General features: G+C 39.0%; 2 protein-coding genes across 9 annotated transcripts; both read left to right on the top strand.

The window, feature by feature from the left end:
• The first annotated feature begins 16414 nt into the window (after positions 1-16414).
• Positions 16415-36870, top strand: LOC148001820 (interferon-activable protein 203-like). Of its 4 annotated transcripts, XM_087581893.1 has the most exons (13): positions 16415-16454; positions 16658-16875; positions 17022-17168; positions 17305-17369; positions 18251-18283; positions 21079-21363; positions 22449-22549; positions 23542-23709; positions 24982-25149; positions 28868-29974; positions 31029-31445; positions 33005-33193; positions 34621-36870. In XM_087581893.1, exons 6-13 carry the CDS (start codon positions 21099-21101, stop codon positions 34639-34641), a joined length of 2436 nt encoding a protein of 811 aa, XP_087438019.1. In that variant the 5' UTR covers positions 16415-16454; positions 16658-16875; positions 17022-17168; positions 17305-17369; positions 18251-18283; positions 21079-21098; the 3' UTR covers positions 34642-36870. The 4 variants fall into 4 exon arrangements, with proteins under 4 accessions (XP_087438019.1, XP_087438018.1, XP_087438020.1 ...); XM_087581892.1 differs by lacking the exons at positions 16415-16454; positions 16658-16875; positions 18251-18283 and having other exon boundaries at positions 17085-17369; XM_087581894.1 differs by lacking the exons at positions 16415-16454; positions 16658-16875; positions 18251-18283; positions 24982-25149; positions 28868-29974 and having other exon boundaries at positions 17085-17369.
• Positions 36871-53580: 16710 nt separating this feature from the next.
• Positions 53581-71701, top strand: Ifi214 (interferon activated gene 214). 5 transcript variants are annotated; one of them, XM_087580304.1, is made up of 4 exons: positions 53581-53764; positions 65784-66065; positions 68101-68231; positions 71519-71701. In XM_087580304.1, the coding sequence occupies exons 2-4, from the start codon at positions 65804-65806 to the stop codon at positions 71537-71539; spliced, it is 414 nt and encodes a 137-aa protein (XP_087436430.1). In that variant the 5' UTR covers positions 53581-53764; positions 65784-65803; the 3' UTR covers positions 71540-71701.
• Positions 71702-72089: the final 388 nt, after the last annotated feature.

The raw sequence follows: 72089 nt of genomic DNA, 5'->3' as shown, positions 1-72089 counted from the left end.
AGAAATCTTTATATTTTGATGCAGAATTGAGGTTATATTTTGGTATACAAATATAGAATTTTGTACACTGATGTACATTTAAGGTTTTTATTGATATAATTATTTATATATTGATACAAGATTTAAGATTAATTCTGATACTCTTAAATACACATTGTGCCTATGCAGCTCATTTAAAAACAAACAAACAAAAAATAATCCTAGTCCTTTTAATAGCTGCTATTACAAATTGTTTAAATAATTAAGTAATGCAAGTTAATAGTCAGCCAAACTTATGGTCACATTAGAATCTAATTTAGTTGATTACAATAAAATGCTTTCAATGTTATTCAAAGAGTAAATAGCTAAAAATAGTCCACGTTTAACAATTCGCTTATACTAAAATTAGACAGTCTTCAAAAATGTCAGATATCGCTTCCTGGTTGCTGCCGCTGCAGAGAGCCCGTGGGGAGCACCCCACGAGCGAACCTGAGCCTCGGGACCACAGGTAAGACCAAATTTTCTGCTGCAAGAAAGCTGCCTGGTGAGCTTGGGACACAGGAAAGCAGAATTTCTCTAGGACCGGGCACGTTCTGTGTTTACCGGAAGTCCCACACCCGCGGATCCCGGCCCGCAGGAGCTCTCGGGTCCCAGACCCGGTGAGAGAGAGACCCAACCGCCTGGTCAGGTGGGCACTCCTGAAGCTGCAGAGCGGAAGAGACCACCAACTCTGCTCACCCCTGCCCACATCCCTGGCCCAAGAGGAAACTGTATAAGGCCTCTGGGCTCCCGTGGGGAAGGGCCCAGGAGCGGCAGGACCCCTGTGCCTGAGACACCGCCGGAACCTGAAAGAAACAGACCGGATAAACAGTTCTCTGCACCCAAATCCCGTGGGAGGGAGAGCTAAACCTTCAGAGAGGCAGACAAGCCTGGGAAACCAGAAGTGACTGCTCCCTGCACACACATCTCGGACGCCAGAGGAAAAAGCCAAAGACCATCTGGAACCCTGGTGCACTGAAGCTCCCGGAAGGGGCGGCACAGGTATTCCTGGTTGCTGCCGCTGCAGAGAGCCCGTGGGGAGCACCCCACGAGCGAACCTGAGCCTCGGGACCACAGGTAAGACCAAATTTTCTGCTGCAAGAAAGCTGCCTGGTGAACTCAAGACACAGGCCCACAGGAACAGCTGAAGACCTGTAGAGAGGAAAAACTACACGCCAGAAAGCAGAACACTCTGTCCCCATAACTGACTGAAAGAGAGGAAAACAGGTCTACAGCACTCCTGTCACACAGGCTTATAGGACAGTCTAGCCACTGTCAGAAATAGCAGAACAAAGTAACACTAGAGATAATCTGATGGCGAGAGGCAAGCGCAGGAACCCAAGCAACAGAAACCAAGACTACATGCCATCATCGGAGCCCAATTCTCCCACCAAAACAAACATGGAATATCCAAACACACCAGAAAAGCAAGATCTAGTTACAAAATCATATTTGATCATGATGCTGGAGGACTTCAAGAAAGACATGAACACACTTAGGGAAGCACAGGAAAACATTAATAAACAAGTAAAAGCCTACAGAGAGGAATCGCAAAAATCCCTGAAAGAATTCCAGGAAAACACAATCAAACAGTTGAAGGAATTAAAAATGGAAATAGAAGCAATCAAGAAAGAACACATGGAAACAACCCTGGATATAGAAAACCAAAAGAAGAGACAAGGAGCTGTAGATACAAGCCTCACCAACAGAATTCAAGAGATGGAAGAGAGAATCTCAGGAGCAGAAGATTCCATAGAAATCATTGACTCAACTGTCAAAGATAATGTAAAGCGGAAAAAGCTACTGGTCCAAAACATACAGGAAATCCAGGACTCAATGAGAAGATCAAACCTAAGGATAATAGGTATAGAAGAGAGTGAAGACTCCCAGCTCAAAGGACCAGTAAATATCTTCAACAAAATCATAGAAGAAAACTTCCCTAACCTAAAAAAAGAGATACCCATAGACATACAAGAAGCCTACAGAACTCCAAATAGATTGGACCAGAAAAGAAACACCTCCCGTCACATAATTGTCAAAACACCAAACGCACAAAATAAAGAAAGAATATTAAAAGCAGTAAGAGAAAAAGGTCAAGTAACATATAAAGGGAGACCTATCAGAATCACACCAGACTTCTCGCCAGAAACTATGAAGGCCAGAAGATCCTGGACTGATGTCATACAGACCCTAAGAGAACACAAATGCCAGCCCAGGGTACTGTATCCAGCAAAACTCTCAATTAAAATTGATGGAGAAACCAAGATATTCCATGACAAAACCAAATTTACACAATATCTTTCTACAAATCCAGCACTACAAAGGATAATAAATGGTAAAGCCCAACATAAGGAGGCAAGCTATACCCTAGAAGAAGCAAGAAACTAATCGACTTGGCAACAAAACAAAGAGAATGAAAGCACACAAACATAACCTCACATCCAAATATGAATATAAAGGGAAGCAATAATCACTATTCCTTAATATCTCTCAATATCAATGGCCTCAACTCCCCAATAAAAAGACATAGATTAACAAACTGGATACGCAATGAGGACCCTGCATTCTGCTGCCTACAGGAAACACACCTCAGAGACAAAGACAGACACTACCTCAGAGTGAAAGGCTGGAAAACAACTTTCCAAGCAAATGGTCAGAAGAAACAAGCTGGAGTAGCCATTCTAATATCAAATAAAATCAATTTCCAACTAAAAGTCATCAAAAAAGATAAGGAAGGACACTTCATATTCATCAAAGGAAAAATCCACCAAGATGAACTCTCAATCCTAAATATCTATGCCCCAAATACAAGGGCACCTACATACGTAAAAGAAACCTTACTAAAGCTCAAAACACACATTGCACCTCACACAATAATAGTGGGAGACTTCAACACCCCACTCTCATCAATGGACAGATCATGGAAACAGAAATTAAACAGTGATGTCGACAGACTAAGAGAAGTCATGAGCCAAATGGACTTAACGGATATTTATAGAACATTCTATCCTAAAGCAAAAGGATATACCTTCTTCTCAGCTCCTCATGGTACTTTCTCCAAAATTGACCATATAATTGGTCAAAAAACGGGCCTCAACAGGTACAGAAAGATAGAGATAATCCCATGCATGCTATCGGACCACCACGGCCTAAAACTGGTCTTCAATAACAATAAGGGAAGAATGCCCACATATACGTGGAAATTGAACAATGCTCTACTCAATGATAACCTGGTCAAGGAAGAAATAAAGAAAGAAATTAAAAACTTTTTAGAATTTAATGAAAATGAAGATACAACATACCCAAACTTATGGGACACAATGAAAGCTGTGCTAAGAGGAAAACTCATAGCGCTGAGTGCCTGCAGAAAGAAACAGGAAAGAGCATATGTCAGCAGCTTGACAGCACACCTAAAAGCTCTAGAACAAAAAGAAGCAAATACACCCAGGAGGAGTAGAAGGCAGGAAATAATCAAACTCAGAGCTGAAATCAACCAAGTAGAAACAAAAAGGACCATAGAAAGAATCAACAGAACCAAAAGTTGGTTCTTTGAGAAAATCAACAAGATAGATAAACCCTTAGCCAGACTAACGAGAGGACACAGAGAGTGCGTCCAAATTAACAAAATTAGAAATGAAAAGGGAGACATAACTACAGATTCAGAGGAAATTCAAAAAATCATCAGATCTTACTATAAAAACCTATATTCAACAAAATTTGAAAATCTTCAGGAAATGGACAATTTCCTAGACAGATACCAGGTATCGAAGTTAAATCAGGAACAGATAAACCAGTTAAACAACCCCATAACTCCTAAGGAAATAGAAGCAGTCATTAAAGGTCTTCCAACCAAAAAGAGCCCAGGTCCAGACGGGTTTAGTGCAGAATTCTATCAAACCTTCATAGAACACCTCATACCAATATTATCCAAACTATTCCACAAAATTGAAACAGATGGAGCACTACCGAATTCCTTCTACGAAGCCACAATTACTCTTATACCTAAACCACACAAAGACACAACAAAGAAAGAGAACTTCAGACCAATTTCCCTTATGAATATCGATGCAAAAATACTCAATAAAATTCTGGCAAACCGAATTCAAGAGCACATCAAAACAATCATCCACCATGATCAAGTAGGCTTCATCCCAGGCATGCAGGGATGGTTTAATATACGGAAAACCATCAACGTGATCCATCATATAAACAAACTGAAAGAACAAAACCACATGATCATTTCATTAGATGCTGAGAAAGCATTTGACAAAATTCAACACCCCTTCATGATAAAAGTCCTGGAAAGAATAGGAATTCAAGGCCCATACCTAAACATAGTAAAAGCCATATACAGCAAACCAGTTGCTAACATTAAACTAAATGGAGAGAAACTCGAAGCAATCCCACTAAAATCAGGGACTAGACAAGGCTGCCCACTCTCTCCCTACTTATTCAATATAGTTCTTGAAGTTCTAGCCAGAGCAATCAGACAACAAAAGGAGATCAAGGGGATACAGATCGGAAAAGAAGAAGTCAAAATATCACTATTTGCAGATGACATGATAGTATATTTAAGTGATCCCAAAAGTTCCACCAGAGAACTACTAAAGCTGATAAACAACTTCAGCAAAGTGGCTGGGTATAAAATTAACTCAAATAAATCAGTTGCCTTCCTCTATACAAAAGAGAAACAAGCCGAGAAAGAAATTAGGGAAACGACACCCTTCATAATAGACCCAAATAATATAAAGTACCTCGGTGTGACTTTAACCAAGCAAGTAAAAGATCTGTACAATAAGAACTTCAAGACACTGAGGAAAGAAATTGAAGAAGACCTCAGAAGATGGAAAGATCTCCCATGCTCATGGATTGGCAGGATTAATATAGTAAAAATGGCCATTTTACCAAAAGCAATCTACAGATTCAATGCAATCCCCATCAAAATACCAATCCAATTCTTCAAAGAGTTAGACAGAACAATTTGCAAATTCATCTGGAATAACAAAAAACCCAGGATAGCTAAAGCTATCCTCAACAATAAAAGGACTTCAGGGGGAATCACTATCCCTGAACTCAAGCAGTATTACAGAGCAATAGTGATAAAAACTGCATGGTATTAGTACAGAGACAGACAGATAGACCAATGGAATAGAATTGAAGACCCAGAAATGAACCCACACACCTATGGTCACTTGATTATTGACAAAGGAGCCAAAACCATCCAATGGAAAAAAGATAGCATTTTCAGCAAATGGTGCTGGTTCAACTGGAGGGCAACATGTAGAAGAATGCAGATCGATCCATGCTTATCACCCTGTACAAAGCTTAAGTCCAAGTGGATCAAGGACCTCCACATCAAACCAGACACACTCAAACTAATAGAAGAAAAACTAGGGAAGCATCTGGAACACATGGGCACTGGAAAAAATTTCCTGAACAAAACACCAATGGCTTATGCTCTAAGATCAAGAATCGACAAATGGGATCTCATAAAACTGCAAAGCTTCTGTAAGGCAAAGGACACGGTGGTTAGGACAAAACGGCAACCAACAGATTGGGAAAAGATCTTTACCAATCCTACAACAGATAGAGGCCTTATTTCCAAAATATACAAAGAACTCAAGAAGTTAGACCGCAGGGAAACAAATAACCCTATTAAAAAATGGGGTTCAGAGCTTAACAAAGAATTCACAGCTGAGGAATGCCGAATGGCTGAGAAACACCTAAAGAAATGTTCAACATCTTTAGTCATAAGGGAAATGCAAATCAAAACAACCCTGAGATTTCACCTCACACCAGTGAGAATGGCTAAGATCAAAAACTCAGGTGACAGCAGATGCTGGCGAGGATGTGGAGAAAGAGGAACACTCCTCCATTGTTGGTGGGATTGCAGACTGGTAAAACCACTCTGGAAATCAGTCTGGAGGTTCCTCAGAAAATTGGACATTGAACTGCCTGAGGATCCAGTTATACCTCTCTTGGGCCTATACCCAAAAGATGCCTCAACATATAAAAGAGACACGTGCTCCACTATGTTCATCGCAGCCTTATTTATAATAGCCAGAAGCTGGAAAGAACCGAGATGCCCTTCAACAGAGGAATGGATACAGAAAATGTGGTACATCTACACAATGGAATATTACTCAGCTATCAAAAACAACGAGTCTATGAAATTCGTAGGCAAATGGTTGGAACTGGAAAATATCATCCTGAGTGAGCTAACCCAATCACAGAAAGACATACATGGTATGCACTCATTGATAAGTGGCTATTAGCCCAAATGCTTGAATTACCCTAGATCCCTAGAACAAACGAAACTCAAGACGGATGATCAAAATGTGAATGCTTCACTCCTTCTTTAAATGAGGAAAAAGAATACCCTTGGCTGGGAAGGGAGAGGCAAAGATTAAAACAGAGACTGAAGGAACACCCATTCAGAGCCTGCCCCACAGGTGGCCCATACATATACAGCCACCCAATTGGACAAGATGGATGAAGCAAAGAAGTGCAGACTGACAGGAGCCGGATGTAGATCGCTCCTGAGAGACACAGCCAGAATACAGCAAATACAGAGGCGAATGCCAGCAGCAAACCACTGAGCTGAGAATAGGTCCCCCGTTGAAGGAATCAGAGAAAGAACTGGAAGAGCTTGAAGGGGCTCGCGACCCCAAAAGTACAACAATGTCAAGCAACCAGAGCTTCCAGGGACTAAGCCACTACCTAAAGACTATATATGGACTGACCCTGGACTCTGACCCCATAGGTAGCAATGAATATCCTAGTAAGAGCACCAGTGGAAGGGGAAGCCCTGGGTCCTGCTAAGACTGAACCCCCAGTGAACTAGACTATGGGGGGAGGGCGGCAATGGGGGGAGGGTTGGGAGGGGAACACCCATAAGGAAGGGGAGGGGGGAGGGGGATTTTGCCCGGAAACCGGGAAAGGGAATAACACTTGAAATGTATATAAGAAATACTCAAGTTAATAAAAAAAAAAAATGTCAGATATCCACAGACTATGGCATTAAAATTATTTTATTATTAAAAGATCTTTTGACTATAAAACAAGTTTGCCCCTGATAGTATCTCCATTCCACATCAAAATAGATGTTGGGCATCAAGACCTCCATGTGGAGCTGGTTCAATTGTGGCAAGCTTGCCATAGGATGAGAAATGCCCTAACTTTATCTGCAGACAAAAATGCTCTCCAAAAATCCCAAACAAATACAGGAGAGTCAACTGTTAAGTTCTGTGAAGACAGGGTGAGCTAGCTATTCATAACTCCTGCTTCACTTAAAGTCTTTCAGATGTTCTGAGACAGAAGGCTGAAGATAAATGCTCAAACATTATAAAAAATGTTGGAGACTTTCCAGGAAATCATCTGTCTCTGCCAGATTTTTTGAATTTTGAAAGTTGCATTTCTGCACTTCCTGCATACTCATTTGAGTATGCATATTTGTTTATTTCTTCTCAAACCTCTGGTGGGATTGAAGACTAGTTATTATCTAACAATTAAATGTAAGTTGTTTACCATTAAAGAAGGTGTTGTAGATTTAAAAAAATAGTTTTCAGATGGTAATACAAGTTAAAAATCAAAGATGATTGAGGTACAGAATTGTAAACTCATTAACTTAGGACAAACAATAAAATATTTTATTTAAATTACCAAAAATAATGGTCTGGATGTTATAAATGTACATCATGTCTTATAATTTTCTTAATTATTATAATTATATTCACTTAATATCTGAGAGAAAAGAGCCTTTTATTGGATTAAAGGGAAAATTGGTAAAATTTGGTTTTGTAATTGTAAAACTAAGTGCGGGCCCCCAAGACCTGGAGTCTGCATGTAGACCTAAGTGACCATTCTCCCAAGTTATTTCTGATTGCTAAATAAAGAAGTCAATAGCGAGTAGCCAGGGCAGTAGAAATATAGGTGGGGTTTAGGTTTCCTGGGCTTGGGGCTGGAGGAGAACCACCAGAAGAAGGTAGAGGAGATAAAGAAGCCACCATGGCTTAGCAGAGACATAAAAATGGTGGCTCCAAATACTGGTCAATTGGAGTTAAGAGCAGCCCATATGAAACAGCAAGTAATAACTCAGGGCTATCAATAGGAAAATAGATTCTAATGGCATAGCGGGTAGGTATCTGCCCAGCTCCTGTACTACTTAAGGCTTATTGTAAATATAAATGCAGTGTGTGTGTGTGTGTGTGTGTGTGTGTGTGTGTGTGTGTGTGTGTGTGTGTGTGTGTACACATGTGCGCATGTGTGAATTATCCGGGAACTAAATGGTCAAAGAAAGGGTAGAAACCTGGATTGACTTTTCTACAACATACTGTTCTTTCTTCCTTCCTTCTCCTCCTCAATCTCCATGGTTTCCTGGTAACCCATGAACTGCATCAAGAAAGAGGAAATATAGCTTCAGCAAGAAGTTAATATATAACCCAGCATATTTGTACATAACCAACTAACTGTGGTTCATAGCAATTGTCCATACAGTACAGAAAGATGATAGACTGCATACCAAAGAAATTTTGATTTAATTATTAGCACCTAGCATCTCCCCATATCCTAATCAGGAGATCTAAATTTTCTAATGCCCAGGGCTCTCAGTAAATTAATAACTTGAGTCAGTTCCTCAAGCTTGTTTGGCTCATCTATAAATGTTTCCCTTAAGACTTAGAGACAATGATTCAGCAAGGTCTTTCCAGCTTTTTGAAAATCAACTAACTGTTTTCTGGAACAGGTTGGTGGGGAAATTGTTGTCAAAATAAAGTTCCCCTTGGAAGATAATATCCAGATGTTAGCGATGTACCCAGACCAGGGCCTTGTATTGTCTCAACCACATCATCTTTACTAACACACAAAGGAGATGTATTCTGCCACCACAATCTTAGGAAACAAACAAGAATAAATCATAGTCCAAGCTTTCTTTTTCTGGTCCAGAAAAATATCTGTCACAGGTAAAGTGAAAGTAAAGAGTTGAAGTAGTGCAGCCAAGAAGGCAAATGCAAGGCAAAATTGAACCAAGTACTCCTTAAGAAAGATATTGCATGAATATGCCCACAGGTCCTTGCCATTTCGGGAGCCAACTCCTCAGGTCTTGCCATAAGGAGAGCTCTTGGCGTTTCAGTCATGCACCTTTTCCAGCAGGGGCTTGGCTACCTCCATGGGTTTCAACAACAGAAAGAACAGAAAGCCTAAGTACTGATGGATATTGAACAACTCCCTACTGAATCACTTTTGAGTCAGTGAAGAAATAAATTAAAGATTTTCTAAAATTCAATTAAAATGGAGGCATATCCAAATCTATGGGACACAATGAAAGCATTGCTAAGAGGAAAAAGTTCATAGCACTAAATACCTTCATAATGAAACTGGAGAGTTCTCATACTAGCAATTTTAAAGTACACATGAAAGCTTTAGAAAAAAAATAAGCAAATATACCCAAGGGGAGTAAAGGGTAGGAAATATGAAACTCAGAGCTGAAGTCGATAAATTATAAACAAAAAGAAAATATGACATCAAGGGTTGGTTCTTTGATAAAATCAACAAGATAGACAAACCCTTAGCCAAATTAACTAAAAGGCAGAAATACAATGTGCAAATTAACAAAATCAGAAATAAAAAGGGAGATATAACAACAGACACTGAGGACTACTTCAAAGGCCTCTACTCCACAAAATTGGGAAAAAATGGATGATTTTCTAGATATGTACCACTTACTAAATTTAAATCAAGATCAGGCAAACTATCTAAATAGTTTTAGAATACCTAAGGACATAGAAGCAGTCATTAAAAGTCTTTGAACCAAAAAAAATCCCAGGGTCAGCTGGTTTTAGCACAGAACTCTGCCAGAGTTTGAAAGGAGAGCTAATACCAAAACTCTCCAAACTATTCCACAAAATATAAATAGAACTTTGCCAAACTCATTCTATGAGGCTACAGCAACCCTGGTAGCTAATCTGCACTGACTCAACAACAACAAAAAGAATTTTAGACCAATTTTCCTTATGAATATTCATGCAAAAATACTTAATAAAATACTTGCAAAGAATCCAAGAATACATCAAAACTTCATCTATGATCAAATAGGCTTCATCCCAGGGATGCAGGGATCATTCATTCACAAAATACATCAACTTAACCCACCATATAAATAAACAGAAAGAAGTAAAACATATAAACATCTCATTAGATGCTAGAAAAGCTTTTGTCAAAATCCAAATCCCTTCATGTTAAAAAGTCTTGGAGAGATCAGAGGTACAAGGTTCATACCTAAATACAATAAAAGCAAGGCCAAAATCAAATTAAAGGAAGAGAAACTTAAAACAATTCTACTAAAATCAGGGACAAGACAATGCTGTCTACTCTCTGCCTTTGCAATAGAGTACTTAGTGTCCTAGCTAGAGCAATAAGACAACTAAAGGAGATCAGGGAGGCACAAATTGCAAAGGAAGAAGTCAAAGTATCACCATTTACAGATGATATAATAGGACATATAAGTTACATGAAAAATTCTACAAGAGAGCTCCTACAGCCGGTAAGCATCTGCTGCAAAGTGGCTGGACACAAAAATTAACTCAAAAAATCATTTACCCTCCATTTATACAAATGATAAGCAGGCTGAGAAAAAAATAGAGAAACAACACCCTTCACAGAGCCTCAAAATTATGCAATATCTTACTATAACACTAACCAAGCAAGTGAAAGACCTGTATGACAAAAACTTCAAATCTCTGAAGGAAGAAACTGAAGAAGATATAGAAAGATGTAAAGATCTCCCATACTCATTGGTTGGTAGGATGAATATAATAAAATTTGCCATCTTACTAAAAGCAATCTACAGATTCAATGCAATTCCTATGAAAATCCCAACACAATAATTCTCAGACCTTGAAAGACCAATTTTCAACTACATGTGGAAAAACAAAAATCCAGGATAGCTAAAACAATACTGAACAATAAAAGGACTTTTAGATATATAACCATCCTTGATTTCAAAGTTTACTCTAAAGCAATAGTTATAAAAGCTGCATGTTATTGGTATAGAAAAAGACAGGATGATCAATTGAATTGAAGACCCAGAAATAAACCCACCACACCTACTGATTTTTGACAAAGAAGGCAAAGCCATACAATGGAAAAAAGAAAGCAATGTCAACAAATAGCGGTGGACTAACTGGATGTCTGCATGTAGAAGAATACCGACAGATCTATATTTATCACTCTGCACAAAACTCAAATCCAAGTAGATTTAACACCTCAAGATAAAATCAGATACACTAAATCTCATAGAAGAGGAAGATAGGAAAATCCTTGAACACATTGGTACAGGTAACAATTTCTGAACAGAGCACCCATATCTCAGAAATTAAGATCAACAATAAATTAATGGGACCCGGGGTTGGGGATTTAGCTCAGTGGTAGAGCGCTTGCCTAGCGAGCGCAAGGCCCTGGGTTCGGTCCCCAGCTCCGAAAAAAAAAAAAAAGAAAGAAAGAAACAAAAAAAAAAATTAGTGGGACCCAAAGAAATGGAAATTTTTCTGCAAGGCTAAAGACACCATCAATAGGACAAAACAGCAGCCACAACTGCAATTATACATAAACCATACAAAGCCCCAGCAAAGAAAGATTACTTCAGGCCAATTCCCCTTATGAATATCAATGCAAAAATACTCCATAAAATTCTCACAAACGGAATCCAAGAACACATCAAAATGATCATCCACATGATCAAGTAGGCTTCATCCCAAGCATGCAGGGATGAATCAACATATGTAAAATCATCAATATAATCCACTATATAAACAAACTCAAAGAAAAAAACCAGCTGATCATCTCATTAGATCCTGAGAAATCATTTGACAAAAATTCAACACCACTTTAGGTGAAAAGTATTGGAAAGATCAGGAACTCAAGGCCCATACCTAAACATAGCAAAAGCAATATACAGCAAAGTCAACATCAAACTAAATAGAAAGAAACTTGAAGCAGTCCCACTAAAATCAGAGATTAGACAAGGCTGCTCACTCTCTCCCTACTTATTCAATATAGTACTAGATATCCTAGACAGAGCAATCAGACTCAAAAGGAAGTCAAAGGTATACAAATTGGAAAGGAAGAAGTCAAAATATCACTACTTTCAGATGATAGGCTAGTACGCTTAAGTGACCGCAAAAATTCCACCAGAGAACTACTAACCCTGATAAGCAACTTCAACAAAGTGGCTGCATATAAAATTATCTCAAACAAATCAGTAGCCTTCCTCTACTCAAAGGATAAACAGGCAGAGAAAGAAATTAGGGAAATGAAACCCTTCACAGTCGTCACAAATAATATAAAATACCTTGGTGTGACTCTAACCAAGCATATAAAAGATCTGTATGACAAGAATTTCAAATCTCTGAAGAAAGAAAATGAAGAAGATCTCAGCAAATGGAAACATCTCCCAGGCTCAAGGATTGGCAGGATTAATATTATAAAAAAATGGCCATCTTGTCAAAAGCAATCTACAGATTCAGCTCAATCCCCATCAAAATTCCAACTCAAATCTTCATAGAGTTAGAAAGAGCAATTTGCAAATTCATCTGGAGTAACAAAAAACCCAGGATAGTGAAAATTGTCCTCAACAATAAAACAACTACTGGGTGAAATCACCATTCCTGACCTCAAGCATTATTGTAAGCAATAGTGATAAAATTATATGGTATTGGTACAGAGATGGGCAGGTAGGTCAATGGGATAGAATTGAAGATCCAGAAATGAACCCACAGACCTATGGTCACTTGATCTTTGACAAAGGAGCTAAAACTATCCAGTGGAAAAAAGATATCATTTTCAACAAATGGTACTGGTTCGACTCGAGGTCAGCATGCAAAAACGATCCATTCTCATTGCCCAGTACAAAGCTTAAGTCCAAGTATATCAAGGACCTCCACATAAAACCAGATACACACAAACTAATAGAAGAAAAAGTAGGGAAAAGCCTTGAACACATGGGCACTGGGGAAAATTCCCTGAATAGAACACCAATGACTTATGCTCTAAGATCAAGAATTGACAAATGGGACCTCATAAAATTGTATGGCAAAGGACACTGTCATTAGGACAAAATCACAACCAACAGATTGGGAAAAGATCTTTACCAAACCTACATCAATAGAGGTCTAATATCCAATATATACAAAGAATTCAAGAAGCTAGACTCCAGAGAATCAAATAACCCTATTTAAAAATGGAATACAGAGCAAACCAAAGAATTCTCAGCTGAATTCTTGAATGGCTGAGAAGTACCTAAAGAAATGTTCAACATTATTAGCCATCAGGGAAATGCAAATCAAAATAACCCTGAGATTCCACCTCACACCTTTCAGAATGGCTAAGATAAAAAACACAGGTGAGAGCAGATGTTGGTAAGGATGTGCAGAAAGAGAAACATTCCTCCATTGTTGATGGGATTGCAAACTGGTACAACCACTCTGGAAATCAGGCTGGTGGTTCCTCAGAAAATTGGACATAGTACTACCTGAGGACCTAGCTATACCACTCCTGGGCATATACCCAAAATATGCTCCAACATATCACAAGGACACATGCTCTACTTATGTTCATAACAGCCTTGTTTATAATATCCAGAAGTCGGAAGGAACCCAGATATCCTTAAACAGAGGAATGGATAGAGAAAATATGGTACATCTACACAATGGAGTTCTACTCAGCTATGAAAAACAATGACTTCATGAAATTCATAGGCAAATGGATGGAACTAGAAAATATTCTGAGTGAGGTAACCCAATCACAAAAGAATACACATGGTATGCATGCACTGATAAGTGGATATTAGCCCAAAATACCCAATATACAATCCACAGACCCTATGCAGATCAAGAATGACCAAAGTACGGATGCTTCAGTCCTCCTTAGAAGGGAGAACAAAAATATTCATAGGAGGAGATATGGAGAGAAAGTTTGGATCAGAAACTGAAGGAAAGGCCATTCAGAGCCTGCCCCACCTGGGGAATCCAGCCCACATACATACAGCCACCAAACCCAGACGATATTGCTGATGCCAAGAAGTGCATGCTGACAGGAGCCTCATATAGCTGTCTCCTGAGAGGCTCTGCCAGAGCATGACAAATACAGAGGCAAATGCTCACAGCCAAACATTGATCTGAGAATGGGGTCACCACTGGAGGAGTTAGAGAAAGAATTGAAGGTGCTGAAGAGATTTCAAACCCCATAAGAACAACAAGACCAACCAACCAGAGCTCCCAGGGACTAAACTTCCATCTAAAGAGTACACATGGACAGGCCCATGGCTCTAGCTGCAGAGGATGGCCTTGCTGGGCACCAAAGGGAGGAGAAGCCCTTGGTCCTGCCAAGGATGGATCCCCCAGTGTAGGGAAATATCAGGGCATGGTGGCAGGAAGGGATAGGTTGTTGGGTGGGGGAAATATGGGTTGTTGGGTGGGGGAAAATTTCATTTGAAATGTAAATTTAAAATCCAATAAGAATATAACAAAATAAAATATAATAAGATAAAATTTATTACATTGAAGTGAATAAGACAATTCAAGAAAAGGATAAGTGTCCATGAGACGGCAGGAATATTCTCAGAACCAAAAGAAAAGCGCAAGAATTCAGGAATTCTATAGCCACACTGAACTGGAAACCATAATATATATGAAGAGGAACTGGTGAAGACCTGTGCAGGCCTGTGCATGTTATAGTATGGAAACCTAATATGGTAGTCATTTTCTAAAATACATGCATAAATTAAAGCAATCTAAATAATATCACCAAATAATGGGGGAGGCAGAGTCCCGACTAGCCATCTCTTGTAACCATATGAAGCTTCCAGTATGGACCTCTCTGTTACATCTAATTGAGTTGTCAGCCAAAGGGGTCCCATGAGAAGCTCCACCCAACCCCAGCTGTTGCCAGGTTTGTTGCTCTTCTAAACTGACAACAAGGCCCCACTGTTGAAGGCAATACCTACACAATGAAATGAGTATGGAAAAGTCAATTGGATGCCTGCATGGAGTCTTCGCCACTACATTCCAGCATCTATGGCCCTGGTAGGCACTCTGCACAGTACTAAAAGGGAGATATTAGCACCAAATATAAGTATCCATGAACCCTTTGCTCTACAGACGGGTCCAGCCTGCACATATGTCAATGCTATGGTGGTACAGAGCGCAAGGAACATCCAACTAATATCTGGATTGAATTAAGAGCCACTCCATGAGCTAGAACACTGCTTGGGTGACCTAGAACCAAAGACTCAATAGTTCAGGGACCTAGAATAAAGCCAAATACCACTGGGCTTAAAACAAAATAAAATTAAGTGAAAAGAACTATTTTAAATTTAAAAAAAAGAATCAAAACTATCCTTATTTTCAGACAATATGATTCTCTCTATAAAAAGTCCTAAAGACCTCACCAAAATTTCCCATAGCTGATAAACATTTTCAGCAAGTAGGATACAAAATTAGCACACAAACCTCACTAGATTTCCTATAGAAAAAATGACAAACATGCCAAGAAGAAAAGTAAGTAAACCATCCAATTTTTAAAAGCCTAAAAACATACACCATCTTGGAATGAGAGTGGCCGATGAAGGGAAAGATTCGCACAATGAAAACTTTAAAACAATAAAAGAACCTGTAGAAGTTATCAGAAGACATGAGTCCAATCTCATGGGTTGTCAAATAAAAAGATACAAGACAAACACCTGCACTTGGGACACAAACATTGATGATTTCTATCCAATCACATCCATGGTATCGGACTTTATATTAAGTTTAAACCTCCCAACCAGCATCCAAAAGTTGGTATCAGTTTCCCTGGTGTCTCAGAATAACAATAGTGCAGACACCATTCACTATCCCGCAAAGGACAAACCAGTCAGACAACCATTGTTTTAAGCTCTGAAGCTACCAGACCTGCAGAGCCTCTCTGCAAGTTTCCAAGGCTTCATCTGCTGGCACTGTATAGCCCACAATCTGCTGTGTTTTCCCATTAAGAAGGGCTAAGGGGTCATTTTCTTAATCACTTAAAGCTACAGTACAGCACAGAGGGCAGTTACTGCCCAATTGCTTTTTACTTAGTTGAGGTTGCAGTTACATGTTTCTTATAACACTATGCTCTGGGAAGATATGGCCTGGGAACCATTAATAAATGAATGAATGCTTTGGAAAGTGCTTAAACCAAAAGTGATTCATCACAGACATTTCCCTATTGAGGAAATGTTCAAGGAAGTACTGCTAAGGTCTTGGAATCAAAGCACAAAGCACTCAGACACTGATCTCAGTTAAACGGGGCTGATTTATTGAACACACACCAAGACTGATTGGTCATGGGCTTAGCTCAGACTCACGAGCTGTTTTCCAGGGTCAGTTTCTACAGGCAGAAAATCATAATGAGCTCATAAGCAGGTACAGGGAGGGCTGTAGGGGGCTCAACCTTTTTCCAACTCTTTTTCTTTTTCAAGTTGGCCCTCTCTCTTGCTTGGTTTTGGTTGAAGTCTATGGTTGAAGAAATAATAATAATAATTAATAATAATAATAATAATAATAGCTTCAGAATGTGGTCAACTTGACTTTCTTTCTCAGTCAAATTATTTTTTCTCTCTCTACAGTCAAGCTGCTTTTGTATCTAGCAAGCTGGCAGGCATGAAACTAATGTATTACAGCTAAGCTTGCCGGCTATGTCAAAATCAAGGAACAACAATGGAGCTCAACTCTGACTGCTTTCATTCTGGACAAGCAAGAAGGGCAAAATGGCTGAGTGACTCCTTTGTATCTCTTTGTGATTCATCTTCATTCAGATGGGAATAAGATTCCTAGTGCCACACCTGTAAGTCTCTTGGAGAGGAAACACTCAGTGTTGGAATTTGTATTGGTTTATATTTGTAAGAAGAATAACTGAGTAAAGAAAAGCTAACTTTCTCTCGCTTACTCTCTGTACCTGTCGTGGTCGCAGCACTGTGCTTCTTCCTGGAGATTACCTTAATAACAGGAAATAACGCTTTCTCTGTCAAGAGCTGGGGAAATCGAAAGCTATGTACACTGCTGGGAGGAGTCCAGTTTCATCAAGACTCTACCCAGGAAGACTACAAACTCACTCTAAGGACGACCCTCCCTGCTCAAGTGAGGAACTTACTTCAACCAGTTTCTCTTGTCCCCCCCTGTTACTTTGTAAACCCTACATTTTCTCAGCATTTAATGAAATTGCAACGCACTCCTGTGTACTTTTTTGAGTTATTTCTCTTCCTATTCAAAACAGATAAGCCCATTTCCTGCCTTGCTGAAGATTTATAAACTGGACATTGCTGAGGAATTTCCAGGCAGGTAAGTCTTTCCCTTGTCAAAAAAAGAAAAGATAGCTTCTGAAACCCACAAGAACACAGGGGATCAGCGTGGTTCTTCTCGGAGGTGACTGAGGCAGGCACATAGGCCGGGCAGTGAACCTGCTGCAGCTGGGTTCTGATGCCACATTCAAAAGGACGGCCGCATCTTTCTTTCCCCATGTCTGGGGCTTGACTAAGAAACCGTGAATTTTGATTAGTGCCGATTAGAAAGTTAGCTTCCTAAGTATAAGTATCAATAAATGGAAAACGAGAAGGCTTCCGGAGCCCGGGCTGGAGGGTGCGCGGGAAACTGGCGGTTGGGGCGAGTGACTGAGTAAAAGACAGGTTAATGATATGAAAAAGTACCATGATATAATACTCAGTGAAAAATGCATTTGAACATGGAGCTTCATTATCCAGTCTTAATCTTAGACAGCATGAGAACCAGTGGACATGCACAGTAAAATTTCCCCAAGATTCACAAATACATCCCGATTCAATGTGCGAATTTAACATTTTCTTTCGCTCTCCTTCAAAAAAGAGGGAGTGTTTAGTCACTGGAAGAAACTTTCTGTCATTGTGAAAGTTGTTCTTTGTTATAGGCAATATTCTATTTATTTATTTTTTTGTTTTTATTTTGTTGTCATAAGATGTAGGGAATATAAAGGTCACTTAAATAGAAATACACTTCTGTTGTCTACTTTTAGGATATTTTGAATGCTTTCTGTGTCCCCCGGCATAGGACTTCATGTGTACTCAAACTTTGTAATTTAAATGTCACTTGGGGAGTTGCATCTGAGTTAGGCCGATCTTGCTAAGTTTATCAATTATGTTGCTCCAACTTTCTAGATTTTTACAGATGTTTTTCCCTTACTCACTTAGTAATGGACACACTGCTGTATTGACCATAAAACTGTAGGTTGTCCTTTTCATTTTTTTTCAAATTTACAGATGTGTAGATATGTGTATGTTCTCACGATATTGAATGAGTATGATGTAGAAGTGTGTGCGTGGATATGTTGACTTGTGTGAAAGTATAATCTCATGCTTCAACAGCGCTGTGAAGGAACAAATAATAACGAAGAACATGCACTATTATTAGCAGATAAATCCATAGTTAAAACTATTAAATTCTTCTAGGATGGGAAGGTTTATCATTCTATGGTATTTCATAATAGTTTTTGCCTTCGGTTCTATTAAAGCTCCACTCAGGATGTTCTTTTGCTTCTAACTAATTTTGGGTTTTTCCACTGTTAGGGAATGTTTTATTAACAACCTATACATACATTTCTTTCTCTCTCTCTCTCTCTCTCTTTTTGTTTTGTTGTTGTTGTTGTTGTTGTTGTTGTTGGTGGTGGTGGTGGTGGTGGTGGTGGTGGTGGTGGTGGTGGTGGTGGTGGTTTTATTTGGGGTGGGGGGTTTCGTTTCTTAAATAACATTTGGCAGACAAGGCCATTAGATTAGTCAGGTCCTCCACGTAGGCTGGTAATCAGCAAAGTTTTGTTTTGCTTCTGCTGCTGTTATTTCACTTAGGATGTGTCTTACACCTCCCTTCCTCTGTCCCTCAACCATGTTGATGTACTTCCTATTTCAACTTTTGTTTTTTTTAATCAGGTCTTCATCATAAAGTATCGGAATGCCTAATCAAGTTTGCATTTCTCATTTTAGAAGAACTGCATTTTCTTTCCTTCTCTGTTGTTTTTAGTTCTCTGAGAACTTCACACGGTGTATTTTACTCATGTTCACCCGCCACCCCCTTCCGAAATCTCTTCGAGGTTCATACTGCCTTCCCTACCCACCCAACTTTGTATTTCATTTTACTTTTTAAACCCAGCAAGGACAGTTTCTGTTGCAGTAAAATTAAAAAAGTTACTTTTATCCCACGCTAGTGCCAGCACCACAGGGCCACATGGCATCTATGGGGTATCTTTATCTCAGTCAACAAAGTGTCTCACTGCTAAGCTCCATCCCTTATCACCTGCCGATGACTTCTCTCTGAGGCTGGCAGCAATCTTTCTGCCCATCTAGTTTCCAAGCCAGGTTGCCACCGTGCCAGACATACGCATCCCAATTCTGTGGCGGCCCAGAGTGTGCAGCAACACACACTCTCTTGAACTCAATTAAAGAACACACAACACAATAACCGCTGATCCAATGGATAAACTATAATTGGCCACCTAGATAAGATACAGTTGGCTCATCTAGATACACAAAATCCTGTACACATCCATCCCTTCAAAATATTCATAACAACCTGTGAATATGCAGAAAGAAATTTTAACATCTGCTTCCATGTTCTCTCGGCTGCTCCTCCTCTCTTCTCTCCAGTCTCCTCCTCCTCTAAAACTTTTCTCCTACCCATCCTTCCTTCTCGTCCAAGCAGAGGCCTCGTTCTGTCCTGTACCAGCCTTCATCTGTACAATGACATCATCCTACATCCTACCATCCCTGGAGGTTCTCCCTCTCTCAGTAGCTATCAAGTGTCAAAACTTCCTTGGTGGTTATGGGACTCTGTGTCCAGTGGCCCCTCCCCTCTTCACTTCAGGCTGTGATTTTTGTCTGGCATAAAAACTGTGTAAGTGTCCCGATGCTTCACAACTGTTTGCAGCTGATATGTGCCGCTTCCCAGCTGAGTCTGACAAACGATGTGTTCCTGTAGTCATCTACCACACCCCTGCCTACTAGAATATTTCCCCCTCTTTTTGAAGTATTTCTGAGTGGAAGGGTAAGATTGGTGATTACTTTTCTCTGCATAGTGCACATAACATAGTGTATATAGTAGGAATGCAACTTCTGGGTCAGTATAAGCTGATAACCCCATATTCTATGACTCAAGTATGTGGTGTCTATATCAGGTTATGGAAGGATACTCAGAGCATTGGCAATAGCTTATAAGATTTGGGGGGATTATATATATATATATATATATATATATATATATACATATATATATATATATAATGGAATGCTTTATATGATCTCAGGAATAAAAAGAAACATAATGGCAGATTAATCAAGGGCTTCTGATATATTTTAGGGTGAAGGAATGCCTTTAATAAATTAGGAAATGATTAAAAATTTGAGAAAAATTAAAGATGATTTGTAGTAGAAAATGGTGTCTATGAAAGAGAAAGAATCTATAAGGCAAGCTTGAAAGGATGAAGTGAAGAAACTATTAACAGATTTCTACAGTGGGACTCTGAAAAGTATGCAGATGTTTGGGAAATTGACAGTAATATGAACAGAAAGGATCCAGCGAGCACAATCCAAGCCCAGGGGAGACAGAATTCTAATGAGAGGTGCTTAGAATAAAGCCTAGTAGACAAGGGTCAGTGCCTCAGCATGGGCCATGAGACTTCAGCCATTGTTAATTCAGTTGCTTCAACACAAAGAAAGAATGGGAAAAGTATTTTAGCACTCATAACCTGTATTTTAAACACTACAATAATTACAGATTCAACACCTTTCTCTCGCCACAACTACCAATGACTGAAGTCACTTAATGGTTAATGGGGGAATTTTTCCTAGACTTGTTTCTTAAAACAGAAGTTCTACATACATTTTGTATAGTGGTGTACATTGTCTTTAACTCTCTTTATCTCTCATGATTATGGACAACATTATTAATGATCATTCACTCACATGAGAGTATCCTGTCTTGAAAACATCTGTGTATGTTTGTAACTCTGTGTCTTATTTTTGTTTTTTAGGCTCATCTATAATTTGCAAAATGGTGAATGAATACAAGGAAATTGTTCTTATAAAAGGATTAGAGGATATGAAGGACTATGCATTTAGAACCATCAAGTCCTTACTAAGAAAAGAACTAAACCTAACTAAAAAAATGCAAGATGATTATGACAGGATTCAACTGGCTGACCTGTTGGAGGACAAGTTCCCCCAAGATGCTGGACTAAGCAAATTGATAGAAGTGTGTGAGAGCATAGAAGAGCTTAAAGAGCTCACTGACAATCTTAAAAGAGAGAAGGCAAAAGGTAACAGTGAGCACTGTGAATGAGTGCCCACACTTTCTCCACCCTCCCCAAACTTGCTAGCTCCCTGCAGTGATCACAGCTGATGTCCCATTTCTGTTCTGTACCTTGGGAACTATAGGGGTTGAAACATTTGGAATATCTACAAGTCTGATACAAAATCCTTTCTTACAAATAAATCTGATGTATTTCAGGATAGGCATCCTTTGTATTTTATTTACCGGGAGATAAATAAAATAGGGAGCAATGGTTGGGTTAGAGTAGAACACAGAAGAAAAACTATAAAATAAAGTAAAACTTGAAAGAGTCATTTAAATAAAATAAATTTAATACTCAATTAACAACCTTACTCCTTCGTTAACCTCTTTTCTGGTGAGAAATATGATCTAATATTTAAGTAGAAGCCTGTATCTTAGAGATGTTAGGTTGGATGTTAGTGAAGAAGTTTCTCTTCATAAAGTAAGTCACTGGGTTTAGAATATAATAGGTATGCTGGTATATTGCTCTGAACCCTAGCAGTTAGCATAAGGATGCTAAGGCAGGGAAACCCACAGTTTGAGAACACCCCGAGTTACACAGAAAAATGTAAACTCAAAATATAAGAAATCCAAATCCAATGTCACTACCTTGATACATCAAGTCATAATTTCTCTTTTGCTATAGTTTTGAATGATCCTCCTTAGAAGGTTACCTACTGTTATTATCATAAAAATTTCAGGTTCTTTAAGTCAGTCTGTGGTAATAAGAGGGTTAGAACTTGGTGGGATTTGATATAAACAGACGTTCCCAGAATGGAGAGGCTATGTATGCTGTACCTGAGAAGGGCAAAGATTCTTCAAGGCAGAGCCTGTACCTGACATAGTACTCTGAGCTGCCTTCTGCCTGAGAGAGGCAGAAGAAAGTAAACACATAGATACAGGAAGAGACCAAATAGTTCTTGAAATGACAGTCTTTCTTAAAACCATTAATGAACATAAATGGAATATCAATTTAATTTTACTTTAGGAAAAGGAAATAAGTAGTTCCGAATGAACTTCAGCTGTTATAACCATTTCCCTGGGTTTGGTGTGTTTTCCCTATCCCTACAGTTCAAAAGAAAAATAAAAAAAAAGGCAAAACGGCTGTGAAAAAAAGAAAGCAAGATGAACCCAGTACTTCTGAATCAAACAAAAATAAACCATCTTCAAAGGTAAGGTGGCTAATCTCTCACAAGAAGTTTCTACTCCTCGTTAATTCTTTAGGAATATTTAGTACTCTATCTAGTCTAAGGCCCTAGTGAGAACAGAGTTCCAAGTTCTAACTCATTTAGTTTCAGATTTGCTGTGTGGTCCAACTTGTGCAGCATAACCCTCAATGATGCAGGCATAAAATCACTACGGTTACTTTTCAAAGACACTTGCTGAAAAGTGTCTGCTTTGGGATGTGGCTTCTGAAATGACGAAACCTAAAATATGAACTTTTGTCATTCTACACCTGATGTTCTTCTGTCACCATGGGGATAAGTAGAGTGACATTAGTGCAATGTTTATACTACGCTATGAGGCAATCCTAAATCTCTTGATTACAGTTTCTACTGCTGTGAGTAGAAACTGACTAGGTTCACTCTTATAAAAGAACACATTTCATTGGGGCTGGCTTATCTTCAGAGGTTGAGGCCATTACTGCCACAGTAAGAAGCATGGCAGAATGCAGGCATAGTGCTGGAGAGGAGCTGAGAGTTTGATATACCCACATACAACAGGAACAAAGAGTAACACTCAGCTTGGCTTGAGCATTTGAAACCTCAAAGCCCACCCCCACTAACCCACTTCCTCCATAAACTCACAACAACCCAACCACAGGACACTTCCTAAGACACTCCCTGTTAGACAACGATTCAAATCTATGAGTTTCCGGGGGCCCTTCTTATTCAAACCAGCACACAATACAATTCATCTGTTAAGAGTGAGGTGTGTGCACCATGAAACAAATATAATTAGAATTCATTAATAAAAGCAAAGATTCTTATGGTCTAGAAAGTATTGTGCTTTGTTTAATTTTAGAGACATGCCTAAGGCCTGAAGATAAAACTACAGAAAAGCACAACTTAGTGTGTAGAAGGCTTGGCGTTCACTTTCCAACACATGAGAGAATCTAGAGAGAAAGGCAATTTTGTCTTTTTCTTCCTCTATTGTCTTTCAGAAAGAGAGAAAACAAAACACAAAAACTGAAGGTGGAAAGAAGAAGACGCTCGCCCAGGAGCAGACTCAGCTTCCAGAATGTTCAGGAACTGATATGAAAAACGATGAAGATTGTCTCCAGACCCCTCATAAGCCTCCACCGACACCACCCGGCGTTTCCTCAAACATGGTATCACTTTCCTATTCTCAGTGCTTGTCCCTTCCCAAAACGTATCACTGTGCTCGCTACAATCTTGGAAAAACTTTTCACTAATACCCTACTCCAAAGACTTTCCTCATTTTATTAAATAACACATTAAGATATCTAATCACAGAACACAGCCTCAGTTGGTATTGAAAAGATGAGTATTTATGAAAGGATTCTCTGCTTTGGGCTCAGAAGAAACTGTAGGGGAGACAGAAAGAGACACAAGAGCGTATCGACCCACCACTGTTTAGTTTCTTCTCAGCCTTTTTCCCTTTTGCTGGTGATCCAACTTTTGAGGTTATTTTCAACATTCTGTGTTCTACTCAGGAGGTATTTTGACACATGATATTTCCCTGTTTGGGAAGTCTTTATTCCTGTCCACAACTGACCAAATGCTCTGTAACTGTAATGGTCACTTCTGCTGAGGGTCAGCTCCAGATCCCTCCCAGGTATATCCCAAACTCTCCCTGCCATTCCTCATCAAGGGGAATGGCTTCCTATTACCATCTTGAAGACTTCTTAATATAATTACAATGAAGATAACAGTGAAAGAACATCTCCTAATAATGTATGTATTTAAAGATATCACCCTTTATCAAATTTACACAAATCTCATTTTGTTACATGGAACAATTATATTGAACATTCTATGTGATCAATGTTCAATTCTTTTAACTGACAGTCCTGTTATTTAGCATGAATTGAAATCCTTAGGCATATCTAATTCTCCGTGTTCATAAATGGTGACAACAATATAATTAGAAATGTATACAGTCCAAGAAAATTGGCGACAGTTAAGGACAGTTTGGGCTTGAGTGGCATCAGCTTCACAGCAATGGCTGCATTTTAGAAAAGTTGTACCTTGAAGGATCAAAAACATAAAAAAGAAACCAGTAAAAGTGGCCATGACAGTTATGTGGACCTATTTGCATACTAACTTACTTTCAAGTTTCATGAATGGTGGACATTCAAATCTATGTCTTTATGGGGCCCTTCTTATTCAAACCATTGCACAATGCAATTCATCTGTTAAGAATGAGGTATGCACACAATAAAACAAATATAATTAGAATTCATTAACAAAAGCAAAAATTTTTATAATCTTGAAAATAATATGCTTCATTTAATTTAAAAGACATGCCTAAGGTCTGAAGATAAAACTATAGAAAAGCACAACTTAGTGTGTATAAGGCTTGGAGTTCAATTTCCAACACAGGAGAGAATCTAGAGAGAAAGGCACTGTTGTTCTTTCAGAAAAAGAGAAAACAAAACACAAAAACTGAAGATGGAAAGAAGAAGAAGCTTGCTCAGGAGCAGACTCAGCTTCCAGAACGTTCAGGAACTGATATAAAAAACGATGAAGATTGTCTCCAGACCCCTCATAAGCCTCCACCAACACCACCCAGCATTTCCTCAAGCAAGGTATCACTTTCCTATTCCCAATGCTTGTCCCTTCCCAAACTGTTGTCTGGGTAGCAGCAGATGAAATGAATCCCTAAGTGGGGCAGTCTCTAGATGGCCTTTTCTTCAGTTTCTGCTCCACTCTTTGTCCCTGCATTTTCTTTTGACAGGAAGAATTCTAGATTAGCACTTTTGAGGTGGGAGGGTAGCCCCATCCCTCAAGTGGGAGCTGCACTTATCCACTGAATATGGTCTCTACAGGTTCTCTCTCCCCTTCATTGAATATTTCAGCTAATGTCCTCCCTGTTGGGTCCTTGGCATCTGGGAGTTTCTAGGGACCATCCCTAGTACCCCCTCCCCCACTGCTACACACCTACTTTCAATTTCCTGACCCTCTGTACTTCTCCCCCATCTCCTCCCATATCTGAACTGCTCCCATTTTCCCTCCCCCCCCTCTCTCTCTCAGATCCCTCTCTCCCTCTACTTCTGAGATTATTCTCTTCCCCCAACTGAGTAGGATTGTAGCATCCAAACTTTGGTGTGTTCTTCTTTCTTCTTGGATTTCATATGGTCTATGAGTTATGTGTATTCTGAGCTTCTTTTTGGCTAGTATCCATTTATCAGAGAGTACATGCCATGTGTGTTCCTTTGTGACTGGGTTACCTCACTCAAGATGATATTTTCAAGTCCCATCCATTTGCCTATGAATTTCATGAAATCATTGTTTTTAATAGCTGAGTAGCACTCCATTGTGTAGATGTACCACATTTTCTGTATCCATTCCTCTGTTGAATGACATCTGGGTTGTTTCCAGCTTCTGACTATTATAAATAAGGCTGCTATGAACATAGTGGAGCATGTATCCTTGTTATATGTTGGAGCATCTTTTGGGTATATGCCTAGAAGAGGTATAGCTGGGTTGTCAGATACACTATTTCCAGTTTTCTGAGGAACCACCAGACTGATTTCCACTGAGCAATCTCAAATGGCTGAAAAGCACTTAAAGAAATGTTCAACATCCTTAGTCATCAGGGAAATGCAAATCAAAACACCCCTGGAGATTCCACCTCACACCAGTCCAAATGGCTAAGATTCAAAAGTTCAGATGACAGTAGATGCTGGCGAGAACGTAGAGAAAGAGGAACACTCCTCCATTGTTGGTGGGATTACAAACTGGTACAAACACTACAAAAGGATTTCTAATGTTGTCAACCAACTCTCTGCTTTGGGATCAGAAGAAAGAATAGGGGAGACAGACAGAGATTCGAGAGGGTATCAAGCCTGATTTCTTCTCAGCCCTTTCCCCTTTGCTGGTGACCCAAGTTTGGAGGTTATTTCAGCATTCTGTGTTCTACTCAGGAGATATTTTGACACATGATATTTCCCTGTTTGGGAAGTCTTTATTCCTGTCCACTACTGACCAAATGCTCTGTAACTGTAATGGTCACTTCTGCTGAGGGTCAGCTCCAGATCCCTCCCAGGCATATCCCAAACTTTCCCTGCCATTCCTCATCAAAGGGAATGGCTTCCTGTTACCATCTTGAAGACTTCTTAATATAATTACAATGACGTTAACAGTGAAAGAACATCTCCTAATAATGTATGTATTTAAAGATAGTGTCCTTTATCAGGTATACTTTTTGAGAGCCTGGCTGCCATTTACACAAACCTCATTTTGTTACATGGTACAACTGTATTGAGTACTCTATGTGATCAAAAACATACAAAGAAACCAGTAAAAGTGGCTATTACAGTTATCTGGACCTATTTTCATACTAATGTACTTTCATATTAAAGCTAAATTTATAATTATTATAGTATTATAATTCTAAGATTAGAAGAGTATAATGAAGACCCTAACTTAATCTGTTGCCCAAAGTACAAGTGTTTCCCACACCCACACACATAGTTTCATTTAACTGGAATGATGATCATTTTAAGGATCTAAACAAAGTTTAAATGAGTCCAGATAGGCTTCAGGCATACTCCAGCACTGTGTCAACTGAGCTATATCCCCATATACCAGAATTCATCTATGTGGTCCATTATTTTATGGTATCTGTCACACAACTTCGTTCACATTATTTGAACGTGTGGGGACTAGGATCCCTGTGTGCTAAAGAGAAATATATAACAAAGATTGAATATTTAATGATTTTGAAAGTCTACATGAAGGAAAGTCCAGAAATATGAGCCAATTTTACTACAGGCCTAGCCTCCCACAAGTTAACATGGAGTTGAACCAGATTGAATAAGATCTGGTGAGTTTTCTAAGATATTTTGCCAGGAGCCTCCCAGCCCAGAGAGGGGGTAGTGGTCAGTGCACAGAGTAGGACTCTGGTGATGGCTTTAAAATCTGAGGGTCTTGGGACTTAACAGCTCTCTAACGGTACTGAAATGCTGATGATAACTTCTAAAATGTCCTAAAAAACTGTCTTGCTCTTTAAAGCTACTGATTTAAGTGATTGACACCTGTAGTCTAACAGCAGGGATGAAGTAATGTGGCCTTTGTTGTAACTCAGCAGGAACTGTGCAGCTCTAACTTTCAGCCTGCCAGTCAGAAGTCACAGTAAGGAACAGGGATACTTAGAAAAGTGATTATAGCATTTATTACTGAGTTGTAAAAAGTTTCCTATGAAAGCTACCTAAGGGGAAAAGCAGAAAGGTCCTAAGTGGGGAAAGGGAGAAATTCTTCCAGGAGGGGAAAAGGAAAAATTTCTTCTTTCTCCTCTTTGTCCTCAGTACTTATACATCTTTCAGAATACACGATCACATTTTAAAAAGTTTATCACAAGTTCACACACAAAAAAAATCAAATCATAAATTGAAATAGAAGTTTACAACAGAGGATGTTTACGTGCTTGTCCATTAGGAGTAATTATCTGGCTAAAATCCATCACCTGTAACAGCCCCAAAGGTTCCCTGAAGGTTTAAAACCAGAACTAAGTTATTAGTGAAGTTTTGTATAAATAAACCTAGTCAATATTTTATCTTCTGTCCTAGCACCTATAATAAATCATTAGTTCCTTCTTTATGACCTTTGGTTAATTGTTTTACGACCTCTTGGAATGTGCTCTGAGTAGGAGAAAGTCTTAGTTACCATCTAAGAGTAATTAACTGGTGGCACTTGGGAGACTGGCGAGTTCTCACTGAAGTTTTGACTATCAGAAGAGGACCTAAAAGCAGTCTCACTATAAAAGAGTTTAATTAATCACTGATATAATTTTAGTAATTCTTATAGGATCATCATTAACACTTAAGAAGTCAAAAAGGGATGGACTATTACTTAATGATTGTTATATATGTTTAATAATAACAGGAAAAGCATATTAACAGCAGGGATCTTTCCTAAAATGAATTCTCCTATGGCCTTGCCTTATAAGAGCAACCTGTCACAGATTATGTAATAATCTGAAATAGGCCATCTCAGGAAGATCACCTGCTAGTTATTAGCTTGTCCCATTATGGCTCCTGACAATATTTTGAACAAGGATTCCATTCCAGACCAATGACAATTCAATAACTGGCTTAAGAGAAATTGTAATATTGAATATGAAGGGAGTGGGCTAAGTGTTAGAAAACCCTATGTATGGGTTAAAATACTTCCTTCAGCCCAGGAGAAAACTGACAGGGTAAAGGTTCTCTTTTCAGAAAGGAAAAAGAAAAGATGTACTTGGTTTGGTTTTTAAAGACCATTAAGCAGGACTAAAAATTATATCTCAATCCTATTTTCCTTTAGAAACAGAAAAACACAAACATCAAAAATCATAGTATCATAAAGACAAAGGGTCTCCAGGAAAAACAGCAGCTCGTAGAATTTTCAACAACCAGCAACTTCCCAGCTTCAAGTGAAATCCAGACTTTTGAAGGACATCCAGTCATTGCTCCTAGCAGACGTCAGTCTTCCCATAAGCCTCTAGAAGCACACGTGGATTTAAAGACGTCCCCATGCTCTCCAACATCACCTTGCCAGAAATCCCCATTGTCCCCAGCCTCAGACTCCAGCATCCACCTGAACTCTCATGTGCCTTCTACACGGTTTGGTGGTGTCCAGGTTCCTCATGTACCATCAACAACAGCACTCAGTAATGTTGGGGTCCCTCTTACGTCTTCAAAATCAGTGTTCCACTCTTCCAGTGCTCTTCAGAAGTCTCCAATAACAGTATCCAGCAGCATCCAGGACCTTCCCCTTCCTACACCAGCAGCACCAAATAGCACAGAGGCTCCTCAAAGGCAAGCAATAGCCACCAGAAGTGTCCAAAATACCAGAATGCCTTCAGCAACACTGACAAGCAAAGCCCATCCCATAATGATGCCTCCTCCAGCAACAGCATCCAACAATGCGCAGGTTCCTCATTCTCTAGCAACCACGTCCAGAAGCATCTCTGTCGCACAGAGAACATCTAGTAATGGTCAGGCTCATAACTCTGCTACAGTAAAAGCATCCAAGAATGTCCAGGCCCCTCGAGAATATATACCAAACATACCCAATTATTTCCAGGCTTCTCAGGCATCTCCATCAGCAACACCCAGTAGTGTTACAGCTCCTCAGGTACCTAGGTCAATAGATAGAAGCAGAGCCCAGGCTACTCAAATTCATCCAGGAACAGGATCCATTCCTGCCCAAGCTTTTTATGTTCCTCCGTCAACAATGTCCAGAAGTGGGTGCGCCACTCAATTGATACAAGAAGCAGCATCCAGTACTGGGAAGGCCCTTCCCCTTCCTAAAGTAGAAGCATCCAGGAAAGTCCAGGCATCTCCGATGTCTTCAGCAACAACACCCAGAAGTCTCCTGGCTCCACATGCAGCTTCATCAACAGCAACAAGATACAGTAGTCCATCCAGGGTAATGATCTCTTCTAACAATATAATGACCCTGATTAGCACAAACTTGGAAGGCTTCTTCGTTAATCTAGATGTACACGCTATTTTTATTCAAATAATCACTAAGTTTTATTGTGTATAGTTACTGACCCCTTCCCTAAATTCAACTGTAAAATACACTGTATGCTCTTCTCCACTGAGAAAATGTCTAAGTCGGTGATCACCCAGTCTTTCCAATTCTGTAAGGAGTATAGTGAGACACTTGATTTAATTTTACATTTTGCAGTTTTTGTCAAGGTGTTGTTTCCATATTGTGAACTACTGCTCATTATACCGGAAATGTACCTCCTGATGGTAGAACACACTCATGAGGAATCACAGCAAAACCCTGCCACCCACAGGGTGAAGTCTGTGTACATTTCTAGGTCAAACCATAGAGAGCGCCGCTAGTTCATACCCGCCTCCCTGTGCTGATACCCAGGTTGGCTATACTTGCCAACATGCCTCCTCTTTCAGTCCTTCAGTGTTACCTCCATTTCAACGTTTTTTCCTGATACACAGAAATGGAGGTGGACACTGAGGAGGTGGTCAAAGTGGTCATGCTTTTTGTCTGGTTCCAGGATTTTCTTCAATGCCTGTTATTAGGCAAAAAAAAGAGCTTCTAGCCTGAACCCTTGCTGCTTAACAATGTTTGAGATGATCTTCCTGTGGCTGTCTACCTAACCCATTTGCAAAAAAAAAAAGTTCTAATTTTTTTCTTAGAAAATGTTTTGAATTGAAATCTTCAAAATGTTCCTAGATAGAAAACTTTACTAGAGCATTGAAGGCGTTGGATTCATTCCCCAGAAGTACAAATATAATACCTTAATCTACCAGGTATAATTTGTATGGACTGGAATCACTGGGTTGTGATTTAGGTTAATTTTAAGTAAATATTTAGGTAAATATACATTTCTTCCTTAAGCTAGGTTGTAGAATGGCAACCATTGATTATATGTTACCCTTTCTATTCAGTGGGATTGTTCCTTATGATCTGTCTGAACTATATAATTTTATGCCATGTGTATTCCATGTAGACACCAAGGAGAAGAGCTGTACCAAGGGAGCCCTCTAGGGAAGAAGGTCACCACCAAGGTCCCAAACACGTAATGGTGTTGAAAGTAACGGAACCATTTATATATGACATGAGAGAAGGCAAAATGATGTTCCATGCCACTGTGGCTACTGAGACTGAATTCTTCAGGGTGAAGGTATTCGAAATAACTCTAAAGAGCAAGTTCACCCCAAGAAAGATCATTGCCATATCTGATTACTTTGGGTGCAACGGGTTTCTGGAGATATACAAACCTTCCTGTGTGTCTGATGTGAACATTAACCAAACGATGGTTGTCCCAAATACACTGAGGCAAAGAGCCAATGCAACTCCGAAAATTTCTCATCTTTTCTCACAAACAAGAGGGACATTTGTGAATGGAGATTATGTAGTAACTAAGGTAAGCCATAGCATTATTTGTAAAATTTCTTCTGCCCTCTGAAATTTTAAATTTTAATTTGCTCAACTTGCTTAACACAGGAAATCATTGCCTTCCATAGCAGAAAGAGACCAGGCAAGGTTGCCTCACTTTTGGGATTTCCATGGTCTCTTAATATTCTTCTCCTCAAAGCACCACCAGGAATTCTTTAGAAAGAAATGTATCAATAATCTTTGGTATTTTCCTGGCTATGACAGTCCATCTACAGCCACCCTAGTCCCAGACACTGTTAGTTTATAGCACATTTTCTTTTTAGATTTTATTTCTTTGATAGTTTCCTTACTCAATTATGAATAAACTCCTAGCCTTGCTACAGTTTGAAATGATGAGTTTAAGAAACCAAATAGATTATTCTGCCCCAGAGTGAAGCCATGTCCAACAAGCCAGGATTATATCTTTAATGAGTTCTCATTTTCATATTCTTTCTTCTTTCAAGATCTTTTGATAGATAATGTGACTACTGTCTTAAATAATGAAAGAGGGGTTTAACAGGAAAGTTTAATTTCAGAGTTTATAAGTAGATACAATGAAAGTGGGGAAATTTAAAGAATTCTATAACTTTGGAGTGTTTCATTAAGGGCCAATAATACCAATTCATTTGTATACTTGTTCACTGTTGTTCAATGTATGATTTCTTAATCCCATGTATATGAATACAGTCATGGCTTTTTACTTTTTTATCTATGCTGTCTTCGGCTGTGCTGGTACATTTGGTTACACAATAAGTAAACTAAGTGGGATACAAACTAAAACATAGAAACTAACTAAATGCTGTAGTGACTAAACCTTTGTGAGATTTGGAGTAGAGTGAATCAAAATGTACACTGAGCAAATGTTATCCATTTTTAAAGGAGTTGTGTGTGTATGTGTGTACATGTGTGTTCATGTGTTTATATGTGTGTGCATATGTCTATGTGTACACACGTATGTGGGCATGTATGTGTATGTGTGCATGCGTGTGCATAGGCATCTGTCTGTCTATATAGCTGTTTGTATATTTGTCTGTGTATCTGTTTCTTGGGCTATGTCTTTGTTTCATTTTTCCTGTTAGTTTGTTTTGTTTTATTCTTATTAGTCTATCTTTTTTAATTGCTGGTTCATTTTCTTAAGAGAGAGAAAGATATAGAGATGTCAAGATGGGATGTATCTGAGAGGCGGTGGGGGAAAGGGAAGATATGATCAGAATATATTGTGTGAAAATAACTTTATTTTCAATAAAAGTTAAAATAAATTAAATAAAGTGGGCTTATAATAATGTCGCCCAAACTCACAATGAGCTACAAGTAGCCTTTTTTCTCACACCTCTTGGATGTCCCTACATAATCTGCAAGGTAATCAGATGGGTTTTGTGGTTTACTTCTGTTGTGTTTTTGCGTGTTTTGTTGAACTAAGAACCACAGTTGCCTCGTTGGGGACAGGTCTATGTTGACAACATTTTGCTTCTCATAGATGTGACAAGTTTGACATAAGTTCTAGAAGATTCAGTGTTAATTTGTTTTTGTTTTTATTTTTGTTTTCAGAAAACTGAGAGGAATAATTTCATTTACTATGAAATTGAAGATGATACAGGGAAAATGGAAGTGGTGGTTCATGGACGACTCACCAATATCAGGTGTGAACGAGGCAGTAAACTTAGACTTGTCTGCTTTGAATTGACTTCCACTGAAGATTCATGGCAGCTGAAGTCTGTAAGTCACAGTTATATGCAGGTACGTGCTGTAGGAAACACTATTCTTCCTAAGAATATTATACTTTTTAATACCCTAGTAAAGCTTGACTATTGGCATTACATAGAAAATCCAATAGGTAGGGTGAAAATTAATGTTTGCTCATTTAACATATAAGCTTCCTTCCATTATTTTTATAAGGTTTTTAAATCATAATAAGGAAAACAAATTCAGAAAGACTCAAACATTGTTATATGTTTAACTAATTGATTTTAAAAAATAACTATCCCATTTATCAAAGCAGATGGAATAATTGACAGGAAAATTAAGGAGTTTGTTTCAAATTCTGACTCTGATTTTTCAAATTGATCAAAGACTAAAGCTCAAACAACCTCGGGGTCTCCCTTTATAACATGCAAATACTTTCTGTTACAGAGGACCATGGGCAGAAATCATAAGTTTCCAAAGGATGCCCTGAGCAAATCAGATGACAAGGTGTTGCAGTAAATCTCCAACCCTAATAAGCCCGTGTAAAGAACACACCACACCACACCACTCACTTATGTTGTTTATAAGCTGCACACCTAGATTGGGCAGATCTACACTACACTATTCTATTCCTCAGCTATGAGATCCCTTGCTATTCGTGGCTTCTCCAGGCCACGTGATTCTGCTCCATCTTCCTTCCACCTCCTTTTCCTCTGTCTTCCTCTGTCTCTTCTTTCTCTTTGTCTGCCTCTCTCCTTCTTCTCTTCCCTGCTCTAAAACCTCCAGCCCGACCTTTCCCTTCCACAGCCCTATCACAGGCTCTAGCCTTTATTTGACCAGTTAAAATGGGGAGAAGGTTTACATGGAATCACCTAAGTATGTGATCCACTCCTTCGTCAGGGCAGCCTCTCTTAAGGAAGCAGAGTTAATATCAAAATACAAACAATACCAGGGCAATCCACAACAACAAGATGCTAAAATCCACACTCCTTGTCAGACTTACGCACATCTGTGTGGGATTCTTTTTATATACACACACACAACACTATTATAATTTAAACAAAAGAAACCTAAGTAATGACTTCTTCATTCACATAGAAATGCTGTTACACTACCATTGTTCTCCAAACCATCAGTCATTAGCCAAAATTCCAAACCTTCCCCACTGGCAGCTGCACCAACAAAGCCTTTTTCTCCCTCTTCCCAACCTCCCTGTTCAATGAAACTCTGCAACTCAGTCCTTACCTGAGGTCTTGCAGCATTTTCTTTCCCCCTGTACCTTTGTAACACACCCTGCCCTTCCACCTATGTCAAACTGTAGGAGTGACTAGTTAATTTTACAATTAAGAAGACTGCAGGACAGAGATGCATTTAAGATCAGAATGAGAAAAGGGCATATGGGAGTAGGTGAGTAGTCAGCAAGAAAAGTTGAGAACTGGCTGCATTTCGACTGATCTGACTTCATTGTTTTCTTCTTTAAGGTCATCAGTGCCAGAATGTGAAGGAAATCCAGTCAACTGACATTCAGTTATGAGAATCTCTCTGGAACCATACTTCTGAAAACCTGGATGCCAGTGATACTGTTTGCGGAGATAAGACTCAAGTACAGAAAATAAATGTGCTTGTAGCCCGTTGAAATACCAGCCCTTTAAAAACCAGCTCTTAATTTTAGGAAACGGTGCTTTCTTAGATTCTTTATACATTTTTCTATGATCTAAATTTCATATTTTATTTCTATAACTTCTATAATTATTGATTTGTAAGTTTTATACTTAAAACGTAAACACACACACACACGCGTTTTCTATAAAGCAGTGTGCCTTTGAGAGGATCTTTGAACTGTTTGAGAATTGCTATAAAATAAAAAGTTAGTGACTCCTAGATATAACTAGAGAATGCAGACTGCAAATATGACAAAACATATTCAGGAGCAAATAGACTATGTGTTTTCTGCCCATAAAAGTCAAGGTATCAATAAGATGCTGGAGAAGCCTGAATCAGCCTTGAGTGTAGTTTCCAAAATTAATATGCTGAGTATAGGACGAAACCTTTATGCTGAGTACTGGAGAGTTTAGTCATTTGGAAAAAATCCTGCCCCCATGAGGTGTTTGGGGTGGGGTGTACTATTTTCAACGGAAAAGAATCACATCGTCAATTCCACAGTGAAATAAAATCACTGGAAAATTTTAAAGCAAAATGAAGAAGGCTTATGATAAGGGAAATCAAAGGAATTAAGAAATTAGTATTCCCAGAGAGGCCTGTCTAGAGTATTGCATTCTCTCACTGCTGTGAAAACTTACTTGACAAAAGCAACTGAAGGAACAATGGGTTTATTTTTGCCCATGCATTAATGGTGGAGAAAAGTGAGGTGGCTGGTCATGTACCTGCAGGAGGAAGCAGAGAGAGAGGTGAGTTCTAGAGTTGATCTCTCTCTCTCTCTCTCTCTCTCTCTCTCTCTCTCTCTCCTTTCTTCACTTTCTTTACTTTCTTCAGTTAAGGACCTGACCCTATTCAACAATACCATCCACACTTAAAAGATGAGTGTTTGCAAATTCCTTAGCACAGTCTAGAAAGCCCCCAACCCCTTGCACATGCTCAAAGGATTCTCACAAGTGATTCCTGATTCTATCAGGTTTACATTCAATAGTCACAGTCAAATGGGGCAGGGATATAAAATGGAGGTAAGGAGCACAGATAGGGCTTCGACAATAGAAATATAGGCAGGAAGAGGCAAAAGCTAAGAGTGCCTCTCTCATCCTGTAAATCCATATCTTATTCCCAATTCTAATGATACTGGGAATTTGTATTTAATAGGATGCATTTAATTCACAGTCTCTTCTCATCAATAGATTAATGTCACTAGGAAGCATTTGTGGGAGGACCTTCTGTGTGTTTGTTTTCCTTGTATTAGTTGTTTAGCTTAGCTTTGTTCTTCCAGCATGTGAGGGTGAGACAGACTACGGTTTAGTACCTTAAAACTCCACTTTTCTCGTCCTATACTCACAATGCAGTTTCTAGCCAGAGATTATTATCCACGACTACTGTGTACACACACCATACTGCAAACATTGCACCAGAAACCTATTGGCAGCATGGAGACCCACACACATCAGATTGCATATATATATATATATATATATATATATATGTATATATATATATATATATATATATATATATATGCTGTGAACCTTGAAAATGATTAATGGCCTTGGGAATGCCTTCATTCAAACCTTACTTATATTCAAACGTGTCACAGAAACTTCTTGATACCGTGCAAGATAGCTCGGTCCAGCCTAGACTAGTTTGAGTAAATGTACATTCAGACAGTGTCTTTAAAGTGAACTTTTATGATGGATACCTGTTTACCACCTCCTTCCTATGTATACCTGTGTGTACATAATCAAAATAAACTGCTCTGTGGAAAGGCACATGCACAAGGAGTAAATGTCTACCTGATCTAAGCCCATCTGTTGAAATAAAGACTTGCCTGTGTTACATCCCTTCAGCAAAACAACTCCTCCTCTTGAACTCCTTGAAAGAAACTCCAAGCAAAAACTGGAGCCCGGGAATACCTTTACCTATATGGCCCACAGCTGCTCTCCTCACATTATTGCTTTCTGATCTGGACTGTTATTTGCTTTGAAGAACATTTTACTGCTTCTATACAAATCTGTGTGAGCTTTTACCCCAAAGCTTTGAATAAAAGGGCAAGATTTTGGAAACCCCTGGCTTAGCCTCTGACCATCACAATATCTATTAACAAGGATACAGAAAGAAAGAACAAACCTCATCAAACACCAAAGATCAGAGCTTGGATTTCCAGGCTTCCAGAAGTCTTGAGTAATACATTTATTCTCCTTCTATAACATGCTACCTGTAGTGTTCTGATACAACACAAAACAGACTATGGATGAAAGTGTGTTTTCTGTAATAGTCTAACACAGAGAATTGTATCTTACATAAACCTAAACTTTCAATACATACATATATATACATATATATTGAAATATATATAATATTATATATATCTAGAAATGCTATGCAATGAAGACAAGGGTGACAATGGGCTGGAAGTGTCCTATATCTATGTTGTGAAACAGTATTCCTGGGGAGATGTGAATAAATGTCTACTCAGCCCAGGCCAAAGTTGAGATTCAACCCAAGTCCAACTTTGTGAACCAAAAGGATTTATTTTTATTGTGGTTTTTATAAGAATATTGATGAGGCATTACTTATAGGAGCAGAAATGACCCAAAGATAGCAATGTTGCCAGTCCACCACAAAATGAGTAACAGCTCACAAGATCTAGAAACCTGGAGTATCCTTCACAGCCTGCAGACAGTACAATGCACTACACAGTACTTTCCTCAGGAAGTTCAGTGGCTCCCAGCCTTTTCCAGGCAGCTTAGCTCATCTCTACTTTTTCTGGTATATTTAGCTTGTCCTAGGGTTCCTATCAACATACCTGACAGTCTATACATTTTGGGGGAGAGAGGACACTATTATATCTGGTTTCAGAGACTTCCTGAAGTCTCTGAATTGTTCACTTCTTGACCTTAATGATCCTCCAGGCAGGGGGAGGTTTCACCCGTTCTTAGAATACCCTGCTATTCTGCATCCTTTTTAATACCCTTTGTCTTAGCAAGCTTTACTCTAAGGTGAAAGATTTTGATCTGGGAGGAAACTATTATATAATAGTCTCTCTGATGTTTATATAAGGACTTACCTTCTCTCCTGCTTTTAGTTTTGCCAGTCAAAGTGGAGAGAAAGACCAGTAACATTGTTATCAATGACTTTTGGGCAAAAGAAAACATAGACTGCCCGGCACAGTGATGGCGTGGTTGTTACAGTGGTAATGCTGGTATCCACCTGCTTTCAGTTTGGATTTGAGGCTTGCTACACAAGAGAAGACTCATACCTAGTGTTATACACTTTGTTAAAACCTCTCACCTGGAGGTCAGTAGGCCCTAGAGAGGAAACATAAAATGTATTATCAGTTTTCCTTTAAAATATTCATATTTCTATCCACAGATTAGTGCTAGTCTCAGCCCCTATCAGAGAAGCTGCTTTTTACAGTGAGTTGCTATTAATTCCAATGACTCAGAACTAGGAACAGGTTATGTGATTGCAGTTTGGTTCCTTAATTAGCAGGTATTTGAATTTCCTCTTTAATCGGGACTTCCTTGAGCAAAAGGACTGCCAGTGACTTAGCCAGCCAAAGACCCTTATATCAACTCTGGCTGTTTAACACTGTACATATAGGTTGAGAAAACGGCATGATTTTAGCTCATGTCTTCAGCCTTCAAAGGTGCAGCTTCAATGATTTTTTTCAAATACTTCATATCAGGCTTTTGTTTGTCTGTCATAAAATTTGAAGAATCTATATGAACTGGGAATCATTTCCATGTAGGCCAGAGCAAGAACACTTTCTCAACACCTAGTGGAAAGACTCCTATGACTGGTGCAAACAACAAGTTTCACATGTATGGGATGCACACTGTGACAGCTTTACACAAATCCTTCTCTAGCTGTTATTAGCAAGTAGCTTAGGATCACTGTGCGGACCTAGGAGAAACTGTCCTATGGAAACCTTTATAGAATTATGAGATTAATCCCAGTAAAGGGATTCATTAAAGTGTGTTCTTTCTTTTTTCTTTCTTTCTTTCTTTCTTTCTTTCTTTCTTTCTTTCTTTCTTCCTTTCTTCCTTCCTTCCTTCCTTCCTTTCTTTCTTTCTTTCTTTCTTTCTTTGTGTATTTATTTATTTCCTTCCTTCCTTCCTTCCTTCCTTCTTTCTTTCATTTCATTTTTCAGCTTTGTTTGGTAGTGAAGGTCATGCTGGTTACATGACAAAAGAATCAGCCCCATTCAGTCACTCCTGCTACCCCATCTCTACCCCTTTGTGATTCTGATGATTCAAAAAACTTCTCTTTAACAGGGATTGCACAGCCACCATATTTAACTAAAATACCCATTGGCTACCTGTGCCTTTCTTCCACTCCTCCATTCTGGTCTAGTCAGAGAGTACTCTTTGCACAGCTGCTGACTTCCCACTTCAGCTCCTGAACATAGCCCACCTCCTTCAATATGGGACTTACTTCCATCCACAGTCATAGCCAAAGTAACCCTAGTTTTGCCTCTACTCATCTTCCTAGAGCTGGACCCTAAGTCCTATTTAAGAGAACCATGGAGCTAACCCTCTTTTCCTTCCCACATGTTTTAAACCTACAGGTTGCAACTCCTTGGGGGTTGTATGACCCATTCATAGGTGTTGCCTAAAGTCATCTGCATGTCAGATATTTACATTATAATTCATAATAATAGCAAAATTGTAGCTTTCAAGTAGCAATAGAATTTATGATTAAGGGTTATTACCACATGAGGAACTGTATTCAAGGGTCTTAGTGTTAGGAAGGTTGAGAAACACTGTGCTAGCCTAATAGCCATACCTCCCACTGCACCAATTCTGGACTAGTTGGAGTCTGAACATTAATACCCGGAGTGACCCCAAGACTGAAAACTAAGCATTATTTTCCTTGTCTAATCTTTCCTCTTTGGGCAACAGCAACCAAAAAACTGAAAACCTACCAGATATCTACACCAAAAAACACTTTACATGTCATAACTACAGATACTTGGTTCCCAGTACAAAATCAAAAACAAAAATAATCAATACAACATACCTTCTCCTTAAGCTACCAACTGTATTGTAAGAAGAGGAGTTTAGCAGAAAGTCATGACAAGGAGTTTAAAATAACAATTGTGAATATGCTAAAGGACCTTAAAAAATAATGAATAAATACCTCATTGAAGACCGTGAAAATACAGTTGGATTAATTAAGAAAAACAATTAAAGACATGAAAGGAGAACATAACAAAGAGATAGAATGACTAAAGTAAAGAAAAGCTAAAGTAAAACTCAAAGTGAAAAATTAGGAGTTAAATAGAAAGCCTCACCAACAGATTAAAAGAATGGAAGAGAGAAATTCAAGTCTTGAAGACAGGTAGAAGCAATGGATATCTGCATCAAAGAAAAGGTTAAATCTAAAAGAATCGAAACACAGAACATCTAGGAAATCTGGGATATTATGTCAAAGAAAAATATATGAATAATAGATGATGATGAAGGAAGAAGAAGAAGAAGAAGAAGAAGAAGAAGAAGAAGAAGAAGAAGAAGAAGAAGAAGAAGGAGAAGGAGAAGGAGAAGGAGAAGGAGAAGGAGAAGGAGAAGGAGAAGGAGAAGGAGAAGGAGAAGGAGAAGGAGAAGGAGAAGAAGAAGAAGAAGAAACAACCCAGGTGAGAGGGACAGACAATATTTTAACAAAAGCATTGGTAAATTGCTGCACTAAAGAAAGATGATTATCAAGGTGAAAGCAGCATACCGACAGGAAAGAGACAGGACCAGAAGAGAAACTCTCCATGTTATATAATAATTCAAACATTAAATGTACAGAACAAAAAAGATATTAAAAGTTTCATGGGAAAAAGACTAACTCACTTATAAAGGCAGACCTATTAGAATAAATCCTGACTTTCAATGAGACTCTGAGAAGAAAGGTCAGGCAAATGTTCTAGAAACTCTAAAAGACCACAGATGTCATCCTAGACTGTTATACCCAGAAATATATTTAAATATTGCTGCATCTAATCTGACCCCTATCGGTTAAAACTGATAGAAACAATTGATAAATATAATATATATGTATTATATTATACAATCTACAGCGAGAGAGAGAGAAAAAACATTTCATGATAAAAACAACTTTTAGTATTTTCCCTCTACTAAGCCAGATCTATAGAAAACACTACAAAACTCAAAAGTCTGAATATGAAAGGTTAATACACCCAACAGGACACAAGGAATAGAAAACCCAAGAACAGTTCATCAAAAGAGGGAAAAATCCACTATAACAAATAATTAATGAATAATTAATTAAGAAATTAATAAATGATGTTCAGTAATAACCCTCAATATTAATGGTCTCAATTTATCCAATAAAAAGACATATACTAACCAATTCGATTAAAAATCAGGATCTATCTGCTGCATTAAATAAAAACATACTCTACCCTCCAAGATTCTACCATGAATTTAGAGTAGAAAAATGGAAAATGGTGTTCTAAGTAAATGGAACCAAGAGGCAAGCAGGGTGTAAAAACTATTTTAATATTTAATAACACAGCCTTTGAGTCAAAACTAATCAGAAGTAAAAAGGAAGGGCATTATATAATTATTAAAGGAAATCATACCAAGAAAATATGTCTTAACATTTATGCAACAGATATAATGTTACTGAAATTTGTTGGGCCCCACCTTGGTGTTTCCTTTCCCCCTCACTGAGCCTTTTAGCCTGCTATAGCAAGAAGTTGTTTACACCCTTGCCAGCTGCTCTCAGCTCTGATTTGGGCCCGGGACTTTCCACAGCACAGATTTTTCCTGTTCTCCTGTTTTCCTGATTGGGGATTTTCACCTGCTTTGCTATTTTTCCACAGCTTTTGCCTCTGGTATATAAGGAAATCTCAGTAAAGCCCAGATGGCATTCTTTTAATACGAATGACCCGAGTGTGTGTTTCTTCTTAAATCTTGCAGGCCTATGCCCGGTTCTCAGTGTCATGACGTTGTCAGAAATTCATAAAAGAAACATTACTAGAGATAAAATTATATATTGAGCCTAGCATAATCATAGCGAGTAACTTTAATATGCAACTGTCACCAATAGACAGGTCATTCAGACAAAAATTACCAGAGAAATTTTGGAGTAAACTAACATTATAAATCAAATAGACCTAACAGACATCTACATAAAATGCTATCCAAATGCTGAAGACTATACTTCTTTCTCAGAAGTCCATGGAACTTCCTTCAAAATTTACCACATATTGGGACATAAAGCAAGTCTTATCAGATATAGAAAACTTGAAATAATACCTTGCATTCAATCTGATCCCCAATGACTAAAACTGCAAGTCAACCATAGAAACAACAGGAAATATAAAAACCCATGTGTTGGGGGTTGGTCTTGTACATTGTATATTCAGAGGCTAATTTCTATACCTAGGCATCTCTCTACAGTCCAGATGATGCCATAGTCAAGTATCCTGGTCTCTTTGTTATGTAAAATTTGTTCTTTATCATCTCTGATGGGATAATAAAGAGCTGATTCAGCCTATGCTTGGGCAGAGGAGATAGGAAAAATGGACTTTAGATCCCAGTCAGGGTCCTAGGTGGAGAGAAAGGAAAGAGAAAAAAAAACACACACACACACACAAAGAGAGAGGAAGGAGTGAAGAGAACATGTGGTGGGACCAAGAGGATTTGCAATGAAATCACAATGAGAAAGTCAATATGTGGTCACATATGGAGTAGAGCAAGCCAGACAAGATTAGATTCTCAAGTAATGAGGCATTTGTCTGGGTAATAGCCTTACAGGGTTAGAATAGTTTAGAAACTGCCAAGAGCTTATTAACAAAATATAGGTGTCTGTGTCATTTACTCGGGAGCTAAAATTGTCTAGAAAAAGTATAGAAATTTCCTGCAGTTATTCAGAAGCAAAGGGGGGCTATAACTCCCTCCCCCAAAGCATTGCATTACACCCATAGAAGGTAATCAACTGACTTCCTGGTTGCTACAGCCACAGAGAGCTCGTAGGCAGCACCCCACGAGCAAACTTGAGCCTCGGGACCACAGGTAAGACCAACTTTTCTGCTTCAAGAGACCAGCCTGGTGAACTCAGGACACAAAGAGGCAAAATTCCTCTAGGACCGGGCACTTCCGCTGTTTACCGGGAGTCCCAAACCCGTGGATCCCGGCCCGCAGCAGCTCTCTGCTCCCAAACCCCGTGGGAGAGAGAACTCACCACCTGGTCAGGTGGGCATTCCTGAGGCTGCAGAGCAGAAGAGACCACCAACACTGCCTACCCCTGCCCACATCCCTGGCCCAAGAGTAAACTGTATACGGCCTCTGGGTTCCCGTACAGGAGGGCCCAGGAGCAGGAGGACCGCTGCGCCTGAGACACCGCCATAATCTGAAGGGACCTACGGGATAAACAGTTCTCTGCACCCAAATCCCATGGGAGGGAGAGCTAAACCTTCAGAGAGGCAGACACGCCTGGGAAACCAGAAGAGACTGCACTCTGCACACATCTCTGATGCCAGAGGAAAACACCCCACAAGCAAACTTGAGCCTCGGGACCACAGGTAAGACCAACTTTTCTGCTGCAAGTGACCTGCCTGGTGAACTCCAGACACAGGCCCACAGGAACAGCTGAAGACCTGTAGAGAGGAAAAACTACACGCCCGAAAGCAGAACACTCTGTCCCCATAACTGGCTGAAAGAAAACAGGAAAACAGGTCTACAGCACTCCTGACACACAGGCTTATAGGACAATCTAGCCACTGTCATAAATAGCAGAACAAAGTAACACTAGAGATAATCTGATGGCAAGAGGCAAGCGCAGGAACCCAAGCAACAGAAACCAAGAATACATGGCATCCTTGGAGCCCAATTCTCCCACCAAAGCAAACACGGAATATCCAAACACACCAGAAAAGCAAGATCTAGTTTCAAAATCATATTTGATCATGTGCTGGAGGACTTCAAGAAAGACGTGAAGAACTCCCTTAGAGAACAAGTAGAAGCCTACAGAGAGGAATCGCAAAAATCCCTGAAAGAATTCCAGGAAAACACAATCAAACAGTTGAAGGAATTAAAAATGGAAATAGAAGCAATCAAGAAAGAACACATGGAAACAACCCTGGATATAGAAAACCAAAAGAAGAGACAAGGAGCTGTAGATACAAGCCTCACCAACAGAATACAAGAGATGGAAGAGAGAAACTCAGGAGCAGAAGATTCCATAGAAATCATTGACTCAACTGTCAAAGATAATGTAAAGAGGAAAAAGCTACTGGTCCAAAACATACAGGAAATCCAGGACTCAATGAGAAGATCAAACCTAAGGATAATAGGTATAGAAGAGAGTGAAGACTCCCAGCTCAAAGGACCAGTAAATATCTTCAACAAAATCATAGAAGAAAACTTCCCTAACCTAAAAACAGAGATACCCATAGACATACAAGAAGCCTACAGAACTCCAAATAGATTGGACCAGAAAAGAAACACCTCCTGTCACATAATAGTCAAAACACCAAACGCACAAAATAAAGAAAGAATATTAAAAGCAGTAAGGGAAAAAGGTCAAGTAACATATAAAGGCACACCTATCAGAATCACACCAGACTTTTCGCCAGAAACTATGAAAGCCAGAAGATCCTGGACAGATGTCATACAGACCCTAAGAGAACACAAATGCCAGCCCAGGTTGTTGTATCCTGCAAAACTCTCAATTAACATAGATGGAGAAACCAAGATATTCCATGACAAAACCAAATTTACACAATATCTTTCTACAAATCCAGCACTACAAAGGATAATAAATGATAAAGCCCAACATTAGGAGGCAAGCTATACCCTAGAAGAAGCAAGAAACTAATCGTCTTGGCAACAAAACAAAGAGAAGAAAAGCACACAAACATAACCTCATATCCAAATATGAATATAACAGGAAGCAATAATCACTATTCCTTAATATCTCTCAACATCAATGGCCTCAACTCCCCAATAAAAAGACATAGATTAATAAACTGGATACGCAACGAGGACCCTGCATTCTGCTGCCTACAGGAAACACACCTCAGCGACAAAGACAGACACTACCTCAGAGTGAAAGGCTGGAAAACAACTTTCCAAGCAAATGGTCAGAAGAAGCAAGCTGGAGTAGCCATTCTAATATCAAATAAAATCAATTTTCAACTAAAATTCATCAAAAAAGATACGGAAGGACACTTCATATTCATCAAAGGAAAAATCCACCAAGATGAACTCTCAATCCTAAATATCTATGCCCCAAATACAAGGGCACCTACATACGTAAAAGAAACCTTACTAAAGCTCAAAACACACATTGCACCTCATACAATAATAGTAGGAGATTTCAACACCCCACTCTCATCAATGGACAGATCATGGAAACAGAAATTAAACAGAGACGTAGACAGACTAAGAGAAGTCATGAGCCAAATGGACTTAACAGATATTTATACGACATTCTATCCTAAAGCAAAAGGATACACCTTCTTCTCAGCTCCTCATGGTACTTTCTCCAAAACTGACCATATAATTGGTCAAAAACGGGCCTCAACAGGTACAGAAAGATAGAAATAATCCCATGCGTGCTATCGGACCACCACGGCCTAAAACTGGTCTTCAATAACAATAAGGGAAGAATGCCCACATATACGTGGAAATTGAACAATGCTCTACTCAATGATAACCTGGTCAAGGAAGAAATAAAGAAAGAAATTAAAGACTTTTTAGAATTTAATGAAAATGAAGGTATAACATACCCAAACTTATGGGACACAATGAAAGCTGTGCTAAGAGGAAAATTCATAGCACTGAGTGCCTGCAGAAAGAAACAGGAAAGAGCATATGTCAGCAGCTTGACAGCACACCTAAAAGCTCTAGAACAAAAAGAAGCAAATACACCCAGGAGGAGTAGAAGGCAGGAAATAATCAAACTAAGAGCTGAAATAACCAAGTAGAAACAAAAAGGACCATAGAAAGAATCAACAGAACCAAAAGTTGGTTCTTTGAGAAAATCAACAAGATAGATAAACCCTTACCCAGACTAACGAGAGGACACAGAGAGTGTGTCCAAATTAACAAAATCAGAAATGAAAAGGGAGACATAAGTACACATTCAGAGGAAATTCAAAAAATCATCAGATCTTACTATAAAAGCCTATATTCAACAAAACTTGAAAATCTGCAGGAAATGGACAATTTCCTAGACAGATACCAGGTACCGAAGTTGAATCAGGAACAGATAAACCAGTTAAACAACCCCATAACTCCTAAGGAAATAGAAGCAGTCCTTAAAGGTATCCCAACCAAAAAGAGCCCAGGTCCAGACGGGTTTAGTGCAGAATTCTATCAGACCTTCATAGAAGACATCGTACCAATATTATCCAAAATATTCCACAAAATTGAAACAGATGGAGCACTACTGAATTGCTTCTATGAAGCCACAATTATTCTTATACCTAAACCACACAAAGACCCAACAAAGAAAGAGAACTTCAGACCAATTTTCCTTATGAATATCGACGCAAAAATACTCAATAAAATTGTGGCAAACCGAATCCAAGAGCACATCAAAACAATCATCCAACATGATCAAGTAGGCTTCATCCCAGGCATGCAGGGATGGTTTAATATACGGAAAACGATCAACGTGATCCATTATATAAACAAACTGAAAGATCAAAACCACATGATCATTTCATTAGATGCTGAGAAAGCATTTGACAAAATTCAACACCCCTTCATGATGAAAGTCCTGGAAAGAATAGGAATTCAAGGCCCATACCTAAACATAGTAAAAGCCATATACAGCAAACCAGTTGCTAACATTAAACTAAATGGAGAGAAACTTGAAGCAATCCCACTAAAATCAGGGACTAGACAAGGCTGCCCACTCTCTCCCTACTTATTCAATATAGTTCTTGAAGTTCTAGCCAGAGCCATCAGACAACAGAAGGAGGTCAAGGGGATACAGATTGGAAAAGAAGAAGTCAAAATATCACTATTTGCAGATGATATGATAGTATATGTAAGTGATCCCAAAAGTTCCACCAGAGAACTACTAAAGCTGATAAACAACTTCAGCAAAGTGGCTGGGTATAAAATTAACTCAAATAAATCAGTAGCCTTCCTCTACACAAAAGAGAAACAAGCCGAGAAAGAAATTAGGGAAACGACACCCTTCATAATAGACCCAAATAATATAAAGTACCTCAGTGTGACTTTAACCAAGCAAGTAAAAGATTTGTACAATAAGAACTTCAAGACTCTGAACAAAGAAATTGAAGAAGACTTCAGAATATGGAAAGATCTCCCATGCTCATGGATTGGCAGGATTAACATAGTAAAAATGGCCATTTTACCAAAAGCGATCTACAGATTCAATGCAATCCCCATCAAAATACCAATCCAATTCTTCAAAGAGTTAGACAGAACAATTTGCAAATTCATCTGGAATAACAAAAAACCCAGGATAGCTAAAGCTATCCTCAACAATAAAAGGACTTCAGGGGGAATACTATCCCTGAACTCAAGCAGTATTACAGAGCAATAGTGATAAAAACTGCATGGTATTGGTACAGAGACAGACAGATAGACCAATGGAACAGAATTGAAGACCCAGAAATTAACCCACACACCTACGGGCACTTAATTTTTGACAAAGGAGCCAAAACCATCCAATGGAAAAAAGATAGCATTTTCAGCAAATGGTGCTGGTTCAACTGGAGGTCAACATGTAGAAGAATGCAGATCGATCCATGCTTATCACCCTGTACAAAGCTTAAGTACAAGTGGATCAAGGACCTCCACATCAAACCAGATACACTCAAACTAATAGAAGAAAAACTAGGGAAGCATCTGGAACACATGGGCACTGGAAAAAATTTCCTGAACAAAACACCACTGGCTTATGCTCTAAGATCAAGAATCGACAAATGGGATCTCATAAAACTGCAAAGCTTCTGTAAGGCAAAGACACTGTGGTTAGGAGAAAACAGCAACCAACAGATTGGGAAAAGATCTTTACCAATCCCACAACAGATAGAGGCCTTATATCCAAAATATACAAAGAAGTCAAGAAGTTAGACCGCAGGGAGACAAATAACCCTATTAAAAAATGGGGTTCAGAGCTAAACAATGAATTCACAGCTGAGGAATGCCGAATGGCTGAGAAACACCTAAAGAAATGTTTATCATCTTTAGTCATAAGGGAAATGCAAATCAAAACAACGCTGAGATTTCACCTCACACCAGTGAGAATGGCTAAGATCAAAAACTCAGGGGACAGCAGATGCTGGCGAGGATGCGGAGAAAGAGGAACACTCCTCCATTGTTGGTGGGATTGCAGACTGGTACAACCATTCTGGAAATCAGTCTGGAGGTTCCTCAGAAAATTGGACATTGAACTGCCTGAGGATCCAGCTATACCTCTCTTGGGCATATACCCAAAAGATGCCCCAACATATAAAAAAGACACGTGCTCCACTATGTTCATCGCAGCCTTATTTATAATAGCCAGAAGCTGGAAAGAACCCAGATGCCCTTCAACAGAGGAATGGATACAGAAAATGTGGTACATCTACACAATGGAATATTACTCAGCTATCAAAAACAATGACTTTATGAAATTCGTAGGCAAATGGTTGGAACTGGAAAATATCATCCTGAGTGAGGGAACCCAATCACAGAAAAACACACATGGTATGCACTCATTGATATGTGGCTATTAGCCCAAATGCTTGAATTACCCTAGATGCATAGAACACATGAAACTCAAGACAGATGATCAAAATGTGAATGCTTCACTCCTTCTTTAAAAGGGAAACAAGAATACCCTTTTGAGGGAATAGAGAGGCAAAGATTAAAACAGACACAGAAGGAACACCCATTCAGAGCCTGCCCCACATGTGGCCCATACATATACAGCCATCCAATTAGACAAGATGGATGAAGCAAAGAAGTGCAGGCCGACAGGAGCCGGATGTAGATCGCTCCTGAGAGACACAGCCAGAATACAGCAAACACAGAGGCGAATGCCAGCAGCAAACCACTGAACTGAGAATAGGACCCCCATTGAAGGAATCAGAGAAAGAACTGGAAGAGCTTGAAGGGGCTCGAGACCCCATATGTACAACAATGCCAAGCAACCAGAGCTTCCAGGGACTAAGTCACTACCTAAAGACTATACATGGACTGACCCTGGACTCTGACCTCATAGGTAGCAATGAATAGCCTAGTAAGAGCACCAGTGGAAGGGGAATCCCTGGGTCCTGCTAAGACTGAACCCCCAGTGAACTAGATTGTTGGGGGGAGGGCGGCAATGGGGGGAGGATGGGGAGGGGAACATCCATAAAGAAGGGGAGGGGGGAGGGGGATGTTTGCCCGGAAACCTGGAAAGGGAATAACACTCGAAATGTATATAAGAAATACTCAAGTTAATAAAAAAAAAAAGAAGGTAAACAACTCTCTGAGGGATAAAAACTAGGTCAAAACAGAAATCGAGAAAGAATTAAACATCTTTTAGAATTGAATTATTAAAAAAAAAAACATAATGACAGTAGTTCTAAGAGGCAAGTTCATAGCACTAAGTTTCTACAGAAAAAACCTGAAGAGGTACCATATTGATAATTTAGTGATGGATTTGAAAGCTCTAGGAAAACAAACAGTACTCAAAAAGAGTAAACAGTCGTAATCAAACTCAGGGCTTAAACCAAAAAACAGAAACAATGACACAATTACAATGAAATCAATAAAATGAAGAGATGGTTCTTTGAGAATATCAACAAGATTGACAAATTTTTAGTCAAATTAACAAAATAAAGATAGAGTAAATAGAAATTAATAAAATTAGAGATGCAAAGGGATACATTATAATAGATAATGAGAATACAAAGATACATAAGAACGTACTTAAAAGTCTATGATCCACTAAACTCGAAAACCTAAAGAAATGGATGAATTCTGTGATAAAATATATTTCTAAAATTAAATCAATATGAAATAAATAATTTAAACATAACCATAACCCATAGTGAAATAGCCTCAGTAATTAAACATCTCCTAATTCCAAAACTCCCAGTACTAGATTAGTAAAGAATTTTTATCTGATCTCCAAAGAAAAGCTAACATCAATCCTCAAAGTAGAAACTCAAAGGACATCTTCTAATTCATTTTATGAATGTATTGTTTCCGAAATATCAATTCCACACAAAGTCTTAGTTATGGGAAAATGGATTGACCAAAATTTTATGTGAATATAGAAAGAAAAATCTTATCGAAATACTTGGAAACTGAATCTGAGAACATATAAAAGTGATTATAAACCAAGATCAACACACAAAAAAGCCAGTAACCTTCAAATGACAAACTGACTGGAAAAGAAATCAGGGAAACAGTGCTTTTCACAGCATCCAAAACCAAAAATTATAAGCTGCAATGACCCTAACCAAACAATGAAAGACTTCCTAACTAAACTTTTCAGAAATTGGATAAAAAAATTGAAGACACCAAAATATGGAAAGATGGCCCATGCCCAGGGGCTGGTTGAATGAATAAAATGAAGATGTCCATCCCATCAAAACTACAGATTCAATATGAACTCCATCAAATCTCTAACATGATTCTTCAGAGAATCTGGAAAAACAATCTTCAACTACACACACACACACACACACACACACACACACACACACACACACAGCCTCAGGATAGTTAATACAGCCTTGAGTAATAAAAGAACTGCTATAGTTACCATCGACGATATTTCAAGCTGTGATACAGAGCTTGTATAGTAATAACAGCGTGGGGTTAGCTTATAAACAGATACGTTGAGTAATGGAATTGAGTTGAAATCCAGACATAAGTCTACACACTTAAAGACACATGATTGTTTTACAAAAATAAAAACAAAACCAAAAATATACACAGGAGTAAAGACACCTTAAACAAGTGATACTGGTCAAACTGAATAGATACATATAGACAACCAATAAAAAATAGATCCATATCTGTACTCTACACAAAATCAACTCTAAAAGCATCAAAGATTTCAAAATAAGACAAGATATTCTGCATTTGATACAAGAGAAAGTGAGGAATAGGCTTGAAGTCGTTAACCTGAGACAGGACTTTCTGAATGATCCCTGATAGCATAGGCCTTAAGGTCAATAGTTAATAAATAAGATGTTATGATGTGAAAGGCTTGAGTAAAGGCTGCGATCATTCTTAGACTACTGGGTATGAATTTTACTAATCAAACCTTTGACAGAGGGCTAGAACAGAGAATATGCAATGAATGGAGAATATGCATTGAACTAAAAATTTCAGCATCACAAGAGCAAATAGCTCTATTAAAATGGGATCTCAAATAATGAAACACGGATGTTGGAGAAACATTACAAGCCATGAGGATAATGGATATTAAACGTCTCTGGTACTGCATTTCCCTGATGGCTAACATTTCTCTGTGTTATCTCAGCCATTTGAGTTTACTTTATTGAGAGTTCTCTGTTTAACTTTGCGCTCCAGTTTTAATGGAGTTTTCTGAGGTCTAGTTTCTGAGTTCCTTACATATTTTGGCTATTAGCCCTCTATCAGTTGGGAAATCCCATTTCATTGTTGATCTTACTGCTTGTACTAATGCTATTCTGTTCAGAAAGTATTTTCCTGTGCCAATGAATTCAAAGCTATTTCCCACTTTTTTTCTAGGAGGTTCAGTATACCTGGTTTAATGTTGAGGTCTTCAATCCATTTGGAGTTGAGTTTTGTGCAGGGTGATAAGTGTGAATTTATTTACGTTCTTCTACATGCAGACATCCAGTTTGCCCAGCACGAAAAGTCGAAGATGCTGTTGTTTTATCCAGTTTGTATTTCTGTCCTCTTTATTAAAAAGACAAAACCAAAAACTCGGGTGTTTATAGGGCTTATGTCTAGGTCTTCCGTTCAATTCCATTGATCAGTATGTTTGTTTTTGTACCAAAAGCACATTGTTTTTTATTACCATAACTCTGCAGTACAACGTAAAATTGACTATGGTGATGCCTCTAGCAGTTCTTTCCTTCCTTTCTTTCTTTCTATTTTTTTTCATCTTTATTAACTTGAGTATTTCTTATTTACATTTCAATTGTTATTCCCCTTCCCGGTTTCTGGGCCAACATCCCGCTAATCCCTCCCCCTCCCCTTCTATATGGGTGTTCTCTACCCCATCCTCCCCCCATTACCTCCCTCCCCCAACAATCCTGTTCACTGGGGGTTCAGTCTTGGCAGGACCAAGGGCTTCCCCTTCCACTGGTGCTCTTACTAGGCTATTCATTGCTACCTATGAGGTCAGAGTCCAGGGTCAGTCCATGTATAGTCTTTGGGTAGTGGCTTAGTCCCTGGAAGCTCTGGTTGCTTGGCATTGTTGTTCCTTTCTTATTCAGGATTATTAAGCTATCCTGATTATGCGCGCGTGCGTGTGTGTGTGTGTGTGTGTGTGTGTGTGTGTGTGTGTGTGTGTGTGTATACGTGTTTTCAGAATGCCAAAGAACAACGAAGGCAAATGATAGCAATGCTGGCTAGGACGGAGTAAAACTCCTTCGTTTCTGGTGGGAATACACACACTGTGGAAATTAGTTTGTTCTTTCCTCAAAAGCTGAACATAGATTTCATTTTTCATAATGCCAAACTATCCCACTCTCGGGCATATACCTAAGGACACTACATTATTCCACAAAGATATTTGCTCATCAATGCTCATTGCTGTCCTATTAGCTAAAGTGGAAACAGTCTGTCACCCGATGAATTGATAATTAAGATATATGAAGTGTGCACACAGTAGAATATTATTCACCTGTTAAGAAAATTTTTATTTTTAAATTTGAAGGTAAGTAGCTGGAATTAGAAATAATCATTCTGAGTGAGGTAAGGCACCCCAGCAAATAATACTGCATGTTTTCTCTTACATGTACATGTGAGCTTTTAAGCTTTAGGTATATATATATATATATATATATATATATACCACAGTGGTTGGATAGTTAATAAGGGACCAGGTGGATAAAGGGGATCTTCCAAGGAAGAAAAAAAAAATATAACATAGCATTACAAAAAATATAAAGGAGGAACTAAAATAGGATCAATGAGTAAGAGGCGAGAGGAAGTTCAAAATAAGGACTAGAGGCAGAGACAACTAACATGAAAGACCCTTTGTGAAACCATGTAAAAAATCTACAGATTTGAGTTACATCCTGTTGAATCTTTTGCCAAAGGGATTCCATAGACCTCCCTAGAACACTGCTTCCTACTGCTTATTTTGATTTTTATTTTGTTGATAGATGAAAGAGAGAGAGAGAGAGAGAGAGAGAGAGAGAGAGAGAGAGAGAGAGATCATGATGATGTTTGAGCACATAGGGAGATAGGTAGGATCTGGGAAAAACCCAGCAAGAGCAAAGACTATGAAAAAAATTTACTGCATGAAATTGACTAATGCCTAAGAGCTCTGCCCCAAATGTCAAGACTTCCAGAGTAATATTTCATAGGCACACTGTACCCACTGGGCTTATCCATCCATAAATATCCATAAATAGTGGAGAAATGCTAAGGAAGCATTAACTTATTCACCAGCTGCTAAATCACTAAACTGCTAAAAGAAAACAGTTTAGCTCTTGGCCAGAGGCCGTCTAATTCCAAATCCCTTCCCATTTATTTATCATTAGATGTGCATGTGAGTAATATCCTTCTCTGATGATTTTCAGGCTGAGAGAATTATTAATAAGTGGGAAAACGGTTTAGGAAGAATTTAAAGTGAAAGTAACTGTACCACATAGGATCTTCTCTGCAGGAAATATGTTCAGTTCTTGGTGGCAATAGTCACCTGCTGAATTCTCCTCCCACTACATCTACCCTGAGTGGGAAAGAGGGAGAAGAATCTGAAGAAGCCACTCTTTCCCTTTCGGATATTGCCTTTATTTAAAGGAATGGAATTCTCAGTGACCCAAGGGTAAGTCTGTTGGACATGAAGTTTTAAGGTTGGGACATGTACTTGTAGAGACTTATAAGAAAAACAACGGCATAGCAGGCCTTAGTGGTAAATAAAGTGTATCTAGGCAGGAAACCATCGAATCTTGCTAGCTGCGGAAATAGAAACTTAAGAACAATGGGAGGGGCTCTTGCAACTCTTATCTCCCGGGGCCGGGGGAACACAGTACAAGACTCTCGGGGTTGCTCCACTTGAGTTGCTATGACTGAGCAATGTCATTCTTCCCATCTCTTAAAACAGTTTATGTTCTTAGCAATTTAGGGATTGCAACATCCTTGTCCCTGTTTCCGAGAAACTGAACATTATTCATTTCTGACTCAGATGAAACCAGCCCTGTTTCTTGCCTTGCAGATGAACTAGAATCTGGACGACGCTGCTAAAGAAATTTCCAGGGAGATGAGTGTTGTTCCTACTGAATGGAGTCGAGAGCTCCAGGAAATGGAGTTGAGCACTCTGGGAAACCCTCAGTGGCACAGGGGACACCCCTGTTGGTTCCTTCAGGGGAAAGTGGAGGGATCTGGGCTGTACTTTGGGCATCGAGCCCTCAGAAGCCGTATTGCACTGCTTCACTAGAGAAGAGAGCAAACATCTTTATCCTACCCTTACTGGAGCCTGGGCTAACACAAGTGCATTTTGCTCGTGGCAGATATTAAAACAAACTTTCTAAGAGTAAGGGTTAGTACATAGAACACAAGAAGATGGCCTTGGTTAGCTTGGCTAACCAGTGCGAAGGAACCTCTTGTCTGTGGTGTTTGACTGGATAGTAATAATAAGAATTAACCTGAAACAGTAGTTAGTCAAAAGTACATCCAGACACGGAGCTGCACTCCCTCTAGTATTAGAGCGTTACACAGCATGCGAGGTAATGGGCATGCGTAGTAGAAAATGTCTCTGATTGACAAGCACAGCTACTCAAACAAACGATGTTTTAATGATTTCGTTTAACAACCTGCATCACACCCTTCTACTCCAGGATTGAAAGCAGTGTTTCAAGCACTGTGAGGGAACTTTCATCACCTGGAGTTTTCACTGCTTTTGGTTGTTAGTTTGTGTTTTTATTTTCTTACATTAGGACATGGAGAAGAGATAGAGCTAATGTAAAAAAAAAAAAAATTCTATTACCTACCTGTGGAATATTCCACAGGAGTAATTGTATGCTCTGGAATAGCACATCATGTGTACTTGAACAAAACCTTTTAAATATGGCTTTGAGGGCTGTTCCCCCACGAGAAAACTCCTCTCAAGCTTATCAGTTCTATTGCTAAACTTTCTAACTCTTTGCAGATGTTTTCATCCTGTCCATTTAGGAACGGAGAGACACAATACTAAATCTGCCATAAATCAGTGTCTGCTTTTTCTTGTGGCTTTTTCACATTGCAGTTTATGTGTGCTCTCTCATATACTAATGGAACGCATGCTATGTACACACTCAGGTGGGCATGTGTTCGTGTGTGCATTTATGGGACACAGTATATTTCGGGACACTATTTTTGAGTGGTTAATAAACACGAATTATAAGAAACACAATGTACTATTTTACTGAATAAATCCATAGCCTCAAAATATTGTCTTTCTGTAGAAAGTGCAACTCTATAGTTTTGTGATAGCTATTGAAAAATGTTCCCTGAAAGTACATTACTATAAATAATCTGGCCTTTCAAAGAGTTATTGTGTAAAGTAATTTGTTTTTAAATCATCTCACCATTGAGGAATGTTTTACGAACAACATGCAGGTGTGTGTCTTTAGAAGTTAACAAAAGTTAAATGTCAGGGGCTGTCTAGAAGCCTCATGCATACACTGATAACACTGCGATTTTTCTGGCTTTTTTGTTGTTTGTTTTGCTTTCTGTTCATTATTGCCCTCTTACATTTAAAAAATAAATAAATTGGTGCTTATGCCCTCTATTCTCTGTCAATCATGTTTATATTCTTCCTGTTTTCCCTTTCTTTGACCAGGGCTTCACCTTTGAAGCAGAAGCACAGTAAGCGGGCTTGTTTTTCATTCTGCTCTGCCTTTGGTTTGAAGTTTTTCTCAGATTTACTCAGTTTCCTTCCTACACTTGCAGTAGCTGTTTCTGTGTGGGTCTTACCATTAAAACGACTAAAACTAAGGCATCCATACTTTGATCTTCCTTCTTCTTGAGCTTCAGTCCTACTTAGAAGGGGGAACAAAATAAACATGGGAAGTAGAAAGAGAGAGGGGTCTGGGAGGGAGAGGGGAGAAGGGGGCAGGATCATGTGTGGAAGGAGATAGGTGAGGGGAGTACAGAGGGTCAGGAAAATGAACAGAGATGTGTAGCAGTAGGGGATGGGGAACTCTGGGAGTCACTGGAAAGTCCCAGGTGCCAGGAAAGCAAGAGGTTCCCAGGACCCAACAGGGAGGACATTAGCAGAAATACCCGGCAAAGGGGAGCCAGAATCTACAGAGACTATGTCCAGTGGGTAGGCACAGCCTCAGGTTGAAGAATGGGACCTCCCACCCACCTAAAATATATTAACACTATTGCTGATGCCAAGAATCACTTGCTGACAGGAGCCTGGTATAGCTGTCTCCTGAGAGACTCTGCCAGAGCTTGACCAGAACAGATGATGGATGCTCGCAGCCAACCATCAGACTGAGCACAGGGACTCCAATGAAGGAGTTAGGTTGAAGGAGCTGAAGGAGTTTGCAACCATATAGGAAGAAAAACAAAATCAACTAACCACACAGCCCCAGAGCTCCCAGGGACTAAACCACCAACCGAAGAGTACACATGGAGGGACCCATGGCTCTAGCTGCATATGTAGCAGAGGATGGCCTTATCTGGCATCAATGGGAAGAAGGCCTTTGCTGCTGTGAAGGCTCGATGCCCCAGTGTAGAGGAATGCTAGGGCAGTGAGGTACGAGTGGGTGGGTGGAGGAGCACCCTCATAGAAGCAAGGGAAAGGGGAAATGGGGGATTTATAGAGGGAAAACTGGGAAGGGGGGAATAACATTTGAAATGTAAATAAATAAAATTAATAGTAATAATTAATGATAATTAATGATAGATTTGAATTACATTTGGCTTTGGTGCCTATTTATACCAGGGGAGCTGAATATATTCTACTGTCCAAAATTTGGCACCTGCACTCACATATTCTGAATTCAGTCATCAACATGGCAAAACTTTAATAGTATTTCTACAACAAAACATGAACGTTCGCATGTAATTCAGGTTCATAAAAAATATCCATATCTTCTTGCCATCTCGCATCCAAGTATATTTTGGATATACTTGCATTGTCACAAGTCATGAAACAGTTCGAATCTTTTAAATTTTAAACCTTTTGTATTTTATAGTAGATGCAGGACTTTAGTGGGATTTAAGCATGACGTGTAGATAAAAAAAAAGTCTGCATTAACAAATTAAATCTTTAAAGGAAATCAAGCCTAAAAAGAGGACAAACAAACAGCTGTTGATATAATGTCCCTTAGGAAATGTTGTGATCTGACACTAAAAAGTACTCAGTTGTTCAGCATGACAGTTATAGCGGCACAGAATACACAGAGATCAGGGTACAAGTATATGAGATTACAACGAGAACTGCTTACGAAATGGAAGTGAGCAAGGGCAGTAGTGAAGCCATCAACAATGATTCCAGTATAGGAGAAGAGGGTTCTGACCCTTTGCACTTTGGCCAAGAGCGCAGGAGGAGTCAAACATACATCCAGGAACAGGTTCCAGCACAAATAAGGGATAAAAGAAGGACCCAGGATTTGAACACTCACAACTCTAAACACTACAGTGATTGCTAAATTCCATACATTCTCCCACTACAAAGACAGACATAAGTCAGATATTAATAGGGAAGAATTTCTAGACTTGTTTATCAACAGACTAGTTCCACACTAAATTTTCCCAGTGCCACATTTTGTATTTAACTCTCTTTCCCAGGCGTACTCATGGACAACACTATGGAATAGAAAAGAAAAGATCATTCACTTACAAAGGAATATCCTGTTGGGGGAAGAGTGTGTGTGTGTGTGTGTGTGTGTGTGTGTGTGTGTGTGTGTGTGCCTGTGTGTTTGTATGTGTGTGTGTGTGTGCCTGTGTGTTTGTATGTGTGTGTGTGCGCACACACGCAATACTATATCCATTTTTATCTTTTAGGCTCATCCATAATTTGAGAAATGGTGAGTAAATACAAGAAAATTGTTCTTCTGAAAGGATTAGAAGGCATGGAAAACTACCAGGCTAGGACAATTAAGTCCATCTTACTAAGAAACAAACCAAAACTAACTTTAAAAAAATGCAAGGTGATTATGACAGGTTTCAGCTGGCTGACCTGATGGAGGACACATTCCCCTAAGAGGCTGGACTATACAAACTGATAGAAGTGTGTGAACTCATGGAAGAGCTTAAAGATCTTTCTGAAAACCTTCAAGAAGGAAAAGATAACGGGGAGCACTATGATAGAGTGAGCACCCACCCTTTCTCCACCTTCTTGAACTAGTTCATACTCAAGAACTTCTTTCTTACAATAATTCTAATGTATTGGAGATTGATGTCTTCAGGAGGGTTGAAATTTGTTTAAAGGAGAAGGAGATTATAGATTTTAACACAATATACATATTGGAAAATGATAAAGTAAAATTAAAAAATTAATTAAGCTGAGAGATCCAAAAACCTTGGGAATGAAAAATTTTGACTTTCTCAGGAAAATGATCAAGTTTCCTTGGGGCAGCCATAAAAAAATGTGTCATTAATCAATGACCGTCCTGACAGTGGATCAAAAGGGTTAAGCCCAGAACTGAGTCATTTCCTGGACTATCTAACTGAAGGAGAAAAATGAGCTCAGAACTGAGACAGTTTCTAGATTATCCAAGTCTCACCAAAAATAATAGAACCAATCAAAAGTGTACTAATGTTGCTGCTGCAGTTCTAGCCATTCATGTTAGAGGTTACATAACCATCCTAGAAAATTCCTCCAGCCCTTCATAAAAGGAACCTGTGAGCTCCTCTCTGGGTTGTCTCTATTTTGTATGGATGGCTGACCTTGGCAAGTAAGAGATTTCTACAAAATAAATGCTCTTTGCTTTTGTGTGCTATTTGGGTCTGGGGTCTGCCTTCAGCAATTCTCAGACTCGGACAGAGCCAGAATGAATCACACAAATGTGTAAAATTTTCAAACAAAATTTAAAGTTATGGGCTGAAGAGTTGGTTCAGTTGTTAAGAGTTATTTGTTTCTCTTTCAAAGGACCTGGGTTTGATTACCAGCACCCACATGGAGTTTTACCACCTCCTTGGGCACCAGACATACATGTGGTACACAGACATATATGCAAGCAAAAACATTCATACACCCAAAATAATAAAAATTAAATCTAAAAAAAAACTGAAAGTATTGAAAGTGGAAAATGATAAGGAAAAAGAAAAATAGTTATATAAAATATTTTAAAATAAAAATTAATTAGAGAAAAGTTTGTTAAAACTTATTAAGTTAATACTCATGCTTAGTTAATATTTTATCCCATTATTATTCATCCTGGCAGTAAATGTGTGACAATATTTAATAATAATAAATAAAACTGTATCTCAGATATGAGCAAGTTCCCTTTTAAAGTCAATTGGAAAACATGATAAAAATTTAAACATAGTGCACACACCCGTGATCCCTGCACTCAGGAGGCTAGAGCAAGGAGAGCATTTTGAGACCAGCCAAGACTACATAGTCAGACCCTGCATCAAATACCAAAACAACAACAGTAATAGGGATAAGAAGTCTAACATCACCACTTTGCCACATCACAAATTAAACCATAATTTCTCTCTCTGTTGCTGTAATTTAGAATTATCCCCGTGAAGACTGTCCACAGTACTTGTGTCTGGCTTGGGACCTTTGGCTATCTTGTGGCTATGTTGGACTTCTGCAACATAGGCAGGCAAGTACACTGAGACATGGGCAGGAGCTGAGTGGAAAAGTAGTATCAGCTTTCAGGTTCTCTCTGCTTTCTTTACTACATCAGTTCAAAAGATGAAGAAAGGAAAAGGAGAAAACTACATTAGCCAAACAGAAGGAAGAAGAAGCCAGTATTTCCCAACCTACACCCACCATGAGTAAAGGAGTGCAACCAGAATCAACACCAGAGGCAGAGGCAGCACAGGTCGAGCAGCTGAGCTCTCAAGAAAAAAGCTTCTCTCTGGCTTTCCTTCCCCTTCTGTCCTTTTTGAGAATAATTAGTATTTTATGTAGTCTAAGGAACTAGTGAAAAAGAGGTCTAGTGTCAGCAAATTCACAGTTTCTAGTCATCTATATTGTTTCAGAAATACTTCAGTGTAATGTAAGTCCCAATGATGGAAACACAGATGATGGCATATTTTTAAAAGTTCTTAACTAAGGTAATGACCAGCTAAAGAACAGGATTTTCCAAAGCTGGTTAAAAGATTTAAACCTAAACTGGGTCTGCTCTACAGAGAGAGTTCCAGGCCAGCCAAGGTTACACACTGAGACTCTGTCTTTAAAAATAAATAAATTAACAACACCAACAACAGCAGACAAGAGGAAGGCTGATGCCAAAATCCTTTGCCTTTACTTGAGTTGGAGTAGTATATTTCTAACAACATCATACTATGTCAAGTTCAGGGAACTAATAAAAGAATGAATGCTGCATGAAGCATTTAAACCAAAAGTGATTTCATCTCAGATTTTGTTTTTAAATCCATTCGAGTACAGCTGGCAATTGCCAAATTCTCTTGCTGCTACCTAAATCCTCAGCAGGAAAAAAACAACTGGCCTGGGGACTCAGCTTTGCCTTTTGGGGGTTCATCTTTATTCAAAAGAAAGTACATTTCTAGTGACTACTGGTGAGTTTATTGCAAAACATAGCAATGGAGTGTGAGTGTCTGAAAACTAAAGGAAATACAAGAAGAAGCTGTTGAGTTTCAATATCTGAGGAAATCGAAAGCTATGCACACTTCTGGGAGGAGAACTTGCTGTTCCTTCATTCCTCTTCCCACAAAACAAGAAGAGGAAGAAAAACAGAGGAGAGGAAGAAGAGGAGTGGAGAAGCCTTGAGTCCTACCCTGTAGAAGATCTCAGAAGCTTTTCTCTCTCTAGAGAACTACCAGCAACGTGAGATCTACCTGTTTTCTGTAGATATTAGCTACATCTGTGAAAACAACAAGAACAGAGAAAAGACCTTTGTTGGTTGGGTGATGTAGATCTGGTGTCTGCTGCACTCAGCAGGGAGCCCACGGCAGCCATCTTTAGTCCTCCACCACAGAGAAAGGAGCTAAGACTAAAGCATGTTGCATATTTTAGATTGTTTAATGCACTTTCTAAGTATAAATCTGAGTGAGTGGGTAATATAAATTATTATAATTATAACATAATCATATTATATATAAAATATAGATAATTTGTAAATATTATTATAATTATAATAATATGTTATTATAATTATTTAATTATCTTGGATAGGGAGCTCATGGTTACCTGGGTCTGTGGGTGAGTGAGTAGGAAAAAGCCAAGATAGTGACTTGAAAAATTATCATGAGTAAAAAGTGCCCCTGGACATGAAACGGAATTTTCTAGTATCCAAGCACCATGTATAGTCGGAAGGAAGTTTCTCAGATTCATAATATGTAAACATACAATGTTTTAACAGTTTCCCTAGCATATTCTGTGTTCTCTTCTTCACACTTCTCCAAAGGTGGTATTTCCATTACTGGTAATTTCTATCACCTGGAAAGTTAAATGTTTGGGCTCTTTTGTTTTCCTTTTGATTCTCAAATGGTAAGATGTAGGGAGTGATGTTTCTTGTACACTTACAGAACATTTTGAAGAAGATATGTACCATGGCAGAGGACTTTGTGTGAACTTGGATAGAAGCTCTTAAATATTGATTTCAGATTTCTGTGAACCTTGAACCAGTCTCGCTAAGTTTACCATTTATGTTACTAAACTTTCTAATTCACTGCAAAAGATTTTACTTTTTTTGTTCCCGTTAGCAATCAAGAGATGTTCTTCTTCTTCTTTATTACCATTATTATTATTATTATTATTATTATTATTATTATTACTACTACTACTACTACTACTACTACTACCACTACTACTACTACTGGTTACTTTATTTATTTACATTTCAAATGTTCTCCCCCTTCCCAGTTTCCCATTCACAAAACCCCTATACCATCCCCTCTTCTCCCTGCCTCTAGGAGGGTGCTCCCCCACAAAACCAACTACTCCCGCCTCACCGCCCTAGTATTCCCTTATGCTGGGTCATCAAGCCTTCACATGACCAAGGGTCTCCCCTCCCATTAATGCCAGACAAGGCCATCCTCTACTACATTTGCAGCTGAAGCCATGGGTCCCTCCATGTGTACTCCTTGGTTGGTGGTTTAGTCTCTGGGAGCTATAGGGGATCTGGTTGATTAATATTGTTTTTCTTCCCATGGGGCTGCAAACTCCTTCAGCTCCTTCAGTCCTTCCCCTAACTCCTCCATCCAGGTCCCCATGCTTAGTCTGCTGGATGGTTGTGAGCATCTGCATCTGTATTAGTCAGGCTCTGGCAGAGCCTCCATAGAGATGTACTTCTAATATCATGTACTTCTTCTAATGTACCATGATATTCTGGTCCTTACTATTATTATTAGATAAATCAAGTATTTGTAGGAATGTTATCATTTTGTAGTATTTTAAACCAACTTTAAATCTAATATCGATGAAATGACTTTTCCTTTAGTTACAATATAAAATGATTTGATTTAAAAATTTCCCTCTCCAGTGAATGTTTATTAATAACATATGGCTATATATCAATTTGTATTATATTACATTTTTATTATTTAAAATAATTTTAAATTTAAATATATTTTTATAATTCTTCCACTCCTCAAATCTTTTTCAGATCCTCTGTCCCTCTCTACCTACCCAAACCTAAGTTCTTTCTCAAAAGAAATAAAAATCTTACACAACAAAACCCCCAAAACAAGAAAACAAAATACAACACCCAAAGAGAAAATATCTACCAAACTGTACACAAACAAAAGTACACTCATGCACACACACACACACACACACACACACACACACACACACACACACACAGTGAAGTCCATTATATGTTGGTCAGCTAGCTAGTCCTGAGCATGAGGCCTGGTCTGGAATGACTGATTCCACTAGTGTCACTTCATTGATGTTTCCATCGTCCATCAGGTATAAATAATAGTTCAGTTGCTAACTTTTGCTCTGCTTGCTAGATTTTCATTAATTTTAGAAAAATACAACAAAACTAAGTATTGTAAGGTAAAACAAAAACTAACACAACAAAGTTAAACAAAACAAAAACAGAAGGGAAAGCAAAAGAAGGCACAAGAATCAGAGGCCCACTAATTTTCACACCCAAGAATCAAAAGAAAAAAATTAAACTGGAAGCCATACGGTAAGCAAATAACCTAATGTAGACCTGTGCAGGCCCCGTGCATTTTTCTTCAGTCTCTGTGAGTTTTATAAGCTTTGCTCAGGTTGGTTTTGAAGGTCATGTTTTCTTGGTGTCCCCCATCCCCTGTGGCTCTTCTACTCTTTCACACCTCCTCTTCTGTTTTGTTCTCTGAGGGAAGGGATTTGATGAGGACATTCTATGGAAGGCTGGATATTCCAATGTTTCTTATTTTCTGCATAGGAGTCTAGCTGTGGGTCTCTATATTTGCTCCCATCTATAACAGTGGAAACTTCTCTGATGATAACTGAAATGTAGGTAGAGCAGAATACACTACACACTGCTCTATGAGTACAGCAGGGTACTGTTAGGAGTCATTTTATCACTACGGTTTTTTTCTCTTTTTATACCAGTATTATTTGGTTTTCCCTAGGGTCCTTGAGGTCCCCTAGGTTATCTAGTCTCTGGTTATTGGTAACCCAAGCAGGGTCAGGTATACATTCCATCACAGGGAATGGTCCTTAAGCCAAATCAGTTATTGATTGGTTACTCTCACAAGTCTTGATTGATGTGGAAGGCCCAGTTCACTGTAAGAAGTGCCATCCCTGGACTGGTGGTCTTGGGTGCTGTAAGAGAGCATGCTGAGCAAGCTATGGAGAACAAGCCAATAAGCAGCATCCCTCTGTGGCATGAGGAGGAAAGAGTTTATTATGCAGTGTTCTTGTATACTAGAGTTCATCACTAAAGGAAATTAGGACAAGATTTTAGGCAATAAACTGGAGGCTGGAGCCCTTTCTACCCCAAGTAGCTTTTGGTCAATATTTTATCACAGCCGTAGGAACATTAAGATAACAGTCTTCATTTCTGAAGGTTTACAGAAAACTCACATTCTTCAATATCTTTAATCATCCTAACTACCATGTATCTTCGAGTAGATTTTCCTTTCATCCTCTGGGCCTTTTCAGCCACATGATGCCTATAATTTTTCTCAAAAGAAAAGCAATGAATAGACCCAGGAAACGTACCATTCCAGTTATACAAAAGATATACAGAACATAATTCCTAACCCACAATATTTGCAAATTTAAGCTAATTTGGAATCCATCCAGATGCTGAGTCATTCAGAAAGTACACAAGTGGCTAATCAGATCCAGACTCATGAGATCATGTTCTTTTAGGAATTCTGGAACACTCCTGAAGGCAAAGTCACATCTTGTTTTCCTTCTTAAAAGTTATCATAGGCAGCAGATAGAAAGAAATGAGTGAATGGCAGCGAAACTCTAATTAGCTACATCACAAAGCAAGACAAGTGGAAAAGGCCTGTAAACCCTCAGGTCTCTCATATTAAGAATAAAGGACAAGGACAGATCATTTGGGCCTCCCAGGATATTTTACGGAAAGTTTTTTTTTTTTTTAGACAAATTGAAAAATTATTGAGGAATTTAAACTGAATGCAATCATGGTTTATATACAGAAAACAGAGTCAATGAAAAAATAAGAGTGATGAATGATATCATAGGACATCAAGCAGAAAGGAGAGAAAACAAGCAACTATTGGCATACTTCTACCCAACAAATGTTGCGATCTGACTCTAGAAAGTATGTAGGTGTTCAGCACAGTGATAGTCCTTTGGTCGCAGAGAACCCTGAGATGAGGATTTGACAGAAACAGAACACCAATATGAGATGTTTAGAGCCAAGTAGGCAAGTGTCAGTGCCCCCAGTTCAGGCTGTGTGTTGTAGCTAACCATTATTTATTTATGCTGAGAGGATGCAGCCCCTCTGCACATAATTCATTTCAGCCAGGAGTGTAGGGAACCAACAAACACTACACAACCAGAGACAGGCTCCAACATCAATGATTATTAGAAAGAACACCCAGAATTTCAACATATCTGGTTGTTTGAATAAGAAATGCTCCCCACATGGGTTCGTAGATTTGAATGCCTACTTGCTAGGACTTGGCACTGTTTTAAAGAATTAGGAAGTACAGCCTTGTTGGAATAGGTGTGGCCTTGTTGAAGAAAGTGTCACTGGGGGTGGACTTAGACATTCAAAAGCCCAAGCAAGGTCCAGTGGCTTCTTCCTGATGCTTGATATAGACTCACAGCTATTTCTCCAGCACCATGTCTCCCTGCCTGCTGCCAGGCTCCCTACCATGATGATGGTGGATTAAACCTCTGAAACTGTAAGCAAGCTCCCAACTAAATGCTGTCTTTTATAAGAGTTGCTATGGTCATAGTGTCTCTTCACACCAATAGAACAATGACTAAGACAGTGCTTATAGCCCATACTCTAAACACTGCAGCAACTGTGTATTTCCACTTTCTTCCACCACAGACCTTGACAAACCTAAGTCAGATACTGTTGTTAACAGGGAAGCATTTTCTAGGCTTGTTTATTAGTGGATTAATTCCACACTTATTTTTCAAAGTAGCTCATTTCATAATCTCTCTCATAAAGGCAACTGTGAGCTCTATGGTATGGGTCTTTCACTCACCTGGGTGGGTGTTATCTTGTTTTCGAATTTGTCTGTAAATGTGTGTAATTCTGTATGCTATTCTTCTCATTTAGGTTCACCCATAATTTGAGAGATGGTGAATGAATACAAGAGAATTGTTCTTCTGACAGGATTAATGGATATTACTGACCATGAGTTTAAAATGGTTAAGGCCTTGTTGAGAAAAGAACTAAAACTAAATAAAATGCAAGATAAGTATGACAGAGTTAAGATTGCTGACTTGATGGAGGACAAGTTCCCAAAAGATGCTGGATTGGACCAACTGATAAAACTGTATAAGGAGATTCCTGGACTTAGAAACATTGCTGATACACTCAAGAAAGCAAAGGCAAAAGGTAAGTTTGCATGCAACCCTTTCTTCAATTCCTCCAAATTTGTGCTCACTCCACAGTGTTCCTACCTGACACGGCCTATTATGGTGTGTGCCTCAGGATGGCAACATTCCGGTTGTCAAAATAATGACATCTTACAAAATGTCCTTCTTAAGAAGAATCTTGATGTATTTGGGGTTGAATATCTTTGGGGGCATTCTGAAAACTAAAAACACAGAAGTTCTGGTGAGATGAGACTTTTCACTACTGTAGAAAGAAGAGAAAATTTTAAAATAAAGTTAGGGATTTTTTTATTTCAAAATATTAAAATTAGTTAAAGTCAATGCTCCATTAAGATACTCAATATTATCTGATATACAAAAACAAATGTAGTCAATAATTACATGAAAGCCTACCTCTCAGTGTTAAGAAGTAGTTTCATGGGTTGGGGATTTAGCTCAGTGGTAGAGCGCTTGCCTAGCAAGCACAAGGCCCTGGGTTCAGTCCCCAGCTCCAAAAAAAAAAAGTAGTTTCACTTATAAAGGCACCTAGTTTTAAACAGAAAAAAAGAAAGCCTGAATAATTTTAAAATAGTCTTATCTGTGGTCCTGAAAGGAAAATTATACAGATTTAAGGTTTAAAAATATAAAATTAAAAGAATAAGTTTCAAAATTCACAGACTCAGGGCTAAACACTGTGAAAAACAAGCCCAGGCAAGTCCAGACATGACAGGGGCCCGCCCTGCCGCTAAGACTAACAGACCATAAAGATAAAGAAAAGGAATGCAGGAACCAGCCCGAGTTATCATGACTGACTCATAAACCATCTGGCAGAAGGGCACCTCCCTCAGCTTACTCAGAGTCACACCTTAACCATATGTCCTTCAAACCCTGATAAGCCCCTAGCTTCTAAAATCCTGAACGCCCCAGTCAACACGTACTCTTCTGCTGTGTTGTCTGTTTGAATGAGCCAATCACTTATAGCCGCGCCGACTCTCCCCATCCCTCTGTTCCTCACCCTATAAAAACCCCTTGCTTCTAAAAGTCTGGGTCAACACCTCTGTCTCCTGCGCGGGATACATGTCAGCCCGGAGATCTCCATAATAGATCTCCGTAATAAACCTCGCCTTTGCTTATTACATCCAAAATGGTCTCTCTGTGTCTGGGGTCCGCGACCTCCTGAGACTTGAGTAAGGGTCTCTCTTCGGGGATCTTTCATTTGGGGGCTCGTCCGGGATCGGTGTTTCCTGGGGCGTGCCATCCTGAGACTCGAGCTAGGTTCTTTCAGTCCTAGTACTCACAAAGCTGAAACAGAGACATTCAGTTTAAGGACAGACTGTAGCTATGTAGCTAGACTCTATATCAAAGCCAACAGACAAGCAAAAATCAAATTAATAGAAAAACCAAACAGAAACAAAGGGTAAATAGCATTTGTCATATCACTAATCAGATCATTTTGCTCAAGGATTTTCTAGTTCTTAGTGATCATCTACAGAGGGAAATTTGTCAATGATTATTATCATTGGAGCATTTGGAGGCCAGTGGTCAACACTTGGTGAGTTCCTCTATTGTGCTCTATGCTGTTTTTGAGGGAAAGTATCTTATTGAATGTGAGGCTCTCATTTTCAGTTAAACAAGCAAGTTAGAATATGTCTGCTTAGACTAAAAGCTCTAGATGGGCAATTTTAGTTGTCACCAGATACCCAAATTCATGTTTCCATGCTTGAGAGCAAGGACTTTACCCACTGAAACCTCCAGACCTAAATTTTAAATTCTTAGAAACAGACTGTAGGATACAAGGGTTGGGGCAGGACTTGACTGATAGACATACAAGTCCCCAGGATGGGACAACTGTACCAACTTCCCTTGGAGAGAACAAGGAAAGGCCTAAGGCTGTCCTGTGCCTGACTTGATAGTTTGGGGCACCATGTGGGCACACAAAGTTCTCTTAGTAGAGGGAGGTAAGCACAATGAGGCAAGCAGGACCTGAGAACAAACGATGTGCTTCAGTTCCCTGAGACCAGTTCCCTGTGTTTACCGTCTTTTCTCTCCTACATCAGCTAAAATGAAACAGATAAAGAAAAGGAAAACAGCAGAGAAAAGACAAAGACGAGAAGAACCCAGTACTTCCCAACCTACGTCCACCATAAATGAAGATGTGGAACCAGAATCAGGCAGGAGGAGTACACAGGTATGGTAGCTAAGCTCCGAGTGAAAAAAACTACTGAAGTCCCTCCCTATTTAACCACCAAGTCAATATTTATCTATTTAGTCATAGGACATAGTAAAAGTCAATATTTGAAGTAATTAATTTCATATTTACTTGTCATTCATGTGTCTGAATTACTGCATCCTGTAACTTGTGTAATGTAGTTCTCTAAAAAATATAAAATCATTACTTAGGTAGACAAGATGACTCATCAAAGAAAGGTGTGTAATGCCATGCTGATGGTCCATGTTCAATTCATAGATCCCACAGGATAGACTGAGAGAACCATCTCCCACGAGATGCTTTGTGATCTCTGCATGGCCACAATGGTACATCCACCCAAACAGGCACAATAAAGGAATATAAAATAGGTTAAATCATTACTTTTTTCTTTAGACATTGTTTAAATGGTAGTCAATTTAAAGACATAGCTTTCCAAAGCCCGTTAAAGGACATTGAACCTCAACTCGGACTTTCTAAACATAAACCCGCCTTTCTGTCACCACAGAGACGCATAGAAGAGTAAATGAAATGGTTGAACCAGTGTGAGGCAATCCTACCTCCAATCTTCTGTTTAAAAGATGATGTTCTCAGGATCTTGAGTTTCTTGTTTCAAAAATTATTGTGCTTCATCTAATATTTAAAACCATGACTGGGTGAGGGCAGTTAATAAGTAGGAGAGAAGAAAGCAGTTTGGCATGCACAAGAGTTTGGGTCTAGTCTTCCAACACAATAAAGGAAGAAAATCAACTGTTATCAAGAGAAAGAGATGTTGATCACTGAAAGCAGGGAAAATAAACCCATATAAACCTAGGATTCCATAATCTCTTCATATGATTAAATTACTCAGCATATTATCAAATTCTTAAATCAAAAATTCAGTTAAATAAATCTTTTTCCTCCTTGGGAGGGTTTGCCATTATGAAGTCCTTTTGATAGCAATAGACTACAGACAGCAGATTAAATGAAATAAGGCTTTTAGATGGTCAGTTAAAAGATTTTAATGTAAACAGATGCCACATACTGAACTGTTGTCACAAATACCTCAGGGGACTACAGAGCCATCTTAAATGTTTGCCAGACCCAGAGTCCTCAGGTGTCTTTAGTAATAACCTCAGGATCCTGGCTTCTCAAATGACCTCCAACTCCCTCCCATATTGTCCAGGTTGCTTGTCTATCTTTACCAACTGCTTCCATCAGGGACAAAACACAGGAACAGAAGCCTGAGATGACACTGCTCAAAGAGAACTGCTAGGTGTTCCCACATCAATCATTAACAGCAATATCAACAGCAACATGCACTATAGCTGGCTGTCAATCTAATGCTCCATCTAATCAAGGCAACTTGTCAGTCTAGATTCCCTCTTTCTGGTCATTTAGTTTGCATCTAGTTGACAAAAACTAAGAGCATACCAAGTGAAATCCAGAGTGTAACAATCATGTCTATCATCACAGTGTGCTCCAATGGAGGGATCAGAGGCAGACACACAAGATTCCCTAACAGCTCACGGGCCAGCCCACCCGTCTCAGATGAAGTGAAAAGCAGAGACTAACATCACAGCTTGTCCTCTCTGTCATTCACACACCTATGAACATTCTTATACTTATTCTCACAGGAAATCATTTTTTAAATATTTAAAATATTTAATATATGCTGAACTGCCAATCAGGCAATCAGCGTAGGCATAAATGATTCTATTATCTGAAACACTGCATGAAGATTACCCTGTGTGGTATGGCTTTAGGCTGTATCCAGTCTTCTCTGTACCTGCAAAGCATACTGAAAATCCCTGTGACTGTCATTTCTTAAGTCCTGTACATTATTTTCAGATGCCGATGTCATGCTGTGAGCTACTATGTAAGTTTATTTGTCAACACTAGGGAAATGCACATATACTAGCCTTATCTACTAAGTATGAAATTTCTGCTAAGTATGAAATTATCTGCTAAGTATGAAATTATCTACTAGGCTGAAATTATTACCCAAATCTCCATTTCTTCTATGAACTAAGCTATATCATGTCAGGTATTGTTGAGATTTTTTTCCCTCACTCTACCCAATTATTTAAGTCTTTATTGTAGCATTTTTGCTGTGTACATTCTGTGCAGAAACCAAGACTGAAGAAGATACACAGAGAACCTGCTGATGAAGAGGGTCACCAGCAAGGTTCCAAACAAGTGATGGTGTTAAAAGCAACAGAACCATTTGCATATGACGAGAGGGAACAAAAAGATGTTCCATGCCACTGTGGCTACTGAGGGAGAATTCTTTAGAGTGAATTCTTTTTTCTTTGAGAAAAAGGAAATTCAGAAAGATTCTTAAATGCTGTTAGGTTATGGTCTGGGCATAGTGGTTCACACGTTAATTCCACCATTTAGGAACCTGAAAGCAGGTTGATATATAGGAGTTGGGGGCTAGCATAGTGGGTTCTAAGCCAGCCCCCATTCCAAACAGCCAGGATTTTTGTTTTGTTTTAAGTTAGTAATAAAAGTATTAACCCAAGCAGAGAGATTATCTGATAAGAATGTGGCTTTGATTTAAGAGATGTGTTGTAAATTCTGGCTTTGTGGTTTCTTTTCAAATTGACTAAAAGTGGTCATCTACGACATAGAATTTATGCACATCACTAAGACCCAAAAGCAGAACTCACAACAGCTCATATAAGCTGCCAAGAGTGCCTGGAGCAAACTAGACCACAACGCTGCCAAAATCCATGGTCTCCTCACCCTGACACACACACACACACACACACACACACACACACACACACACACACACAGTATTCATTGCATATTAAAGCAAGGCTAAGAACATAGTACAAACAAATGAAAATACAGGGGCTAACCTCCTAACTCACATAGTTATGTTCTTAGAGAGCCCTAGCTCTCAGGACCATCAGCCAACATTCTAAACCTTCCCACAGCAGCTGTTCGGGCATGCCTTTTGTGCATTCTTCCTGCTCTCCTGCCCAATCCAAGCTGTCCATTCAAACCCTTGCCTTTAGGTATCCCACCTTCTTCTCTTTCATTGTTCCATGGCCTATCATTCTCTTCCACCTTCACTGATGTTGGTTTAGAGAAAAGAACACATTTTTGTAGTCTCAAGCCAAAAAGTATAATGTGACTGCAGGAACAGAAAATCATTATAGTAGGCAGGTGATGGTAAAAGAATAGGACTGGCTCAGAGAGACAAGATAGTGTGAATAAATGGGGAGGTGTGTGACCAGCTCCACCAAGACTAATCTAATGTCATTACTATTTTCTTCAAGGTCATCAAGGTTAGGAAGTGAAAAGCAACCACTTGGTCCTGCTTCAGTTATGAAACTGCACAAATTCTTGTCATGGAGACTATGATTCCACTGATGTTCATACAGATAAGATCCAGTTCCAACTCTTAAAAAAAAAAGTCATTCAACTGATTAAAGCCAGTTTTTTTGCTCTAGGAAATGGTACTTTTTCTTTCTACATTTTTTTGCATTTTATTACATGTTTTGATTTTATAGTGCTTATACTTTAAAAGAAAAAGGGTTTTTTTTTCCCCCATCTGAATCAGGTACTTCACGTTTCTTGCATTTGTCAGTTGCTTTACAACTGGGTCTGCGGATCAGGGTGGGATAAATATGTTTGATGAAATATTTTCATTTATGCTTCGGGTGAGATATTTAAAGACAAAGCCTTGCATATAAAAGAACAGATTGGGTCATCCTCAGAGAAATCAAGCTATCAATAAAGAGAATGTCAAGGCTGACATGCGGGCTGGAATGCAACTGTGGAGACTAATGTCTTCAGAAATGATGCAGCCCTTCCTACACTTTTCCCTGAGTAAATGTGAGTACATTG

Source organism: Rattus norvegicus, chromosome 13 (assembly GCF_021556685.1).
Source record: "Rattus norvegicus strain SHRSP/BbbUtx chromosome 13, alternate assembly SHRSP_T2T, whole genome shotgun sequence".
In the NCBI taxonomy this organism is placed as follows: Eukaryota; Metazoa; Chordata; class Mammalia; order Rodentia; family Muridae; genus Rattus; species Rattus norvegicus.
Note: the sequence above shows the minus strand (reverse complement) of the source record. Positions and strands in the feature narration are given on the sequence as shown.

Excerpts from the sequence above, each read along its gene's own strand:
- LOC148001820 (XM_087581893.1), top strand. The coding sequence starts at position 21,099 with ATGGTGAATGAATACAAGGAAATTGTTCTTATAAAAGGATTAGAGGAT. Across the intron at positions 23,710-24,981 it reads CCGGCGTTTCCTCAAACATG|AAAAAGAGAAAACAAAACAC; the intron begins GTATCACTTTCC and ends TTGTTCTTTCAG. Across the intron at positions 29,975-31,028 it reads GATACAGTAGTCCATCCAGG|ACACCAAGGAGAAGAGCTGT; the intron begins GTAATGATCTCT and ends TATTCCATGTAG.
- Ifi214 (XM_087580304.1), top strand. The coding sequence starts at position 65,804 with ATGGTGAATGAATACAAGAGAATTGTTCTTCTGACAGGATTAATGGAT. Across the intron at positions 66,066-68,100 it reads CAAGAAAGCAAAGGCAAAAG|CTAAAATGAAACAGATAAAG; the intron begins GTAAGTTTGCAT and ends CTCCTACATCAG. Across the intron at positions 68,232-71,518 it reads CAGGCAGGAGGAGTACACAG|GTCATCAAGGTTAGGAAGTG; the intron begins GTATGGTAGCTA and ends ATTTTCTTCAAG.